The sequence below is a fragment of the Dipodomys spectabilis genome, unplaced genomic scaffold (assembly GCF_019054845.1).
Source record: "Dipodomys spectabilis isolate Male_0828 unplaced genomic scaffold, ASM1905484v1 ptg000317l, whole genome shotgun sequence".
NCBI lineage: Eukaryota > Metazoa > Chordata > Mammalia > Rodentia > Heteromyidae > Dipodomys > Dipodomys spectabilis.
Window position 1 is genome coordinate 1,640,821 of NW_024870994.1, and position 70,995 is coordinate 1,711,815.

General features: G+C 51.1%; 1 protein-coding gene and 1 long non-coding RNA gene across 2 annotated transcripts; one reads left to right on the forward strand and one right to left on the reverse strand.

The window, feature by feature from the left end:
- The first annotated feature begins 7,199 nt into the window (after positions 1–7,199).
- Positions 7,200–25,657, forward strand: LOC122127905. Its single transcript, XR_006151326.1, has 3 exons — positions 7,200–9,089; positions 13,600–13,604; positions 25,646–25,657. It is a non-coding gene; the product is annotated as an uncharacterized LOC122127905 (long non-coding RNA).
- On the reverse strand, positions 8,613–58,131 carry B4galt5 (beta-1,4-galactosyltransferase 5). The gene is made up of 10 exons (XM_042702199.1): positions 58,017–58,131; positions 21,406–21,540; positions 16,785–16,898; positions 15,088–15,212; positions 14,223–14,339; positions 12,493–12,680; positions 11,255–11,377; positions 10,117–10,218; positions 9,405–9,571; positions 8,613–8,630 (listed from the first exon to the last, which is right to left on the reverse strand). The coding sequence occupies exons 1-9, from the start codon at positions 58,129–58,131 to the stop codon at positions 9,424–9,426; spliced, it is 1,167 nt and encodes a 388-aa protein (XP_042558133.1). The 3' UTR covers positions 8,613–8,630; positions 9,405–9,423.
- Positions 58,132–70,995: the final 12,864 nt, after the last annotated feature.

Genomic DNA, 70,995 nt, shown 5'->3' on the forward strand with positions numbered 1-70,995 from the left:
CCAGGGTGAAACAGAGGACATGCTGTCCCTGCCTCCGGCCCTGCCTAGACTCTCATGCCAGGGTTCATCACCCCCCACACCCTCCCTGGCCAGTCCCTCCATTTCCTGTTACTCACTTTGGCCAGCATGCTGCTGCCCTGCATGCCTGGAACACGCCAGCCATGTCCCCACTCCAGGACCTTTGCACTTGCTACTGCTTCCTGCCCAGGTTCCAGGTTCCCTGTCCCCTATTCAGCCGACAGCTCCTGGCCTCGCCACTTTCAGACCTCCATTTCACTTTCACCTTTGTTTCCTGCCGCTGCTGGAATAAATGGCCACACACTCGGGAGCTGGAAACAGCACAAGTTTACTATCTTATAATTCTAGTGGTCAGAAGTCCTTGGATTGCACTAGGCTAAAAATCAAGCTGTGGGAAGAGCTGGTCCCTCTGGGGAGGCTCCAGGCCCTTCCCAGCTCCCAGCTCCTGTGGATGAAGACATTCCCGGGAAGGGGCCTTGTTCTGCTGGACACACACACATAGACCATGTACACACCGCACACCAGTCGGGTGCACCTGTAAGGTGTGCGCACACAGGTACAAGGCATACAAACAGCCTCACATAGGCACACACGTGCACGCACAAAACATGCATGCACAAGGCGCAGCACACATGTGCACACACGTGACGGCACGGAGAAACCCGTGCACGCACGTGTGCACGCAGGGACACACGCGGCTCCCTTCCCACACCGGCTCAGGAGGGCACATGGTTTTTTTCCCTTTGGGCCCAGCGCCTGGTGTGGTGGGTGGCTCTGTGGCTGCTCCATAAACACTTGGTGACAGCATCTTGTTGGGGGCCCTCAGGCAGGAGGAGCGGGTGGCAGGCAAGGTGACTCAGAGCGGTTCAGAGAGCGCTGTCAGGCCGGAGCCAGGACCTCGGGCCGGCACGGGCGCCCCCTGCCGCAGGTTCCCGGGAGGACAAAGCATCCGGGCGCAGACAACAGAGGCCCCTCCCTCTCCTGACCCGTGCCGGGCTGTGCGGGCCGGCTGACCTGTGGGGGCCAGGCAGGCGGTGGTCAGCAGGAAGGGATGAGTCACTGGTGGCCTCTCCCACCCCGCGTCTCCCCAGGACAGGCTCCAGCCCAGGTTTCCTCATGGCTGAAAAATGTTCCACCCCATGGCCTGCGCACACGGCCTGCCAGAAAGGAATCAAGTAAATGGCTTTTCCTCCGGGCTGGGCCAGCCGCAGACAGCAACGCGCCAGAGGCCCTGGACGCGGAACATGACCCACATCCTTCACGCACGCGGTGACCCTCCCCGTACCAGGCCACGTGGACACCCAGGCATTGACGTGTGGCCTGGGCATCCAGCAGGAAGGAGAAGGTAACAGCAAATGCGACGTGGGCAGCCTGCGGCCGTGCACGGGGGACGGCCAGCCCCGTCCAGGCACTGCGCTCGGTGCTCAGCTTCCCAAGAGCAGGGGCCGCTGTCCTGAGATGCCCGCTTCTCGTAGGGAAGACACAGAACCCCGAAAGCTCATGGTGGAGGGCGCCCGCTAAGCCGGGGAAAGCAGACCCCTCACACATGGCGGGCGGAGCTGGCTGAAGCTCTGCCCCCCACCCCCTGCAGGGTCCTGGTCATCCTGGGCAGGGCTCCTGCCCACAGCCATTCCCTCCCCGGCTCTTCACAGACCCAGCTCCCTTCAGCCTCGCTTCTGCCCTCCTCAGCCCACACACCTGGCCACATAGGCTTTTTATCTGTAGTCGGTCATGGGACTTGAACTCTGGGCCTGGGCGCTGTCCCTCAGCTCTTCAGCTCAAGGCGAGCGCTCTACCACTTGAGCCACAGCGCCACTTCTGGTTTTCTGGTGATTCACTGGAGATTAGAGTCTCATGGACTTTCCTGCCTGGGCTGGCTTTGAACCACGATCCTCAGATCTCAGCCTCCTGAGTAGCTAGGATGACAGGCGCGAGCCACCGGTGTCCAGCCTGGGTTGGCTTTTGCAGCCACCATTAACTGACTGCCGCCCGCGGTGCCGTGTCTGCGACCTCTGTGCTGTGGCGTTTTGGCACCGTCTCTGCAGCCCCGGCCACGCCCCAGCGAGGGCCACTGGTGGCAGGTCCTCGGCCACTGTCACGGCTGCTGCCGCATCTTCCTGCTCTGTGTTACCAGCTAGCAAGTGTAATGGACTGAGCAAAAACCCTGAGCGAAAGCAACGGGCCCTGAGTTCAAGCCCCGGTACCACACAGACACAAAGACAGACACACGCTCTAACAGCGGTGAGCACATGGCGGCACCCACTAGAAAACAGGGGTTCCCAGCCCTGCTCCCCTTCAGTCCTGCAGCAGAGAGATGGGTCAAAGTTCACTTCTCCTCAGCCTTGAAACCCCAGCCTGTCCCAGCCCCCAGCCCCCACTCCTCAGCGTCCACCCGTCCACCCACCTCGCGGCTCCCTGGGTCTTCTGGGCTCCTCCTCCCGTGGGCAGCCACGGCTATGACTGGCCTGTGTGGGTGGGCTGAGCCTTGATCAATGGAGCTGGTTTAGCTTAGTGTGTGCCAGGCTCTGGGTTCCCTCCCCAGCACAGACAGACAGACAGACAGAGATGAGGTGGAGGGAACAGCTTCTAAATGCACCCGCCAAAGCAAAGGCTGTCCTCATCAGAGACCTCCAGCTTCAGGAAAGTTCCAGGGCCTGCTGGCCGGTGGGGTGGGGCAGGGTGCTGGCAGCACAGTAGTCTGTAATTCCAGCCATTTTTCTTCCCTCAAATGACTTCCCATCTGGAAATGGTTTCCAGACCCTGCGGGGAAAGTTGACGGTGAGGGAACATCTTGCCGTGACAAACAAACCGAGCTAAAAAAAGTCACCCGGAGACACGGGCGCCCCGTGGGCCCGGCTGAGCCCCACCAGAGCCCCTGCTCCCGGGTCTCCCCCCTGCGAGCTGGGGCACCCCAGGGCTGGAGGGTCTGTCTGGGATCGAGGCCCGCAGCCCCCGGTCCCCCCCCCCCACCGCAGGCAGTGGCGCTCCTGACCCCGAGTGCTCCCCCCCCCCCCCCCCCCGGAAGTCCTCCCCACCAGGAGCCCCGTGCTCCGGCTGTGAACAACTCCAGGGAGAAAGTCAGCTTGCTTCTAGAATCTTTGCTCTGGGCTCTCATCCATGTGACAAAGCTGGAGCTGCCTCGAATCTCACTTTCACACACACACACACACACACACACACACACACACACACACACACACTTCCAGCTTTTTCTGCTTATGTGGTGCTGAGGAATCGAACCCGCGCCTCAGGCATACGAGGCAAGCGCTCTACCACTGAGCCACCTTCCCAGTCCCTGCAGTAGCTGTTTTTAGCTCTTTCTTACTACTATCCTAGTTGGTTCACAGACTTTCCTGCCCTGGCTGGCTTCCAGCCATGATCCCCAGATCTCAGCCTCCTAAGTAACTAGGATTACAGGTGTGAGCCACCAGTACCAGTCAACTTTTCTTCTGTGACGGCACTGGGGCTTGAACTCAGGGCCTATGCTTTCTGTGGCACACCTCTGAGGCTCCTTTAGCCACCCCAGGACCTTTGCATGTTGCTTGGGTTCCCAGCTTCCAGCCACAGCTCCTCCTCCGCCCCTCCCCAGGGCATACCCTCACGGTTGGATCAAACACTGCCTTTCTGGGCTCCCCTGGCCTCCGAGTCTCAGACAGTCCCCTTTCTCAGCAGGTAGGCCACTTCAATACATTTTCAATACCCCACGAATGTCCCTTCCTTTCCTCCTGCCTCCCACAGGTCACCCAAGGTCAAACTCCAGCCACAGCAGCCACAAAGGCGGAGCTCCACCAACCCAGGCAGGCCCTAACTGGGTCATGCACTGGTGGCCAGCACCCGGCCTGCTGGTGGCCGCCCTGTCCCATCCTGTGTGGGGGCAGATGCTGGTGCAGCGGGGCTCTTCCGGCCAGGATGGCCCAGGAAGGCCCAGGGCTGGGGGGAGGAAGGTGCCGGGACACTGGGTGTCAGCAGGCTGTCTCCCGACACCTGTCCTGGGGGCTGGCAGCTCCCGCTCTCCCCCTTGTGGCCACTCTGTGGAATGACAGCAGCACAGTAGTCACCCCAAGGGGGACAGGTATTCCCCTGGGCCTTTGGGACAGAGTGCAGCCAACACCCATCTCCTTCCCCTCCACACCACACTTAATGAGCACGAGGATGACAGACACAAGCCCACCCCTTCCAGAGGTGGAAGGGGACGAGGGAAGCTACTGTCCTTATTGAGCACCTCCTGTTTGCCCCCAGAGCAGCCCGAATCGCTGCCCCATCGCTCACTGTGGGCTAGTGCCTGGCCTTGCTGCAATCCACTGTGGGAATGCAAGGTGGGGGACCACGTTTATTCCCGCTGGGCCACTGAGGCCCAGAGAAGCTCACGAGCCCATCCAAGGCGGCACAGCTTGTAGCTGGCGGTGGGACTGGAACACCCTAAGTTCTGGTGTAAGGCAGGGACCGCCTTCTTCCTTCCACTGATACGCTGCTGTTGAGTCTGCACAGATGCTGAGCACCGCCTGTGTGCGGGGCAGACTGGATGCTGGCTGAGCCGCCAGAGAGGGACCAGGGAGAACCATACAGAGAACGGCAGGGTCTCCCCCACCCCCCACTTCCCTCCCCTTGCCCCAGCAGCTGCTCACACAGATGAACAAAGAGCCAAATCAGCAGGTGAGATAAATGCCACGTAGGAAGTACCAGAACTTGAACTTGGGCTTGGATGCTGCTGGCGCTCTACCGCCTGGGCCACAGCACCACTTTTGGCTTTTTGCTGGTTAACTGGAGAGAAGAGCCTCACAGACTTTCCTGCCCAAGCTGGCCTTGACCCTCAGATCTCAGCCTCCTGAGTAGCTAGAATGATGGGCGTGAGCCACCCGTGCGCTCGCTCTCGGTGAGTCTGGGTGTAGGGAGAATGCAGCGGGGTGGGCGTACTCCCGTGTTACATGGCAGAGCCCCACTCCAGGGTCTTCTGGGGGCCTGGCTCTGCTGTGGATGAGTAGGGAACCCTCCCCACCTGCTGACTCCAATGGGGCCCCCTGATAGATTAGACTGTGAGGGGCCAGGGAGGCCGGGAGCCGGGGAGGTGACCCTGAAGGGCAGCTGGGGCAGGCTACTCCGATGCCTGCAATGTCTCCTCCGGCCACCAGGGGCGCCAGTGCCCATGGGTGGGAGCTTAGCATACCGTTTTCCAGGTCCATTCAATTCTTTGCAAATGATGGCGTACTATTTTCCTAACGGATGTGTACAATTCCACTGTATGTGTGTACCTCGCTTTTCTTCACCCATTCATCCAGGGAAGGGCTATGCAGCAAGGAACGTGATTGTGCACGTGTCTATCTAATCTTAGCTACTGGAGATGCTGAGATCGGAGGATCACAGTCCAAAAGTCACCTGGGCAGAAATGTGTGAGATGCTTATCTCTAATTAACCAGCAAAAAGCCAGAAGGGGAGGTATGGCTCGAGTGGTAGAGCGCCTACCTAGAGGGAAAAAAAACAAACCTCAGGGACAGAGCCCAGTTCCTGACCCCAGGCCCCAGAACTGGCACACACACAAATCTTAAAACCTCCAGGGGACACCAGACCCTGTGCCCTTGGCAGTGGGGTCCTGGGAGGCTGGGGCCCATGGGGCCTCGGTGTCCGGCTCGGCAGCTAAGGGCAGCCATGCTGTGTCTACACCCTTCCTGCTGTCCCGGGAGTTTGTCACTGCCCCTGACCGATGTCCCACAGGAGCCCCGTGACAGGCCGCCATCATAGCCGCCCTCCTCCCTTTGCTGTGTGGCCTCAGGCAGGCCCCCGCCCTCTTGAGCCTGCAGAAAGCTCCAGTCTGTGGCGCTGCATGAGGCATGAGGTCTGGGCCACCTGCTGATACGGGGTTCAACCCAAAGGACAGAGGGCAGAGATGAGCCAGGGGCCAAGTTCCTGTGGGTGGGGCCGAGGACCAGAGCCCAGCCCAAGATAAGCCATCTGACTAGCACAGACTCCCAGTGGGCCCTCCCCCCAAATAAAAAACCTCCCAGTGGCCTCTGGCTGCCCTTGTCCAAGCTCTCCCCCTGGCCCAGGCAACTCCCTTCGCCTGTACCACGTTCCCTCCCTTCAGCCATATTGGCTTCCTGGCTTTTTTCCAGTCCAGGGAGTTTGCTGGTACCTCATGGCCTTTGCACGTGCTGTAGCGTCTAGTCTGTCTCTGGGCCTGACCACTGACTGAAGCCCCACCCTCCTGGCTTTCTTTCATTCATAATTCTCAGCAGGCTCTGGACCTCTTTCTTGCGACCTGTGTCCTGTCAGCTCACCCCTACCCACGAATGCTGGTCCACGCCAGCTCAGAGACTGGCGGAGAGCAGATGCTCAATACAGCGGTGGATAGATGCACATCCACCAACTCCTGTGACAGCCACTCTCAAGAAACAACCTTGGCTCCCCACCGCCTATAATACAGGAATCAAATGCTTGGAGCCTCCCTGGTTTTCAGTTAGTTCCAAATGAGGTGCTCATCGCACCCCAGAGGAGAAACAGGTGGTTCACACTGAGGCCCTGGGGAGGGGCCACCTTCACCTTCACCTCCACCCAGAAATGAGGCCCTTCTGGGCCACAGCAGGTGTTCCAGGCCTTGAGTGCCTGAGGGGGTGGAGGGGGAGCCAAGAGCTGGAGTAACAGCTGCGCTTTGAGGAGCAGGTGGAAATGGGGGGCGGGGGGAGGACAGGCCTTACAGAGCCCTGGTTTCTCCCGTGGGTGGCCCCTGCGGGGACAGGAAATTGAAACAGAAACCCAGCAGCCAGGCAGCGCCGTGCCTCCGCGGCCATCGGCCCTGGAGCAGAGCTGGGAAGGGCTGGCAGCCCCGTGACCTTGAGAAAGGACTAGGCCAGCCACGTCCAGACACCTTAGGAGAGGTGTGGCATTCTGGTCTGACCCAGGCTCGGGCTCTGAGGCAGTGACATCTGAACCTGGAGTTAGCTTGGTGTGAAAGAGTCTCCAACATCTAAAGTGAAGTGTCAGAAGCAATCGCTGGGTACTAGTAGCTTATGCTTGTAATCCCAGCCATTCAAAGGACGTGGTTCCAAGCCAGGCCAATTAACCAGCAAGAAGCCGAAGTAGAGCCGTGTGTGTGTGTGTGTGTGTGTGTGTGTGTGTGTGTGTGTGTATCCCCCCCTCTGCTCCCCCGCCCCGCAAAGTCCACAAAGAGCCAGTCTCGAAGCTTGGTTCTTGAATGTGTTTTTACTGAAAAAATCATTCATAAATTAACATACAAAAATGTACAAACACATGAGTAAATAATGTAATGACAAAGGACTACTCTTGTGAAAAGTGTTTAAAACATCCGTAGATTTCAGTGCAAAAATGTACCCCCGGCACCTCTTAAAACATGAAGGCAAGCTCAAAACCTAGCGCTGGATGAGCGGCCGCGCCCCGTGCCGCCACGCCCCGCCCGTCTGCGGAGAGGACGCTCGCGAGGGTCTGCGCCTGTCAAAATGAGGATTCTGTAAACACCCCAAAAACGAAAATGCATGAAGGGCCGCGCCCTGGCCACCCAGCAGTGGACCTGAGGGATTCTGCCACCCAACGCGTGAATCTGAGCTTCTGTTCCTTTTGCTTAAACGCGTGTTTTTCAGTCTGCACAGCTCGCGTGCGGGCCGGGTGCCCTGCTGCGGTACTGAACTTGGGCCGCGCACGCCGTGCAGGCTCGCCTAAGAGGTTCAGAGGTTCCGTTGGGGCGGCTGCTCCTGTGCTCACTTTGCAAAGACGCGAAGAATGGGGGAGGCGGGCGAAGGCCGAGTGTCCACTGGGGTCACGACGCCCCGAACCGCAGCCCCATCGCCCTGGCCGGCAGACGCGGCCTTCCCAGAGCCACCCAGCTGCGGCTCTCCGGCGTTCGGGGTGCCAGGGCAGGATGGCATGGAGGGGCGGGGGACATGACGTTTATTGCTATGCACACCCTAAGACGAAGGAAGAGCGAGTGGCGTGAGCGTTTGGAAGCGTGAAAGGCTCCGGCGTCCTCCAGGGCAGCGCCGCCCTGTCAGCCCAGCCGCGGCGTTCCCGCAGCGCGCCCGGGGCTCCGGAGCGAGCGCAGGCCGGGCCGGTCCCCCCCGCTCTGGGGGTCATACGTCCACAGACCCACGCGTGCAGCCGGAAGCCGCCGCCCACGTCCACATGCCCACACACGCCCGTGTAAACCATGAAAATCAAATGAGGTCGAAGGCAAACAAGGCAATTAAAAAAAAATATGAAGCACTCCAGAAAGTACTCCAAATCACAATATATAAATACGCCTTACGGAAAAGGAGGGGCAAGTCTAGCATGTTCCGGAATCCTGAAGAAGAGGCTGGCGGGAGCGGAGGGCTTTGGCTCAGGGGAAGAGGCACAAGTTCAAACGCAGTGCGCAATCCGACTCCGGACGCGGAGGAGGGCTCTGTGGGCATCCAGGTCACGGCGAGACCCGTCCACCCGGACCAGCCGACTCGGCACTGTCACCCGAGCCTCGCTGTGCGCTCGTCCCTGGGGGACGGAGTGGAGGCTGCGGCGAGGGATCTTTCCAGAAGTCTGAGAAGGGCCCAGGGATGGCTGAGGCGGGTGAGCAGAGGATCACCCCAAACACTCCTGCTCTCCCCAACACGCGGGGGCCCAGGAGCTGGCTGTGCACAGTTCCACACAGGTCCTGTTTCGTTTTTGGAGACGCGGCGTGAACAGCGCAGACTGGCCTCACTCCCCGTCCTCCCAGCTCAGCCTCCAAGCGCTGGGACTCCAGGCGTGCACCGCCACACCGGCTCCCGGGGCCTGCCGCTCTGAGCACACTACGCGGTGCTCCTCAGTAGCTGCCCCCGTTTAGGAGGAGGGGGAGAGAGGTGTGGCCGCAGGAGCCAAGGATGCCACAGGGACGCCATGGGACGGCAGGAGGAAGGGAGAGGAGGTCTGTCACCTGGACCACTCCCTTCCAAGTGACAGTGGAGGGAGCGGCGCATCCTCCTGGCCTCACCGCAACTCACACGAGTGATCTGATGCGTAAAGCTTTGCTGTGAATGGGAGCCAGCTATAAAATTAAATCTTACAAAGGCATTTACACGCTATGTACAGTTAGACTTCTTCAAGAAGCGAAGGTGGAGAGTCCGCTTGACGCCAGGCCCCCCTCCCCCAGTCCCCACCGAAGCAGGACATTTTAAAAAACAAGAACCAAAGAGCACACCAGAGGTGCAGAAGATGGCTGGCGAGGCCTGCCCACGGGGCCCCCTCGAGGGGTGTGTGGGGGGCCGGCTCCAGGGCAGACCCGGCAGCTCGCGGCGTCCGGGGCTGGGGCTCCTGACTGCGGAGGCGCCCCGCGGCTCGGCGGCGGCGCGGTGAGCTCGGCTCCGTCCTCCCAGCTCGCTGCGGCCGGTCCTTCACTCCCGACCAGCGCGGGCCGCGGCGCGGAGGCCGGCGTCCCCGGTGGTCCTGTCAGTAGTCTCCCACCTGGGCCAGCTCGGGGGTCAGGTTGACGGTGATGTTCTTATACAAGGCGTCGTACGTGACGTTTGCAAAGTAGTTGAGGTTGTTGAGCCCGTCCAGGCCCTGCCGCTCCTTGGACTTCCGCAGCAGCGCGTACCTGGGCGGGGGACACGCAGCTGGGCCCACCTCTCCCGGGCACTGCCCGGGCCCGCCTCCCGCCTCCCGCCTGCCTCCCCTGGCTGCTGCGTGCGCTGCCCACAGCGAACCCCATGCTGGGAGGGACACCCCACGCAGACCAGCCCACCTGGGGGGCCCAGAGGCAGAGCTGAGGGACGGGACAGGTGTGCAGAGAGCGCTCCCCTCCCCCCAGGCTCACAGGAGAAGGGCGCTGGCCGGAGCCACCCACCCCCTCCTGCATCGGGCTGTGGTGCCGGAACCGGGGCTCAGGACACCACGTGGTAGCCCAGACGCGGCATGGGGCTGGGGGGGGGGGGGAGCGCCCCCCCCCCCGCCCACGGCCGGCGCACACCTTCCCCACTCCGCACTCAGGGTGCTCAGCGAGTGACTCCCCAAATCACACTGGCGGCCTGCACCTCCCCTGCGCCCGCCTCAGGAAGCCTGCGCGCACACAGGCGCCGCAGGGGCCTGCCCGGTGGTCAGCCAGGCCCACAAACACGTGGGACGAACACGGTCGGTACCAACCTTCCGAGAAACTGGACCTCCCCTCGGTGGTGGTGGGGGATGGACCTGTACTTCCCCGTGTCCCCTTCAGGCCGGCTCACGGAGTAGCCCGCATTCTGTACCCTGTCCATGGGCGAGACACAACAGACCAGAGACCCTTAGAAGACACTCAGCGTAACACAGCCAAAGCCTCCCCTAGTGGTCAGGTGCTTTAACTCAGCGTCTCCTTTCGGGGTTGTACAGTAGAGAGGTGGGATGAACCTGTGCCCCCAAGATGTGCTACACTTCAGCCTGGCTTTTGCCATTTTATAGCTAAGGTTTTTCTGCCTGGGCTGGCTTCAAACCTCAATCCTCAGCCTCCTGAATAGGATTACAGATGACTGAAACTGTCGTTTAATTTCTGCATGTCAAGGTCTCACTACACAGCCCAGCCTAGCCTTTAACTCATATCCTCCTGCTTCAGCCTCCGACGTACTGGACTGCTGGTGTGTGCTATCACATCTGTGGAATTTAAATATATAAATCATATAAGTCAGGCTGGGAAGGTGGCTCAGTGGTAGAGCCCTTGCCTTGCATGCCTGAGGCTCTGGGTTCGATTCCTCAGCACCACATAAGCAAAAAGAAAAAAGCCAGAAAGGGTGCTCTGGCTCAAGTGGTAGAGTGCTAGCCTTGAGCTGAAGAGCTGAGGGACAGCGCCCAGGACCAGAGTTCAGGCCCCACGACGACCCCCCCCAAAAAAAATCATATTAAGACATGTCTCATGTGAACTGGGTCAGCACCACCCACTGCAACTGAAATACACTGTTGAACACATACACGTGTGCGTGCATGTGTGTACGCAGATGCCAGTCCTGGGGCTTGAACTCAGGGCCTGGGCACCATCACTGAGCTTTTTTTGCTCAAGGCTTGAGCTCTTACCACTTGCCACTTCTGGCTTTTTGGTAGTTAACTGGAGATAAAGAGTTGCATGGATTTTCCTCACTGAGCTGGGTCTGAACTGTGGCCCTCAGATCTCAGCCTCCTGAGCAGCCGTGGGTGCCAGCTTCCTGAACAGACGATTAAACCCAACCGCTCCCTTTGGTTATGAGGCTTGGACACCCTGGCTTCGCCTCCCTGTCCGGCCACGGGCAGGGCGGCAGGGTGTGCCTGAGGTCCACACCTGTTCCAGAGGTCGTCATCCTCGCCACCCCAGCCCCAGAACGCGTTAGGAAAGCCATTGATCTTCCGGAACTGCTCCACAGTGAGGCCGCTCACTCCGCCAAAGAACTCCGTGTAAGGAAGCCTGAAAGGAAAGACAGAGAGCTCCTGTGAAGGACAAACAGGGCTAAGAGGTGAATGTCCTGCAGCTGCCCTCCCTGCACAGCAGCACACCATCCATCCTCACCAGTACCCTCCCCGCCTTCCCAGAGAAACAAATGGCGTTTCCTTCTTCTCCAGGGCTGTGCCTCACACATACGAGGTAAGCGCCACACCAGGAAGCTACAACTCAGACCCTCACTTTTTCCAGGAGGGAAGCAGCACTGGGGCTTGAACTCAGGGCCTCGTATTTGCCAAGCAGGCACTCTACTATTTCTCAGCCACACCGTTGGTCCTGATTACCAGGATTTGAACTCAAGGACTCACATTTGCTCAGCTTCAGCTGGCTTTTTGCTATTTTGGAGATGGAGTCTCATGGACTTTTCTACCTGGGCTGGCCTCAAAACATGATCCTCTGGATCTCAGCTTCCTGGGCAGCTAGGATTATAGGTGTGAGCCACTGGCCTCTGGGTCCCTGCCAGTCCTGGCACTGTCCCTGAGTTTCTTTTGCTCAAGGTTAGTGCTCTACCACCTGAGCCACACTTTCACAGGTTCTGGCTTTTTTTTTGGTTAACTGGAGGTAAGAGTCTCACTGACTTTTCTTCCTCGGCTGGCTTTGAACCTCAATCCTCAGATCTCAGCCTCCCAAATAGCTAGGATTACAAGTGTGAGCCACCAACACACAGCCCTAGGTGATTTTTAACAAGTTTATTGAGAAAATAGCTATTCCACACAATTCACTCATTGAAAGTATGTAACCAGTGGTTTTTCTTCACTGAGTTGTGCAATGTGAGTGTCATCATTAGGACACGTCATCCCCCCACATTTCCCCCACCCCCAAACCACCCCTGGCAATCACTAATCTACTTTGTGTCTTCAGCTGTCAACATGCCTGTTCTGAAAGCTTCCACTCAATACACAGAACTGCCCTGTCCATGGGCTTAGTGCTGGCCTTTCTCTTAGCGGTGTCTCGAAGGCACACATCCCACTGTCCCCTTTCTTTGCTAAGAGAGCCCTGCAACTTGTCCACCAGCTGACGACACCCGGGACCACCCGTGCACCTCGTCTCTGCCACTGCTGACGGGAGGGCGCGATACTCACAGGTACATGTACTTGTCCAGTTTAGGTGCAAAGTGCCTGGGCATCTGCCCACACCCGTAATAGTTGCGGTCGCTTTCCGGGATGTGGTCCACGTCATGGAAAATCAGACAGTCCCACTCCAGGTCCTTCATGGCTTCTTGAAAACCAACGTTGAAAAGCATGGCTCGGTTAAAGGGTTGGGTGCCAACCTACAAGAGGCAGATTCTTTCTTTAGGTGATTCTTGAGTAAAATCTTTGCTCTTCACCATGCCGAATGAGAAGCAACTGGAGGAGGTCTCCATGTGCATGCGTGCTGGGCCCAGCCCCTCTGGGGAGGCGGCCCACAGGGTCGCCTGTGCTCCAGCGCGGTTGTCCTCGGATACAGAGCTGGGGGCAAACCCGAGCTCTCCTCTCCATGGCTGCCAAGGCAGAATCCTCCGTTTAACCGAAGTGAAGGGGATGGTAGGAGGAACACTGGCCTCCTCTGGTCCTTGCCACTCAGCAACATCTGCCAGTCACTGACTAACTGTAACTTCTGTCTAAGGCAAACCTAGTATGAGGAGGGGACAACATCACTGAGCTCACTAGGACTCAGGCCTAGTGACCAAGAACTCAGCGGCTCTGAAAAGCAGCTCCCAGGCATGGCCTCGCCAATCCCAACGCTGGCATTTGTTACCTGGCCAGTGACCAGTACCCAGCCTGGGTCAGGCATGAGCACAGTGATGTCAGATCCGCAGGGGCTCAAGCCCAGGGAGGCAGGAGTCGTGACTGCACCCCACTCCCACTCTTCCTCTTGATCTGTGGTGTAGTAGAAGGAGCCACGCACAGGCAGAGCAGTGTGGGCAGAGCCTTGGAGTGCTCAGGAGGCAGGGCGCCACACGAGCCTCACCGGGGAGCCCAGAGTACCAGGGGAACTCTGCAGTTTGTGTTCGCCTATGGAGCCTGTACAACTCCAGGGCTATGGGATCAAAGTTGAACGTGGTGGTGCCTGGCAAACCCCAGAACTCCTGAGTTTGAGGATGGCCTGGGCCACAAAGCGAACCCCTGTGTCACCAGACCAAAATAAAAACCAAAAAAGAAATACTAGGCACCAATGGCTCACACCTGTAATCCTCGCTGCTCAGGAAGCTGAGGTTCATAGTTCAAAGGCAGCCTGGGAAAGAAAGTCTATGAGGCTCTTATCTCCAATTAAGCATCAAAAACCCAAAAGTGGCTCAAGGAGTAGAGGCTGGAGCATAAAAGCTAAGGGACAACACTCAGTGCGAGCGAGCGAGCACGCATTTACACACATGCGCGCGTGTACACACACACAGAATACTACACAACCGCAGGAGGGGAAGGGGGCAGGGGCAAATTTACTGACTCAATTTGCCATGTGGGTCTTTAATCCCAATACGCTTAATGTTAGAGCAAAACTACACCAGAGGCTCAAAGAAGTCTGCAGAGGCCCTGGCCAGCGGCACAAGGCTCCTAAACATTTGGTAGTCTCCACCCCATGGCCACTCCCTGGGCCCGACCTCTTCGGTGGATTTCAGGCGCTTCCTGGGCTGGGAGGCTGCAGATAACACCAGCACAGGCCGGAGGGAACAGGAGGAAACACAGATCTGCAGAGTTGGGCAACACCACACACCACTCAGAGCAGCTTGGTGCTGCGGTTTCTGCGCCGTGGCTCCAGGCACTGAGGACAGATCAGCACCAGCAGTTCCACCGCTGCCTCAGAAGAGCAGGAGAGGCAAGGGCCCACTGCTCACCTGCTCCACCACGTAGAATGCGAACTGCAGGCGCTGCCGCTGGAGCATGGGCAGCAGGTGTCTGAGCAGGACTGGCAGGTGCTCGTGGCGGTTCCGGAAGGGGATAAGGATGGCCACCTGCAGCAGGTCACAAGAGGAAGTCACCAGGTCAGTTCCCTGGTCGTCCGTAGAGCCGGGCACCCCTGCAGAAGGTCTGGGGCGTCCACATCCCGTGCTGCAGGCCTGCGCCAGCAAGACCACCGTGGGCCTCAGAGCGTCTTCTCGCCTAACTGCACTGAGCTCTTACCCGGTGCCCGCCGCACAGTACACTGTGTGCCTCCCACTGCCATAAATGCTCGGCCGTACAAACTTGTCCACACTGAGAGACCTCACAGCCAGGAAGAACAGCCTTGAGCAAACCTGGGGCTAAGCTGCATTCTATTCTATTCCATTCTATATCCTATCCTCTGCACATGTACAGTAGCTCTACCACCTGAGCCCTCCCACCCCATCCTGCATAGGTCTTACTGTCACCACGAAGACAAGGCATGGAGTGCTGGCTGTGGAGCCGGCTCTGTGGCTGCCACTAGACCTCCTCCCCCTCAAGTTTCCAAACACACTCCTGCCCCATCACCAAAATAATGCCAATTTCTTTTTTTTTTTTTTGTCGGTCATGGGGCTTGAACTCTGGGCCTGGGCGCTGTCCCTCAGCTCTTCAGCTCAAGGCGAGCGCTCTACCACTTGAGCTACAGCGCCACTTTCAATGCCAATTTCTATGTTGAGGGAAGAACCCGTGGACTCTATCTGATGCAAACACAGTGGTGGGGAGAAGTGAGCCGGATGAGGAAATGGGCTTTGCAGCCCTGGGCCATGCCCGACACCCCACCTTCCACCGGGGCACGCAGTCGGAAGGCCTCCAGTGGCCCCCAAGCTTGATGGTGGGGTCTCTGGAGAAGAGCTCATGGATGCTGTCCATTCCGATCTCACTCATGTTTACATCGATGGGGCCCTCTGAATGAACACACAGGAGAAAAGGTCAAGAGGGTGTACAAGACCAGATTCTCCCTCTGTCCCCCTTAGTCCCCAGGGAGACCAATGTTCCCTTCGCTGGTGCTTTACCAGGGGCTGAGCAGCAGCCCACTTCCCACTGTGCATTTCAGGGCATCACTACCAGCCAGTAAAGAAGTACAGGGAAGGTTAAGACCTTGGCCATGGGCTGTACTGAAGAGGCAAGAGCAGGTAGCGTCTCATGACCTCAGGCCAGATGTGTGAATGATGATTCGATAACACTACTCTGTTATTAAACTAAAACTGAGGTTCCAGGAAGATGACTGACATACGTAGGGAGACGTGACGAAAGAGCAGGCTTCCAGTAGCACCTGAGTGCCCACACCCAGACGTGCATGAGGGACAAGCGCATGCTCAGATACCAAGTACCTGCCAACTCCATTTTCTTTTTTTTTTTTTTTTGTCGGTCGTGGGGCTTGAACTCTGGGCCTGGGCGCTGTCCCTCAGCTCTTCAGCTCAAGGAGCGCTCTACCACTTGAGCTACAGCGCCACTTCCGGTTTTCTGAGTGGTTTATTGGAGATAGGAGTCTCGCGGTCTCTCCTGCCCGGGCTGGCTTTGAACCGCGATCCTCAGATCTCAGCCTCCTGAGTAGCTAGGATTACAGGCGTGAGCCACCAGCGCCCGGCGCCAACTCCATTTTCACTGGGCAAAAAAGTCAACTTATTTGCCTTAAAGAATAAATAAATAGCCAGGTGTTGGTGGCTCATATCTATAATCATAGCTTCTCAGGAGGCTGAGACCTGAAGATCAAGGTTCAAATCCAGCCCAGGCAGGAAAGTCCCTGTGAGATTCTTATCTCCAATAAACGACTCAGAAAAGGCCAGAAGTGGAGCTGTAGTTCGAGCGGTAGAGCACCAACCTTAAGCACAAAGAGGCTCAGGGACAGAGCCTAGGCCCTGAGTTCAAGCCCCAGGACCAGCAAAAAGAAAAATGAGGAAAGAGGGGAGGGGGAGAGGTGAGAGGAAGAATGGGGGAAGGAGAGAGAAAGAAGTAAGCAAGCAAGCTGGGCACCAGTGGCTCATGCTTATAAAACTAGCTACTCGGGAGGCTTAGATCTGGAGGACCATGGTTGGAGGGGAGGGAGGGGAGGAAAGGGGAGAGGCAGAACTAAGCACCCAAAGTACAGAAATGTGTTGTTCGTTGGCTATCATGTTTTAGATCACACATGGGATTCCAAACATAGCACAGAAAAACAAAAGTGAGGATCTAGAGATTTTTCTTTTAAACAAGCCTGTTAAAAACAAAACCTCTGACTTATCAAAGTCGTTATCATCAGTGTTGGTTTATAGTAACAGACAACCCTCTAGTTACAAAGGAGGGGCATGTGTAAAGGATGGAGGAAGAGGGTGTAAAACACCAGGCAGGAGCAGCCCTGCAAAGTGACTTCTCCAGACTATGCTCCTGGTGGCAGAGAATCATTTCCACCCTTCAAAGAGGCAGAGATGCTTAGTCTCCCCTTTCTTCTAATCAGGGATAGGCCCGTCCCAAAGCCCAGGGGCTGCACTGCTACTCACTCATGGAAGGGAGCCTCTCGGGGCAGGGATGGTTTGCAAAGTAGGTGAAGTCTTCAGGAAGAAAGGTCGTGGTTGGAGGGGAGATCTCGCTGTGGTTCAAGTCAAGAGGGTAATCTATGGAGTAAGGGAGAGAAAACTCAGACTGGTACATGCCACCGGTTCCCACCAGCCCTCTGAAGCACTTCCCTCCCGCGTCCACTTGGTGGGGTCATGGCTAAAGTCATGAACCCATGGATCAGAAGGTAAGGAGGGAGGGAGCTGTGGGCAGGACTCGGGTCTGTTCTCCTGGCACCAGGAGCTTTTGTGCACTGTAACTAACTGAAGGGCATACTTCTCCTCCCACCGAGTACCCATCTCTTCATGTGCCAGCTGCCCCAGCATGACCCGGTGCCCTTCCACACTATGCAGCGTTCTCCATGGACAACAGGCTCTCCTCCCCTTCCTTCTCCCTGTCCCCATCCTCACTGCCCTCTCCTCTCCTAACTGTGCTAGGGCCAGCTTTGGTGTTTAGGATGACCATTCCATAAACACCAGTCGTGGCGGAGAAGCCTATGTGTGAAGTAAGGCCGCAGGCCATCCCCCCTCCCTGCCCCCCCGAGCTCACTTGCCTTACCCACCATGGCAAGAGATGTACGTTGAAGCAATCAGAACATTCTAGAGTGTGGAGTGTGATGAGCAGGGGAGGGAGATGGTGGGGATTGTAAATTGGTAGCAGAGGGCACCTGGAACTTGCGGGTCGGCCTGAGAAGAGCCGACCAACAGCCTAGCCCCTCACTTCCAAGCCGGGCTGGGTGGGATGAAGCCAGAAAGCTCTCTCCCAATGCTAGTAGTCTGGGGCACCCTCACCCCCACCTCAACCAATGGCAAATTGTGCAAGATTTGTGGTTATACACATCCACAAATCTCCTGCCGCAGGAAGTATGTCCTGGTCACCTCATCAGGTTCATTTCCAGACGCCCAGTCCTGATTTCCAAAAGTACATTCTTAGAAGACAACTGCCACTTTGGTTTTTAAGCTCAAAATAAAATATGACTTAGGGCCACACCAAGGCTTTCTGTTCCCTTGGTTGCCGCTCAGGGCATGGGCACTCAATGTATGCAGGCACTGGCTAGCTGCAGATGTTGGTCCTCAACACCCTGTCTGACTGGGCCAGGCGGAGAAACGCCTTGAGGGGAACCCGAACAGCGCGTGTGCAGTGACACTGGAGCTGACCTGGTCTCAGCTCCTTCTGTGGCTTCCTAGTCAATCTACTCCCTCATTTAAACCAAGGTGGGAATGGCAGGGCAGTCAGCCACCCCCCACTCCGTGCTGCACCCAGGTCCCTAACGTGAGCACCCTGGAGCCCCATCCCTACGACAGGACACAGAGCCACTCTCTGAGTTCCTGGGAGGAAACACGACATAATGTTCTGTCCACCATGCAGCAAGGCAGTCTCTGAAGGCAAAGACTTCGGTCTACTAGGGGGGCAGATATATTCAACACAAACTTGGTGATTTGTCAGGGATAGGGGTACATTCCTCTAACCCTAGTAACTTGTGAGAATGGATGAAACAGAAGAATGGTGAGTTCAAGGCCAGCCTGAGCTAATAATAAAATCCTGTTTTAAAAACAAAGTGAAGGCTGGGAATGTGGCTTAGTGGCTGAGTGTTTGCCTAGCATGCATGAAGCCCTGGGGTCGATTCCTAGTACCACATAAACAGAAAAGTCCAGAAGTGGGGCTGTGGCTCAAGTGGCAAAGTGTTGACCTTGAGCAATAAGAAGCTTTTAGGCCCTGAGTTCAAGCCCCAGAACTAGCAAAACAAAAAAAAAATCAAAGACCAAATGGAGGATCACAGTGGAAAGTAACACAGGCAGAAAAGTCTGTGGGTTTCCACCTCCAATCAACAGCAAAACACAGGGATGTGGGTATGGCTCAAGATACAGCACCAGCTGAGCAAGCAAGCTGACTCAGAGTTCAAACTAAAATTAAAACTGTCAAACTAAAACAAAACTAATTTCTTAAAAATTAGATTATAATGCAAGCTAGGGAGGGGGGAGGGTAGATTCCTGTGGTGTATGGTAATTTGAGAATGAGAATACGGACACAAGCTCTGTGCAAGGAGCGAGAGTTCTGTGGACAGCGCTGTGGGCAGGGCCTAGCTCCTGGGCCGCAGCCTCTGACTTCTGAGAGTGCCGAGCTTGCCACATGCCCAGATGTGGCAGCCTCGGCTGACCTTGGAGAAGCAACAGAAACACCTGAACTGGAGAAGGCATGAAGGCACAAGTTCCTTCACCCAGAACATGGGGCAGGAGTCACATGACCCAGATGCTCTGCCCTCCCTAACAAAGGAGGTACACAAAAGATGGGGTGTGACTGTGAAAGACAGAGGGGCTGGGATGGGACTGAAAAAGAAGGAAAATCCTGCCTCCCAGACCAGCTCAGCTGACACAGTCTGCAACATCTAGCTACACAATGCATGAGGACACAGGGAAGCACAGGGATCCTTTCCAGTGGGACCCAGGTAGCCCCAGTGTGAAGATATCTGACAAGTCTCTACCCAGCTTTCCGCAAACTGGAGGAAGGACGGATCTAGCTTATCATTTTCTTAGCCACAGCCCTTTGTTGCACAAAGCTGGCTGGTAGGGCAAACTGATAAATAAGGATGTGGTCAGTTCTTTTAAGGATTTAACTTCCCTTAACTCCTGATTTCCCAAACATAAGCATTAAGTTTCATTTGCACAGCTCACAAACAGCAGATAAGACCATTCAGAGGGAAGCAATGTCCTACTCGTGTTTTTCTATCTGGCTTGGGTAAAACCAGTAAGAAAAGCCACAGATTTGGGGCACATCACCAGTGCTTGCCAAATGAAATCTCAGAAATTCTCTCTCTCCCCACCTTCCCCCACCCCATCTCTGGTCAGGCAGGGAAGTCTAACGGTGGAAGCACTTATATTCAGTTTCTCAGCTAAAAAAAAAAAAAGCCAAGTATGGTGGTGGTATGCCTATGATCCTGGGATTCCAGAGTCTGTACTCAGCAGGAGTTCAAGGCCAAACTGAACTACATAGCAAGAATGTCATAAAACAAGCAGAAACAAAACAAGATGGGGGTGGGGGAGCTTGCTCTTATATCTTCAAGGTGAAGAACGTGATAGGTAGTTTCGTATAAAACCAGCTAATCATGCTGGAAAGGTGGCTTTGTGGTAAGAGTGCTTGCCTAGCATGCATGGAACCCTGGGTTCTATTCCTCAGTACCACATAAACAACAACAACAAAAAGCCAGAACTGGTGCTGTGGCTTAGTGGTAGAGTGTTAGCCTTGAGCAAAAGAAGTTCAGGGACACTGTCCAGCTTTCAAGCCCAGGACCACCAAAAAACGAAACAAAACAGTTAATCAAGACCACTATTTGGGGGCTGGGAAGGTGGCTCAGTGGTAGAGCGCTTGCCTTGCATGCATGAGGCCCTGGGTTCGATTCCTCAGCACCACATAAACAGAAAAAGCCGGAAGTGGCACTGTGGGTCAAGTGATAGAGCCTAGCTTTGAGCTGAAGAGCTGAAGGACAGTGCCCAGGCCCAAAGTTCAGGCCCCACGACAGGCAAAAAAAAAAAAAAAGACCACTATTTGGAACAATTCTAGCACAATGCTGGGCAGGCCCTTTGTCATCCAACGTCTGTGTTTTCTCTTCCTAGCACCACAGCCAAGAGTGGAATGGTGTAAAGAACAGTATTCTTACAAGATGAGAGCCTGGTCACCAGCTAGGGCTTGGATCTGGGTGACTCTGCAGGCCCTGTGGTGGAGGCTTGTCCCCAACTTGCACTACTGTGAGGCAGTGGGAAATTCAATGGGCAAGGCCCACAGGGTCTTCAGGCCCTGAGGAGAAAGTGGGATCTTCCTTCCTTCTGCTTTATGGTCCTGAGGTGGGCAGACTGCCTCCACCGCAGCCCAAAAGCAAGGGGCCATCTCATCACAGACTTCAGTCTAACACTGGTAAGCCAAAAGAACCTCACCCAAGTTTTCACCTTTCTGCTGCTATAGCAGATTAAACACAGAATAAACAGCCAGGGTGAACAGGAAGGAAACTCCTTCCTCCACAAGAACTGCAACTTTCATGCACCAGTCCCCAATCACATGATGGTTATGAAGTAGAAATCTGCTATCTCAGCAAAAGCATCCATGAACGACAGAAAGTCCTCCCCAGAAGCCACCACAGGCAGACTGTCACAGCCACGGCTGCCTCGCGCACCTCAAACAACAAACTCCAAGAACAAGTGTGACGAATCCAAGTCGTTGTCTCCTGCCTGCCTGACATCCTCCACTGGATAGAGGAACACATTTCCTGAGAATATCCAATTATTTCCCAAGCCGCTTTTGGTGCTCCTGCTCTTCTGAGGTTCTAAGTGCATTCTCAGTCCGCTCGGAGGCGTGGCAAGATGTCACACTGTAACAGAAAACCTTCAGAGCATCCTCAAAGACACTCTGCCCCCTGCAGAGAAGCAGGAATGAGACCTGAGTATGCAGCCAGTCAAGTGTGGACTCCGGGGCAAGACTGCTCTCTGGGAGGCAGACTCCCTTTCTGCAGTCAATCTTCTCCTCTCAAGTGACTCAAGCCGCGAGTCCTAAGCGGACGGCCTCCCTTCTACCTACCTGAGTCGTTGAGGCTGCTGTTCCTCCTGGCATAGGCACTGCGAACCACCTGCTCGTACACCTGAGCACCGATGGTCCTCACGTTGTCCCGCAGCAGAATGCCTTGGGCCTGCACCATGAAGAGGTAGGTGTTCACTGCAGAGAGAACGAAGGGGTGAGCTCAAAGGCAAGCACAAAAACACCCTGTACACAATTTTGGGTTTTTTCTTTCTGGTTGGACTTTCAGAACCTGTTTCTGGGACACTAATGTCAGGAATGTCTGTCGTTTGTGGAAAAGCCTTATGCTTTCAAAACTTGGTTCTTTCTGGTCTCCAAATAACCAATCTGATTCTAGCACTGGACTGATAAAAAAGATCTTTGTTTTTGTTTTTGGCTAGTCCTGGGGCTTGAACTCAGGGCCTGGCACTGTCCCTGAACTTCTTTTGCTCAAGGCCAGTACTCTACTACCTCCGCCACAGCACCACTTCCAGCCTTTTCTCTTTATGTGGTACTGAAGAATTGAACCCAGGGTTTCATGCATCCTAGGCAAGCACTCTACCACTAAGCCACATTTCTGCCCCATCAAAAAGATCTTTAGAGCTGGGTACTGGTGGTCCATGCCTGTAATCCTAGCCACTCAGAAGGCTGAGATCTGAAAATTGTGGTTCAAAGCCAGCTTGAGCAGGAAAGTCTGTGAGAGTCTTAGCTCCAATTAACCACTACAAAACCGGAAGTGGTGCTGTGTCTCAAAGTGATAGAGTGTTAGCTTTGAGCACAAAGTTCACAGTCAGTGACTAGGCCCTGAGTTCAAGCCCCAGGACTGAATTTAAAAAAAAAAAAAAGACCTTTATGAGTGAACTGAAACACTGTAAAAGGTTTCTGTTCTTTTTAAATCTACCTTCTCTGCATTCAATGTACACACAGAGAAGACACTGACATCCTGCCTGGCCCGGCGACCTCTGCAGAGCAGTGCACAAAGCTCCTTGCACTTCCCTTGGGAGTTTGCAGAGAAAAGGAGATGAGAGAAGGCAGGCCAGTCCTCACGTCCACCCAACCAGGCCTGAAATCCGAGACTAAGGAGGACATGGGCGGCTACTCCCCAGCAACTACCATACATCAGAAAGAGCTCCTGCCATCTACCTGCCGCCTAAGCCCTCTGCCACATACATGTGAACTCCAGCACAGAGCATTATGTGTGTGTACTGCAGCACCACACTGAGACTCTCGCCAACTGGCATATGCTAATTTAAAACCAAAAGAAAGAGCACTGTGTCACTACTTTCCTAGAAATTGTTGAGCCATATACTGACTCACTTCCCCTCGCCATGTGCAAGAGGATGCCTTACAAGGCTGGCTCATTTACAAATCTATCTGTGTGTGTGTGTGTGTGTGTGTGTGTGTCTGTGTGTGTGTGATATCCTCTGATACTTGGATGCCCTCCAACCTGGCTGCAGCCATTCCTCCAAGCAGAACATGCAGCCTGGGGCTGTCAACTCTGGCTCTTTAACAAGATGAGTCTTGTTGATACTAGTCATTATGATCATAGAGTCCTGTACAAAATGAACAGTAAATGAGGGCTGTGTGTGTGTGTGTGTGTGTGTGAGAGAGAGAGAGAGAGAGAGAGAGAGAGAGAATGGATGATGGATGAATGGGCAGATGGATGTTTGGCTGGCTAGTGGATGGATAGGTGGGTGCCTGTATAGCTGGCTGGATGATGGATGGGTAGATAGATGGTTGGGTGGTTGGCTGGTTGGCTGATAGATGGGTAGATAGATGGTTGGCTGGCTGGTTGGCTGGATGATGGATGGGTAGATAGATGGTTGGTTGGTTGGCTGGTTGGCTGGCTGGATGATGGATGGGTAGATAGATGGTTGGCTGGCTGGAGGATGGATGGATAGATCGTTGGTTGACTGGCTGGCTGGTGGATGGATGATTAGATGGACAGATGGATGAATGGATAGTGGATGGATGGGTATCTACATAGATGGATAGATTGATGGATGGGTGGATAGATGGTTGGATGAATGAATGAGTGGACAGATGGATGAATGGATGGGTAAGTGGATGGATGGGTATCTACATAGATGGATAGATTGATGGATGGGTGGATAGATGGTTGGATGAATGAATGGGTGGACAGATGGATGAATGGATAGTGGATGGATGGGTATCTACATAGATGGATAGATTGATGGATGGGTGGATAGATGGTTGGATGAATGAATGGGTGGGTGGGTATATACACGTATATATGTATGGACAGAGGGATGGTGAATGGGTGGATAGATGGATGGATGGTGGATGGAGTCCTGACTTCATTCAAGCACTGCAGAGAGGAGTGTGGGCTTGGGGATAAACCAACTGGCCCAATCCTGGTGAAGCCCGGGCGGTTGGCTAGTGAACAGGGAGGTGGTTCTGTCTCTTCTTCTCCAGGAGCCCTCAGTCAAGGTTCAGAATGCTTTCAAGCAAGGCTCACTTGCACATCACCTTCCCCCACTGCAGAAAACAGAGCTGACACAGCTTAGTCTAGTGTAGGTAGGAACAGAGATGCTCACGACGGTAACCAAATGGAATCCCTCAATTCCCATCAAACAACAGTAACATCACCCTTCCACTTCCAGCTAATAGTGCAGTGCCAGATCATGGTGGGCCATAGCCCATAAATACTGTTAAATACTAGCCTCGAACTTCCTTTTTTTTTCTGTAGTCTGGCTCTATCACTGGGGTTGTAAGGCTCTTCCTGTCACCCGGGGGCCTCCTTTTCATCTCCAGGCACCACCGCACCAGTAGTGTATCTGCATGCACAGTGAGTGGCTACCATCTTCTCAGGTGTAGCTATAGGTGGACAGTACCTTCCCTCTCTTCCCCCACTGCAAAGACAGAGCTTCATCCCAGACCTGAATATTCTCCTGAAAGAGTTCCATAGGGCTGCCTGCTCTTTCTTCCTGTCTTTCCCTACCTTCATCCACAGCAGCCACTGACTGGCAGCAGGCAAACCCTGAGTCCTTGGGACCAGAGCCCACACAGCCCAGACGAAGTCACACACATCTTCCCCTTCCTGCAGTACATCATCCCTAAATCTACCTTTGTTTTACCTTTTTCTTTTGGTCTGGCTGCTAACAGTGTTGCTTATTAGACCGTTGGCATGGTCAGTGTGAACTAAGAAACACTCCAACTACATATCATGAATGCTGTTTCTAATTACTTATGGGAATAAGCCTAAAATGCTGAAAGAGAAAGTAAATATTAGCAAACAGAGGAAATCATGACAAATTCACAGATGAGGCTGGATGGGATCCAGTGCTTCCACATTGCCCAGAAACCATTTCCAAGAACAGAGATCACCATCTTCCGGACGCGCTGCCATCTGCGAAGAAGATGCTACTTCAGGAGGAAGAGGGCCGAGATGGACTCAAGCTCCATCTTTGTGTGGCAGGCAGATCTATGCCCTATTTCTTTCCTAGTAAACATTCCTATCACCTTTATTAAGTGAAAAGGACGGACAGACGGAGGCAAGCAGGCAAGAAAGCCAAGAAAATTCTACTTTGGGTTGGGCTCAAAATGTTTCCTGGTCTGTTCCACTGTTTTTCATGTAACCTTCTACAGTCACCTGAGAACCCCAGTTCCATGGGCCTCTCCCACCTGTACTCCGTGCAAACTGGCCTGGCTATCTGTACTGGACAGAGCATGGTGCCCATGCTCACAGAGTGGACAGGTACAACCATACGAGCTCAGAGACAAGCAAAACCCCTGGCTGCACAGTTCACCTGTCACCAAATTAACTGTCAACTTCAGCCCCTTCTGGAGATTCCCAATGCCCCACAACTCAAGGCCCAGAACCCTGTCTAAAAACCAGTCTAAAAACCTGTTTGCTATTTTAGTATTTCCAATGTGCTCAGGACTGACAAGGTGGATGACAATGTAATAAATTTTGAAATGATACCCAGTTGTTACATCCTCCATGGTTTCAACTAAGTTGGAACTGAGAACCTACTGTGTGCAATACTAGGAATGGTGAGACAGCACACAGTGTAAATATAATGAGCCAGTACAGGCTCACACCTGTAAATCCTAGCTGCTCAAGAGGCTGAGATCTGAAAATCAAGGTTCAAAGCCAGCCTCATCACCAATTAACAAGCAAAAAGCATGAAGGGGTACAGCACTAGCCTGTGTGGAAAAAGTACGGGAGAGTGTGAAGCCTTGAGTTCAAACCCAGTACTGGAACAAAAGAAAGCAACAACAACAAAACAAAACACAAGAGTGTGTAACTCAGGAGAGAACTGCTAGCACACGCCCAACACAAGTTCAGGCTTACTGATAATCTTCTTTGCATTCATTAGGCATTGTGGTTATTATCCAACTTTGGTGTCCACACTGAGAGCTGGATTATAACCATAATCCAGCTAAGGAAAATAAGCCCAGTTAGGTTTATAAGCAGAAACCTCTACCCAGATGCTGCCTCCTGCCCTGTGCTCATCTCTTGACCACAAGACAGGGCCTTTCTTCTTTTGTTCCTCGATTCTGACAGAGGATGTATACTCCACAGGACTCAAGCCAGCCTCCACTCCTTCCCAACCAAGCAATGCAATTTTCAATTGAACACACACTAATACCGACTATTGTCATGACAGAAAAGTGTCCCCCCCCCCTAAATTAAGGAAATCTCACAAATAAAATAATTTGGCACAATGAACCCAAGAAAGAACCATGAGTCTACACACTGTAGAATTTTGGGGCTGGGTATTTGTGGCTCAAGCCTGCAATCCTAGCTACTCAGGAGGCTGAGATCTGAGGATCACGATTCAAAACCAGCCCAATCAGGAAAGTCCATGAGACTCTTATTTCCAATTAACGACCAGAAAACCAGAAATAAAAGTTTGGCTCAAAGTGGTAAAGCACTAGCCTTGAGCAAAAGAGCACAGGGAAAGTACCAGGTCCTTAGTTCAAGCCCCATGACTAACAAAAAAAATTAGGATTTTATCCTAACAATTTGCATTCTTGCTTGTCCATCAGCAGCCAGTCCCTGCCAAGCACTCTTCCTACTGTCTAACCCACGCCCACACCCACACCCACACTCACCCTCATGCCTCTTACCTTCTTTGTCTCATTTTTTCTACATAACATATTTTAAACTGATACTTTTATGTGTGTGATAGTCCTGAAGCTTGAACTCAGGCCTGAGTGCTATCCCTTAGCTTATTTGCTCAAGACTATCGCTTATTACTCAAGCCATGGCTCCACCTCCTGCTTTTTTGGGCAGCTAATTGGAGATTAGAGTCTCATGGACTTTCCTAGCTAGTCTGGCTTTAAACTGTGATCCTTGGATCTCAGCTTTCTGGGTTGCTAAGATCATTACAGGCGTGAGCCACTGGCACCCAGCAAAATTTTCTGTTAATCTCATACCTCACAAAGCCCTATTAAAGGGTTCATGTGACATTAATTGTAACTAAATGTCCACCCAAAGGAACTGGCTAGGCTCCTGTCAGGCCAATGGCTGGAGACCAGGAGCCATAGAAGAGCAGGGATCACTCCAGCATGCGCAGACGAGCCTGCCTGGCCCTGAGCTACCACACAGTAACACAACAAACTACACTGTATGGCCAAAAGACGGGTCCTCTGTGTCACGTGGGGCAGAGGAGCCAAACACAAAGGGCTTGTGCAGCAGGGTGCCATGGATACCAGTCCACAAGGGGGTGGGTGCAGGGAATCTGGAGGGAAGAACGGTGGGCAAGGGGCTTCTGCTCTCTTATCCCTTTACACGGTTACCCTAAGAAGGCCAGAGTATAGAATTTCACTCGCACATACATGTTTCAATGCCCACTATGCTTCAATAAGGTTTGACCTATGGTCAGTTCTCGCTGGAGAGGAAGCAGCAACCGTTGAGGGGTGATTAGTACTTACTGCCTGGGAGATGGGCAGGGTTAGTATGTCCTCTTGTATTTTTACAGCACAGCAACAAGTGACAATGACTATATCCAGGGACAGGTAGAGGCAGGGTGAAGAGGACTGAGATCTGAGTGCCCCTTACTGTAGTAAGTCCCACTTTAACAAAAACTGCAGGGGGTGTGGATGTAGCTCAGTGGTAGAGCACTTGTCCAGCAAACACAAGCGCCTGGATTTGATCCCCAGCAGCACCATAAGACAAACTGTACACCAGAGATAAAAACAAGCAAACTCTGCGACTAAATACACACAGAAATTATTCTAACTGCATCAAACTGAAAGTCTGAAACACAGTATTCTGGTTACACATTCCCCTAAGGACAAAAGGCAAGGGAGGGAATGAGGGAGGGAGGGAAGGAAGGAGAGGAAGGAGGGAAGGAGGGAAGGGAAGAAAGGAGGCAGGCAGGCAGGCAGGGAAGGTGGGAAGGAGGGTGGACTGGAGTTTGGCTAGTACGTCTGTAGCCTTCAGTTGTACTTGGTCACAGTCATACATGGGCACGGACAGATGCTCAACCCCAGGTGAGAGGGATGGTAGAGACCAGGGTATCCCAATACAGCCAGTGCCTCACACACCACAGGCTGATCACACACAGGTTTAACTTTCCTTCAAAGGACAAGGAAATTCTAGAAAGTACTAGTGGCAACCTCAAGTTCATCCATAAGTCTGTGCTTTCAAAATAAAGAACAGGGAAGAGGGAGGGAGTAGGAAGCTAACAGAAGTAGAGCAGAAGGACACAGGTCACTGGCTTGCACATGCTCATACAGATATAATCAGAGTAAGGGAGAACCAAGAATAAAACATGCCACAACAACGAGGGAGTCTGATTTTTTTAACCATGTTTAAAAAAAAAAAACACCGCATGATGTTTTATGACTAATATTTTCTTTTTTTTTTTTTTGTCGGTCGTGGGGCTTGAACTCTGGGCCTGGGCGCTGTCCCTCAGCTCTTCAGCTCAAGGCGAGCGCTCTGCCACTTGAGCTACAGTGCCACTTCCGGTTTTCTGGTGGTTTATTGGAGATAGGAGTCTCACGGTCTCTCCTGCCCGGGCTGGCTTTGAACCATGATCCTCAGATCTCAGCCTCCTGAGTAGCTAGGATTACAGGCGTGAGCCACCAGCGCCCGGCTAATGACTAATATTTTCTATAAAAACCCACAACCAGGGCGGGGAATATAGCTTAGTGGTAGAGTGCTTGCCTAGCATGCATGCAGCCCTGGGTTTGATTCCTCAGTACCACATGAACAGAAAAAGCCAGAAGTGGTGCTGTGGCTTGAGTGGTACAGCGCTAGCCTTGAGCAAAAGCAGCTCAGGGACAGTGCCTAGGTTCTGGCAAAACAAAACAAAGAAACAAACAAAAAACAAAACACACAATCCCCAAAGTAACTAACTCTACATTCAAACAGAGATTACCAGTGTTCCCCTCTCTCTGCCCTGGTGTTTCATCAAGAATGAATCCATGCCTGGCACCAGTGGCTCACGCCTGTAACCACAGTTATTCAGCCAGGCCTGGCAGAAAACTCTGTGAGACTCCTATCTCCAATTAATCACCAAAAAAAGCCAGAAGTGCAGATGTGGTTCAAGTGGTAGAGTGCTAGCCTTGAGCAAAAGCTCAGGGACCAGCTTGGCGCCGGTGGCTCACGCCTGTAATCCTAGCTACTCAGGAGGCTGAGATCTGAGGATCACAGTTCAAAGCCAGCCCGGGCAGGAAACTCTGTGAGACTCTTATCTCCAATAAACCACTAGAAAACTGGAAGTGGTGCTGTGGCTCAAGTGGTAGAGCGCTCGCCTTGAGCTGAAGAGCACAAGGACAGTGCCCAAGCCCAGAGTTCAAGCCCCATGACCAACAACAACAACAAAAAAAAAACACTCAGGGACAGTGTCCAGGACCTGAGCTCAAGCCCCAGGATAAATAAACACACACACACATACACACACACACACATACACAGAATAAATTCACTTGCTCCGTTTATGAAGAGATGGAGTCCTACAACAGTGCATTTGTGGTTTATTTATTTATGCTTCCATACACCTGTGTCCTCTCGGTTCGCTGAGGCTATAGTCACTGACCACAGTGAGAGATGTCTGAGGGGGAAGTGAGTCTGCAGAAGTAGTCGACTCTGCCGAACACACAGGGCTTTGACTCCAGAGCCTGAGTTTTCACCAGACATGTTGATGTCTCTGGTGGGGCGAGAACCCACGGCCACTATGCCCACCTCTGCCTACTGCTTCCTGCAACCTCAGTCTTTACCCTCTGTATCTGACACCTGGCTTCCAATACTCCACGTAGTAATGGGCTCAGATCACAGCATGACGTACCCCAATACCATACAACAGGAATTGGGTACGCCTAAAGCTCTAACACCAACCATGGATGATGGTCTGCATGACAGTCCTACTTAAAAAGGTTGGGTGGTCACAGCACAGACTGGGAGATGTTGAGATCCACAGTGGGCACACAGTAACACATATTTAAGAACGAAAACTCACTTTTTTTTTTTAAGATACAAGGAATTTTTTGGCAACAAATTTGCACCCATTCTTATATCTATTTAAATGTTTTAGATTGACTCTGTGAGAATTTTCATGCACAGAGTGTTTAAAGGAAACCATGGGGGCTGGATAGGTGGCTCAGTGGTAGAGTGCTTGCCTAGCATGCATGAAGCCCTGGGTTGATGCCTCAGTACCACACAAACAGAAAAGGCCGGAAGTGGTGCTGGGGCTCAAGTGGTAAAGTGCTAGCCTTGAGCAAAAGAAGCTCAGGGACAGTGGTGCCCAGGTTCAATCCCCATGACTGGCAAAAAGTAAAAGAAGAAAACAAAAACAAAAACACAGAGCTGGGCACTGGTAGCTCATGCCTATAATCTTAATACTCAGGAGGCCAGGGCAGAAAAGTCCTTGAGACTCTTATCTCCAATTAACCAACAAAAAAACTGGAAATGGAGTTATGCCTCAAAGTGGTACAGTTACAGTACTAGTCTTGGCTGAAAAAGCTCAAGGATAACACCTAGGACCCAAGTTCAAGCCCCACGACTGAACAGAAAAGAAAACCCAGCCTGGCGCCGGTGGCTAACGCCTGTCATCCTAGCTACTCAGGAAGCTGAGATCTGAGGATCATGGTTCAAAGCCAGCCTGGGCAGGAAAGTCTGTGAGACGCCTATCTCCAATAAACCACCAGAAAACTGGAAGTGGTGCTGTGGCTCAAGTGGTAGCTCCTCCCTTGAGCTAAAGAGCTCAGGCCAACAACAATAACAACAACAAAAAACCCAGAACAGATGCTCCCCTATGTCCTTCCCATTTGAGATAGAAAAACCCATCAAGTCAATCAGAGCTGATGCTGTCTACTTTATCATTCCTCCATTTTTTTAAGTGTTAAAAAAACTAAAAATAGCTAACAGCTACAAACTACCCTGTAAACATTTGCACAAACTCCTTAGTGTATTATTAGTATTTAGTGTACTAAATTAGTGTATGAGATTAAACAATATAACTGACAGAAGCTTCAACTGGCATTCTTTTTTGTTGTTGTTGTTGTAGGGCCCGAACTCTGGGCCTGGGCGCTGTCCCTCAGCTCTTCAGCTCAAGGCTAGCACTCTGTCACTTGAGCCACAGGGTCACTTCCAGCTTTCTCTGCTTATGTGGTGCTGATGAATCAAACCCAAGGCCTCATGCATGCAAGGCAAGCACTCTACCACTGAGCCATGCCATCTTCCCAGCCCTCAACTGACATTCTTGACATATAGGAATACAAACCCTAATTACAGCTAAGAAATTAAAATTCCCCAGGGTGTGATCAAAGACCAACTTCCAGAAGTACTCAATCCAGGCAGCCTTGCTCTCTAGAAACAGGGCTCAGCCAACAGAGGCCCAGACTTCCACCGACCTACATGCAACAGCACTGGTCCAAAGACCTGCACTGTCCTCAGGGCTATCCACCCCGAGGACCTGCCAGCATCCACGACCCTCTACACTGGGCTGCCTGGGCCTATTTTCAAATAGGGTCTTGTGCTTCTGCCTGGGCCAATGTTATGCTGCTTAGTTAGGGAAGCTGTGGGCACCTGTGATCTGCCTTCATCTTTGGCCATTTTTATAAAACAGACAAAGCTGGGTGCTAGTGGCTCACGCCCATAATCCTAGCTATTCAGGAGGCTGAGATCTGAGTATCACAGCTCAAAGCCAGACCGGGCAGGAAAGTCCATGAGACTCTTTATCTCCAATAAAACCAGAAAACCGCAAGTGGCACTGTGGCTCGTGTGGTAGAGGGTTAGCTTTGAGTTGAAGAGCCAAGGGACAGCACCCAGGCCCAGAGTTCAAGCCCCATGACTGACCAAAAAAAAAAATCACAAACGTTGCTTCCCCAATGGCTTCCCCCTCTTCACTGATCCCAAACTGTGATGCCACCTCCCTAATTGCCCCCAGTGACCCCTCACTAGCCCCAAAGTCCACTGCTTCCAGCTTCCACACCATCCTAATGTATCTCTGCAGATGATGGCTTGGGTCTTGTTCCCGATCCTCTTTTGGAAAGGGGATTACTTGCTGTATCCTGTGAGGATAATACACAATAATCACATTTTATTAGCAGAGAAGACAGCGGCAGGCTAATGGGGTTACCCGCTCTGTGCGGCACTCTGGTGAAGATCTGCTGGAAGAAAGAAGTACTCAGGACAAACCCAGGGCCTTGCACATGCTGGGCCAACCCACACAACCACTAGGCCACATCCCCAGCCCCTCCCAGGCGAGAGCATCTAAATTACCACAAACTGGAGCTCAGAGCCACGCTTCAGACAGAAAGGTTAGAGATGGCAGAGAAAGCACTGAGAGGAAACCAGGTGCCGGTGGCTCATACCTGTAATCCTACTCAGGAGGCTGAGATTGGGAGAGCTGCAGTTCAAGGCCAGCTCAGGCACAAAGTATGTGTGAGTCTCCATCTTAACCAGTAGCTGTGCGTGGCGGCACACCTCGGTCAACCCAGTTACAAGAGAGACCCAGATCAGGAGGACTGTAATCCTAAGACAAACTAGGCAAAAAAGGTTCACAAGACTTTCTTCTCAAGCAATGGAAGAAGCCGGGCATGGTGGCACACACCTGACATCCACCTCCCACTGTAAGCAGATGTATGAAACAGAAACATCAAGCCTAGGCACTTGGCTGGGACAACAAGTGAGACCCTATCTCAACAATAACCAACGAGATCAGGGAGCTGGTGGCTCACACCTGTAATCCTAGCTATTCAGGAGACTGAGATCTGGAGAATCGCAGTTCAAAGCTAGCCTGGGCAAGGAAGTTCATGAGACTCTTCTCTCCATTTAATAACAACAAAAAAGCCAGAAGTGGAACTGTGGCTCAAGGGGTAGAGCATTAGCCTTGAGCACGAAAGCTCAGGGACAGTGCCTAAACCCTGATTTCAACCCTCAGCACTGGGGCTTGGGGAGGAAAAAACAGAAAAAGAAAAAGAAACAATGTGAAAAAAAGGTTGGAGGGGAGGCTCAGTGGTAGTGTCTGCCTAGCAGGCCCAAGCTCCTGACTCCAAAGCCCAGTATTTCTCAAAAAGAAAAAAGTTAGTGGCTATACTATGCCCTCAAAAAAAAAAAATCATTATTTGTTTTCTAGAATCAATAATAGCATTTATTGGCCAGATATGGTGGTGCACACCTGTTAACCCCAGCTACTTGGGAGGTGGCGGCAAGATCTAGACTAGTTAAGGCTCAGCTCAAACTCTAGTCCGATCACCCCCAAGCTGCCTTTACTCTTTACCTAAAATCTCACAGAAGAGCTACAAATAAACAAACAATCTATTAAACCTCCACCCCCTTTGCTCCCTCCACACAAGTCTGGGGATGGCTTCCCACCGCCAGGCCTCTGGAGGTCAAATTCAAATGCCTCTCTCCTCCTTGAAGGAGACATGGCTACAAGAGCCAGAAACCTGCCCCGTCGCTGCCATTCAGTTCTACCACTCCCAAACCAAGCCCCAAACACTGCTCTGCCACCTAAGCTGAGACACAGCCAAGACCAAGAGGAAAAAGTTCCTGTCACCACAAACCAGGAGCTCAGGGTGGGTGGCAGGGGGTGGCAGGGAGGACACCACTTCCTGAGCTGGCCCCTCCAAGGACCAAAAAGGGCCTGCCCTGAGGCTCTTTCCAGTTACCTTCACACACCCACCAACAGGCAAACCATCCCTACCCAAGGCTCACGTTACTTAGAGGGGAAAAAAAGCCAATTCCCATACCTGCCCACCCCACAATCAAACCCTGAAGTGGTTAACTGTTAAAACTCGGCCCAAAGATAGGAGGACCTGGATTCTGTGCTGGTAACATGTAACCTCTGAGATGCAACAAAAATTAAATTACGGTGCTCTGTAATAGATTCAGTGGTTTATTTTTAAATATTAACAAGCCTGCCAGAGGGAGTGAATTTATCAAGGGATAAGAAGCCTGCAGAACCTCTCCTTGACTCAGAGGCCAATTAGCATTCCCCATGTGCCTGCCAGCAGCCTCTCGGTGCTTACCTGCTTACTGTAGTCGAGCCTCAGCGGACCCGCTTCCAGCGCAGGCCCAGGTCCCAGGGCCTGTGGGGATCAAGGTACTCAGGCACCGCCTGCACTATTACAGGAACTACCTGAGCAAATCTAGGAAGATGGTTATTTGATCCACAGTCCCTCCTCTTACCTTGCTTTGCTCTGTTTGGAGTTATTTTTAAAATCAGCGCAAGCTTAACTGTCAGGCAGCCTCTATGCATTTCCCGGCTCTATCCTGGTCAGCACAGATTTTTCAGCCATAGGCATTACTTCTACAATCTGGCAGATCTCCAAAGAGGTGGGTGACTGCATCTTTAAGCCCCTGGCTGCACTTACAAGTACCCTAAGACACCCCTGCTAAATTCAGGCCTCCCAGAGTGCCGTGTTGGGTCGTCCCAGGCCAACCCAGCCTCACAAACAAAACTCTGTGGTTTCTGGGTCACTACCCATACAACAGGCTCTGTCCACTGATGGGTAATCCTAAGGGATTGAAATATTACCAGATGAGAATTGAATTAAAATTATATGTATGGTTATAGAAAAGCTGTTAACTGTATGATTAAAAGAAAAAATTAACCCGAAAAGAAAAACAAAAAAAAGCCAGGAGCAAGCCTGTAATCCCAGCACCCAGAAGGCAGGAGAGAACCCTGCAAACAAAACAAAAAACAAAAGCAAACAGCACCAACTTCCCACACTACCCACCCTGTAACACATCCCTGACAGTTAGGCAGGCTTTCTAGAAGGTTCTTACTAACTTGCAGTTATAGTACAACACTCTAAGAAAGCAGGATGAGACTGCTCTATCTCAATAGCCTGGCCCTGAGAGCAATGATAAGAGCCCATGTGAAGCAAAGCCACTGCTGGACGCTTATACTAACCCCGCCCTCTAAAAAGAACGAAAGGCCTGCAAGACCCAGCAGCAGCGGGTCCTGCAGCAGACCCCAGGGTCCGGACGAGGGCAGGGCATGGACAGTGCGAGGCTGCAGAGGGAGGCATGCGTGGTGGGAGGGGCAGCCCCAAGGTAAGAGCTTTGCCAAGAGGCCGGGCTAAATTGGCACTCAGCATGACAAAATTAAGGTGACTCACAGTTCCTGAAGTCTTCTGATGAGTAATGAGGAAGTCGGCCTGAACCATGGAGAACAACTTCTGTGGTCCCCTCCCCACACCAGCACCCGTCAGCTCTGCCCAGGCCCAGGCCCTCCCTGTGCGCTCTTTTAAACATCATCACATTATTCCTACTTTGGTAGAGGAAGGGAAGGGGGGAGGGTTCCAGGAGAATCCAGAGTATTCAGGAGTACTACACTTCCCCCCCTTTTCTTTACAGACAAGCTCTATCACTACACAGCCCATGCTTGCCAGACTCAGCCTCCCAAGTGCTGAGACTATAGGCATGCACCAGTAATGCCTGACCCAGTATTCCAAATCTGTAATGGCATCGGCTGAGCAGCCGTTTCAGGACTGCACTAGCTTTCATCTTTGGCCAAGGTGACCTATCTTTTCTTTTGACGCACTTTCGTAGGTTTAGACTGTCAACACACCAACCACAGGGCCTCACTGCTAAGTGTAAACATTTGCAGAGTGACTTGAAAGTAGGGCTTAAGAATAAGGGGCAAAACTAATGGGTGCTAATTTTTATAACATGGAGATAACTCAATGAAGAGTAGCACTTGGCCGTGTGTCGGTGGCTCTGGGATCTGAGGATTGCGGTTCAAAGCCAGTCCGGGCAGGAAAAGCCGTGAAACTCTTATCTCTAATAAACCACTCAAAACTGGAAGTGGTGGAAGTGGCGCTGTTGCTCAAGTGGTAGAGCGCTTGCCTTGCATGCCTGAGGCCCTGGGTTCGATTCCTCAGCACCACATAAGCAAAAAGAAAAAAGCCAGAAGTGGCGCTGTGGCTCAAGTGGTAGAGCGCTCGCCTTGAGCTGAAGAGCTGAGGGACAGCACCCAGGTCCAGAGTTCAAGCCCCACGACCGACAAAAACAAAAAAAAACCCAAAAAACTGGAAGTGGTGCTGTAGCTCAAGTAGTATAGTACTCGCCTTGAGCTGAGAGATAGCGTCCACAACCAGAGTTCAATCCCCATGACCAACCAAAAAAAAAAAAAAAGTAGCACTTTAAAAAAAAGGTGAATAAATTAAAACAGTATATCTGTATTTCTGAAGTAGAATTATCAGCACATAGAAGGAGTAGACATTGCTTGTTTTCCTTATGAAACTGACAGGTAAGACAAAAACTACATGCAACCAAAAGCCATATAACATAAGAGCCATGCCTTTCCACAATTACATCATACTTAAATCATACTTTACCATGTGCATTAAGACATTTTCCACCTTAGGATCCAGAGTAAACAAATCTTCCCTCTTTAGAGTAGATGACAAAAGCAAGGCAGACGCACAGAACACGTCACCCATGCTATTGCACCCAGCCGGCAGAGTGCAGAGGTCCTGATCCAAGCAAGATGAAGGTCAGAGCTGAGGTCATCCCTCAGAGGCAGAAGGCTGGCCTGGCATGCATACCGCTGAGGTTGATTCCCAGATCGCCATTGAGAAGAAAGAAAGATGGATGTCAACTTGGTTATATATTCCCAGACACAGGCCAAGAAAAGCAAAGAGAAAAGTAAAATCAAACCTAGATTCAAAATTGGGCAGATGAACTAAGGCAAGGCCTGAGTGGTAGAGTGCCTGCCTGCCATCAGCAAGTACCTGTAAGGTCCTGAGTTCAAGCCCCAGTACTGGTACACACACACACAAAAAGGAACGAAGTGATCCTCTTTGCCTAGACTCTGGTTTTGACAGGGCCTAACTGGCTCACACCTATAATCCTAGCTACTCTGAAGGCTGAATTTGATGAACATGGTTTGAAGCCAGCCCAGTCAGAAAAGTCCAAGAGACTTATCTCCAATCAGTCTCTTAATTGGAGATTAAAAAATTATCTCTAATTAACCAGCAAAATGAGAGACTAGAGGTATGGCTCCTGTGGCAGAGTGCCAGCTGTGAGCAAAAAGCAGAGCAAATGTCCTAAATTTAAGTCCCAGCACCTACACACACACACACACACACACACACACACACACACACACACACACACACACACACTAGCCAGGTGATGGTGCCTCACCTCTGTAATCCTAGCTACTGAGGATGAGACCTGAGGATTGAGGTTCAAAATCAGCTCAGACAGCAAAGTCCATAAGACTCTTATCATCAATTAACCACCAAAAAAGCCAGAAGTAGAGCGGTCACGCAAGCAGTAGAGCACAAAAGCACAGGGACAGCACCCAGCTGTGTGTAGAGTGTGGGTAGCTGAGGACACAGGTCTTTTTTTTTTTTTTGTCGGTCGTGGGGCTTGAACTCTGGGCCTGGGCGCTGTCCCTCAGCTCTTCAGCTCAAGGCGAGCGCTCTGCCACTTGAGCTACAGCGCCACTTCCGGTTTTCTGGTGGTTTATTGGAGATAGGAGCCTCACGGTCTCTCCTGCCCGGGCTGGCTTTGAACCGCGATCCTCAGATCTCAGCCTCCTGAGTAGCTAGGATTACAGGCGTGAGCCACCAGCACCCGGCTCACAGGTCTTTCTTATGTTTACTTCCCAACTATTCCAAGATTCTAGATGCTGTCTTTCTTGCAGGCACTAGACACAAATCCAAAAGTAGATACACCCACAGATGTTGGATCTGTGTCTCATGACAAGCCTGGTAATCAACTGGCCAAGAGATCTAGAAACCGGGCTGCTAATGCATGTCCAGTAAAGTATTTGATCACTGAGTCTTTGGAGTCATCTAGGAGCAAGCATAAGGGCTCCTACAGGTCAAGTGACAGACCTTAACAAGAGCAACTCTTCTCACTTCCTCCCTGAAGACACTGTAATCAGAAGAAAACTGAGAGCTAAGTAGTCTCGATGAGGCAGATGCTGTTATTCCCATTTTATCAGAGAGGCTGAGACATCACTCCTCTGACTAAAGTTTCATCTCTAAGGAGACCTTGGAAGGGTCTGGTGGTCTCTGTACCCACTCCAGTGTAAATGCCACCGGTGCCACTCCTGCTAGTGGCAAAATGAAAGTCCTCACAGCTTCTGGAGCCCAAAGCAAAGTCCAGGACTATCACTAGATGATTACACTTAGGGAGGGACCTGTGACACGTCTCCTCTCCACCCATTCCACAGCTGCCTGTTTTCACAAGTGCAGGTGGCACAGTGGATTGTGGGAAATGATCTGAAAGGCCTCTAGACACCGGCTCCATCTTTAAAATAACCTCTGGCCTCTAACTGTTCCAACAACTTGCTCTTTAATTAAAAAGGGTTCTGTTCTGTTTTTGTTTTTCCAATTGTCAGACCTGAGGTGAAGCTGAAATTTAATTTTCTTCTAGCCTCGCTTGTTCTCTGCCAGCAGTGAAGAGAGCACTGAGCCTCGCGTAGAGGCCGAACACTGGCTGAACAAAAGACACTTTGTTCTTGGTCAGCCCGCAGAGCTTTCCTTTGCCGACCTGACTGAAGCCCCAGAGAGCCAGGTTTCCCTGGACGCAGTGCTGCGGAAGGGTAGAGGGCGCTGGGAATTGGGGCTATACAGCACTACACCTGCCTCAAAGCTGCAGGGAGGCAGGTCTGCCTCACAGGCTCAGCAGCCTGTCACAGGGGCACACTGGAAAATCATGCTCTCCAAAAGACAAGTACATTGTGGAAACTAGTCTGAAAGTTCTAGAAGAAACCACTTGTTTGCTCCGTTTTTGATTTCAAATGAAATTCATTTATCCCTTGATTTAAAAAAGCCATATGCATATATGGTGAAGGCCATCACACCACGTTAGCCTGAGAACAAACCCTCCAGCCACTTAACAGAACTGGAGCTGTTTTACCAGCAGTACAAGCAGCCAGGCAAGCACTTCAACGGGAGCACAGAGCTTCCAGACATGCTGGCCAGAGTGTTCGGAACAGGAGGCTGAGTTACAGTCACAAATTCCTCTTAAAAACTACTCTGTGCAAGAAGTTATTCAAAGACATACTAAAAACACAGAAAACCATAGGCACACGCTGCCACACAGGTGAGCAGCTGTGTACTTGGAAGTACACATAAGCCAGGCATGGACCGGCAGTGTGACTCCACTGACGAGATGAGGGGATGGGAACAGCTGGTGGGGACAGAACGAGACTGAAAGTGTAAATAATAAATGTAACCCGAGGGACAGAGGCTCTGAGCATGCCTAGAGTGGTGTGATGCTGTGCAACCAATCCTTACATTCTACATCCATTAAGGAATGACAAAGGAAAGTCTGCAGATACGTTCAGTATAGAAGCACTCTTTCCGCAGTGCCATCCCTGGCAGATGGCAGCAGCTAGGACATGCTAGTTAAATGCAGGTAAGGAGTATGTGGCATATTTGCTGAATCTAAGGTAAAAATCTGTGGCATTGACTCTAATGTGGGGGTTTCGGCAGGGCACAGCTAATCTTTGGGTGCCCCTAGGTCCTCCCTGGGCTTTCCAGACATGAGCCCTCCAACCTTAGGGGTTGCACTGTCTCTCCTCTAGAGAAGCTGCTTTTATTTTTATTTTTTTTGGTCGGTCGTGGGGCCTGAACTCTGGGCCTGGGCGCTGTTCCTCAGCTCTTCAGCTCAAGGCTAGCGCTCTACCACTTGAGCCACAGCAGCACTTCCGGCTTTTTTCTTTTTGCATATGTGGTGCTGAGGAATCGAACCCAGGGCCTCATGCATGCAAGGCAAGTGCTCTACCACTGAGCCACCTTCCCAGCCCCTAGAGAAGCTGCTTTTATATCTAGTCATTTCTGAACGGATTCCTCTGACATCTGGAGTCTACTGTGGTAACCTGGGCTTTTAAAGGCATGAATATGGGGGTACAGCCTCATGGATAAGTGTCTCCAAGAGACCATCTAGACTGCACGTAGCTCTGGCTTTGCCTCAAACTCAGTGGGCAGGTTTGTCAGTCACCTAAACTGGGTGTGAGGTTTCTTCCTATCCACAAGAGAAAAGTGGCACCTACCATAGTGGCAGCAGGGCCCTCAGCACAGGCCTTGGGTGCGTTAGCGCTCACACCAGCCCTAGAAAAGGGAGAACCCTCCCCGAGCTGAGAGGCCGCCCACCAGGACCGCAGGTGTTCCAGGAGCTTCCGTAAGTGAAGAAATGGAGCTACACTGTACACAGGAGAGCCCTGGCTCGGCCACGGGCCTACTCCAACGCCTTGGGGAGGAGGAGCAGTGACACTGGGTATGAGAGCTGACACCGGCAAGGACAAGGGTCAAAGGTCCCTGCCTCACTGGATGGCCTTTAACTTGTAAATGAAGGGTGTGACTGCCCAGGAAGTCATCAGCGGGAAGCCTTTTAGATTTCCAGACAGCAGCTAAGTAAGCTACCTTGACACACCACAAGAACAGTGACTCCAGAAGGACTGACTCCTGCCTTATTCCCCCCCCTTCACCCTCCCCCTCCCCCCCCCCCCCCCCCCCGCCCAGGTCAAGCACAGCACCAGGTGTGTGGTCACGCGCTGGCTGCAGGCAGGTCATTCCCACCTTGGCTTAGCTGAAAACCCCCTCACCACAGGCAGAGCATCCACTGGGAGCCTGGCCAAGGACATGGCCCTTGGCCCCCAGGAGACCATATCCCATCTTCAGTTTCGGCTTCCTTATTAATACCCATATAAACCCCGCCCCAAATCCAGCCCCTCCCCCAACCTCCAAACCCGTGGGAAGGCCTGTGCCCCTCACTGGCAATGAACAGTCCCAGCCTGTTGAGAATGGAGTCCAGTCTATTCCCTTTCCATCCTCTTCCATTTTCCTAACAACTCCGGCCACTAGGAACCCTGGTCAGAGGCACTGCAGGTGCATAAGAGGCTGGAGGTCCTCACAGACCAGCACTCCTTCCGTTTATCACTTTCTCTGCCAAGGGCTTCTGCAGGGGCAAGAGGCGCCCTCTCAGAAGCTACTACCACCATCCGAGGTCTGCATGGGCAGGCAACAAGAAGAAGCTGAGCTTAGGTGAGCCATGAAGAATGCTGTGGGCCCTGTGTTGGGGGGGGAGGGAGGGAGGAAGAGAAAGATGGAGGGAGGGAAGGTGGGCAGGGAGGGAGGGAGGGAGAGCAGCCTAGTAGCTAGCTAGGCTTGGATCCTAGGACTCCTGACCTTACCCATTTTGTCTCCTCATTCCTTTGTCTTCTACATTGTCTATCTCAAAGGTGGTGTGAAAATATTCTTAATTTTCCGAAACTAAAATTAAGGACTTGGAAGATATAATCAAATACAGCTAGAAATGTAGGAAAACAATAGCTCTCAACCAAAGAGCCAAATGTTAACTCACACAGCCCTCAGACCCCATGTCACTACAGGTATTTTGGGATTTTTTTTTTTTTTTTTTTAGTCATGGGCCTTGAACTCTGGGCCTGGGCGCTGTCCCTCAGTTCTTCAGCTCACGGTTAGTGCTTTACCACTTGAGCCACAGTACCACTTCTGGTTTTCTAAGTGGTTTATTGGAGGTAAGAGTCTCATGGACTTTCCTGCCCAGGCTGGCTTTGAACTGCGATCCTCAGATCTCAGCATTCTGAGTAGTTAGGATTGCAGGTGTAAGCTACCAGCACCTAGCAAAGTTGGAGATTTTTACAATGAACTTCCATACTCAGCATCTCCAGCCAACCATTAGATTATCACAAATACATGCATCATTCCCGCCATCAACTACTTCTTGATTCACTCTCAGGCAAACTGCAGAGCTGACCACCACCTCAGCACATAAAGGTTAATTAAGGACCAGGGAGGGCTTCCTTAGTCCCTGTTGGTGTAAAACTGCACACTATGCAAAGAATAAGAGCACATGTGCCAGATGTGGACAGATGCACACACACACCTGTTGTACCCCAGTCCCCAACAGGATTGCCTCTGCGAGTTCCCACAAGCCCCTTCTATCCGTCCTACGTGTGATTTTTTTTTCACTCAAGTTCAAGTCTCTGGTGTGGAGTCAATCTTAGAAAAGTAATATTAAGAGATAACTTTAAATTCAAGTGCATTTATTTCAAAAGTAAATTTGGTACCTATGCATTTAAAGAAGCAAAGAGTTATATCCTTAAATTCCTATAAAGGATTTAATCGCCAGTCGAATGGCTAATTTCCTGTGTCTATTAATAAGCTAGCGCATATTCATCCCAGAGGCACACTGCCAGGGATGGGCAGCAGAACTGCCTGTAGCACCCGTTCTTAGTCCCTGAAGTACTGTTTGTAGGCCTTCTCAGAGGCACACAGTACCACTCCTGATTTCAGTGTAGCCACTGCTGTATTTCCTTGAGTGCACGCCCTTCTCTTCACATATGACCAGATGGACTCATGGCTTGGAGAGAAGGAAATGTTGTCTTGGCAGTGGACAACAATTACCTGGTCCTTGCTAACGGACTACAAATTAGCAAGAACAGGACTCAACAGACAGAAGAGCTGCATAGCAAATGCTCAAAGCAGTTTGTGGGAGCAGGGTTGGTGAGCGATTTATGATGATTTTCATTTGACACAAGCTACAGTGTTGCCATGAGTCATTCTGATAAGAACAAGGCACACACAGAAAGACAAATAGGACATGCTGTCCCATGCAGGTGAGCTGCAGTTGACCTGTGATGTTCGGAGTACAGAGCAATGGTTAGCAGACCCAGGAAGGGTGGAGAGGGGCACCAGATGTTTTTTTTGGCTGGCACCGGGGAACACTAGTTAGAAGCATAACCTTTATCTACATTCTACAGCACAGCACAGTAACGGTGCCGGCAACAATTAACTGAAACAGTTCAAAGTATGGAGGATTTCAATAAACACAAGATTGCTAACTGTGCTGACAGTGAGCCAATTCCCTCCATCTGCGCACTGTAAGCCAGGGCAGAAGCGCCACACCCTGCCACACCCTGGGAGTTGTAGGTACCACCTCAGTGTCACCTGCAGGTCGGGCAGCCAGCTTGACGCCGCTCCTTTACAGGCAGGCTGCAGAGCAGGCTCCACACGGTGGAGCAGTCATCCTTCCTCAGAAGACTGAAACTCTGACCATGACTTTGACGGTTCACAGAGCTGTGCCTACCATGTAAGTTCAATTATGCTCTCGAAAAATTAGACACATGCACACAAATGAAAGGCCAGAATAACACCCCACCACAATGTCAATAGGCCATCTTTTTCTTGTTTTCTTGCTTCCAAATTTATACACATTACTTTTTTTCAATTCAAAATAAATGAAGTTACTGAGGAAAGACCAAAACCCAGTCAATGACCTATAATGACCCCTAATGAGTGACTTTATCACACTGATGATAGTTCAATAACACCCTTTGTACCCACAGCTGCTCCAGAACCTGGTCTCCCAGCAACAAAACTGGAGAGCACAAATCATTCACCTGGCTTTTTTTTTTTTTTTTGGGGGGGGGGGTGCACGTGTGTGTGTGTGTGTGTAGTAGTAGTAGTAGTAGTAGTAGTAGTAGTAGCAGCAGCAGCAGCAGCCCAAGGCTGGGCTTCATTCATGTGTTTTAAAACGATATATGCTACAATTACTATCTCAGTCTCTTCAGTGCAGTCTCTTAAAGGTTTCCTTCAGAACAGGCTCACTGAGTGCACTGGTCCCCACCCTCGAGCAAAACCCCTGGTTCATCATACCCACACTGCCCTCATCAATGCCAACTCTCTGAGAAGCACTGATGTCTGTCCCTGGTCAGACTCCTTCATCTAGTGATTAGTCGGGCGCCAGGTCCAGTCTGGTACTGCCTGGAAGGTTAAGTCCAGCCAGTGTCAGCATGGAGACCCACTTCCCCATCTGTGAGACACAGAGAGAGGCCCAGGAATCTTGAACATGCTCTCCACTTCAAATCCTGTGACACCCTACTTCTAGCTGCCAGTCGCTTCTGAGGCAGGGACCAGCCCTGCGCCAGGACCATTTGTCATTTGTTAGGTCTGGGTCCCATCACAGGAACTGAGGTAAAAATTCACCCATCCCGAGGAAAATGAAGTAAAAAGAACACAAGGTCCCCAAAGTCACACAGCCTGCTAGCTGCAGAGCTGGGGCAGGGGCAGAGAAGGCCATGGGCTCCTGAGTTCCAAAGGGTACGCAGTCAGGGCCGGGCCAGCCACTTTCTCCGTCCCTCACAGGCACACCAGTGATTGTGCAACTTGCTCAGTACTTCAAAGGGCCTGGAGACACGGTAAGCTTTCTACATCTCTGACTTCAGGAACCCAGAGATTCTAAAGATAGATACCATTACGCATCATGAAGAAACCAGCTTCCTATCCAAACTACTTTGTATGGGTGTGTGAGAGTACTGGAGTTTGAACTCAGGGACTCTGGCTCTGGTCTTGCTTTTTGCACTCACGTGTGGCATGCTACCACCTGAGCCACAGCTCCACTTCCAGCTTGTTGGCAGTTTATTGGAGGTCAAGAGTCTCACAGACTTTCCAGTCTGGGCTGGCTCTGAACCCCGATCCTCAGATGTCAGCCTCTTGTTAGCTAGGATTACATTAGGATTACCTAGCAGCTCCTCAGCACCAAGCAGACCCCGCTCACCCAATGGGCAGCTCTCAGTGCCCAAAAGATCTGGTCAAGCTGGACACTGGTGGCTCACATGTCATCCTATTTCTCAGGAGGTTGAGATCTGGGGATCGCGGTTCAAAGCCAGCCTGAACAGGAAAGTCCAAGAGACTCTTATCTCCAATTAACCATCAGAAAACTGCAAGTGGTGCTGTGGCTCAAGTGACAGAACACTTGCCTTGAGCTGAAGAGCTGAGGGACAGCGCCCAGGCCCAGAGTTCAAGCCCCATGACCAACTTAAAAAAAAAAAAGAAGAAAAAAGATCTGGCCATCACTTCACAGCCCCCACAGATGGCAGCCCTTCCCATGAACTTCTGCAGCAAACGTTGGGGCTTTGTCAAAGTAGTTATACTTAGGGCATTTTTGAAGACAACATGTAAATCTATGCTACTATGTTTGTTAGGGTCCTGTTTTTTCCCAGTGTGTCACAAATGAAGTTTGCCAAGTGGTAAATACCTAACTGTCCTTTGTGGACAGTCCTGGGGGTTTAAACTCCACGCCTCATGCTTGCTAGGCAGGTGCTATACTGCTGAATCATGTTTCTACTCTAACCTTTTTCCCCCCATAATGCAGTAGTTTCTAGGAATATTTATGTGATGCTATAGAAAAACTATGTTTAGGGGCTGGGAAGGTGGCTCAGTGGTAGAGCACTTGCCTTACAAGCATGAGGCCCTGGGTTCAATTCCTCAGCACCACATAAGCAGAAAAAAAAAAAAAAAAAAAAGCTGGAAGTGGCACTGTGGCTCAAGTGGTAGACAACTAGCCTTGAGCTGAAGAGCTGAGGGACAGCGCCAGAGTTCAAGCCTACGACTGGACCCCCCAAAAAAAAACTATGTTTATAGAAGCTGGCCACCACTGGCTGATGCCTGTAATTCTAGCTACTCAGGAGGCTGAGATTTGAAGAAGGTGAGACTCTTATCTTCAACTACCAAAAAGCTGGAATGGAGCTGTGGCTCAAGTAATAAGAGTGCTAGCCTTGAGCAAAAAAGCTCAGCAACAGTGCCCAGACCCAAAGTTCAAGCCCCAGGACTGGAACCAGGGGAGAGGGCTGACACAAGGGATTTAAACAACTGAGAAACAAAAAAATAGCCTGGATTTTCATTATGTCTAATGCTTCCAAGTGGGATCTCCCAAAGGGCCAGTGGTCACCTGAATCAACTCTCACTGCAGGCTAACTGCTCTGACTAACGATCTCAAGGACAAGCTGGGCTTCACAGGACTGCATATGAAGAAAACAGGAAGCAGTGGCAGGAAAGTGTACATGTAATGTGACTGGCCAGCCCAAGCCTTTGCTCCAAAGGAATAGAAACCCAGGGACAATCTGGCTCATCTCTGAACAGCTTCTCATTCATTCCAAGTTCACTTGCTCCCAACAAGCAGAGGAAGACAATCATGGAGACCAGACAGATCCTGAGAAAGGCTTTCCATCTTGTGGGAGCCAACCAAAGGAAGAGACCAAGTATTATACTTTTATATTAAACAGACACATCAGCAAGGGGGGTAACAGCTTCTCTCAAGTTTCCTACTTAACAATGTTGATAGCAAGTATGTTTTCTCTGAAGCTTTCCTATCAAGAATCCCTTGACAGGTGGCAGGATGCGTGATGTAAGTGGTAGAACACCTGCAAGGCCCCGAATGCAAACTCCAGTATCATCACATCAATAAATAAAACGGAAAAAGAACAAATTCCTCACTAGAATCATCTTTGATATTCAGACACTACACTTAGTTATAATGGGGAAATTCACATTCTTCTCAGCAACCCGAGGAACATTCTCAGCATTCTTCTTAGTTATAAAGGGGAGACAAATTATCCCAGAAAACAGCTTGTTCTAATCACAAACCCAGTGTTTACTCAGTTGATACCATTTTTTTCCTTTTTCTATTATTATTATAAAATATATTATTATATTACTCTTATTACTATTATTATTATAAAACAGAGGGGTTACAGTTCATAAGTCAGGTACTGAGTACATTTCACTTTATTTGTTTATTTATTTATTTTTGGTCGGTCATAGAGCTACAACTCAGGGCCTGAGCACCGTTCCTGAGCTCTTTTGCTTAAGGCTAGCTCTCTACCACTTTGAGCCATAGTGCCACTTCCAGGTTTTTGGTGGTTAACTGAAGATAAGAGTCAAACAGGGACTTTTCTGCCCAGGCTGGCTTTGAACCATGATCCTTAGCTCTCAGTCTCCTGAGTAGCTATGATTATAGGCGTGAGCCACCAGCACCTGGCATGAATACATTTCTTTTTGAACAATGTTACCCTAACATTCTCTTTTAACCTAACAGTTGCTAGGTACAAACTCTTCAGGTGTCTGTGTAAAATGAATGGAGGTATGGCTCAGGTAGTAGAGCACCAGCCTTGAGGCAGAAAAAGTCAAGTGTGAGAATGAAGCACTGAGTTCAAGGCCCAGTACTGGCATTTAGAAGAAAATTGTTTAAGCCAGGCACTGATGATTCACACTTGTAATCTTCGCTATTGAGGAGGCTGAGAACTGAGGATTGCGGTTTGAAGCCAGCTCAGATGGGACTATTTCCATGAGACTATTTCCAATCAGAAGTGGAACTTTGGCTCAAGTGGTAGAGTACTATCTGCAAGCAAAAAAGCTCTGGGACAGTACCCAGGCCCTGAGTTTAGCCTCAGGACTGGCACAAAAAGAAAAAGAAAGAAAGAAATTAAGAAAGAAAGAAAGAAGGGAGGGAGGGAGGCAGGCAGGCAGTGGCTCAAGAGGTAGAGCGCTGGCCTTGAGCTGAAGAGCTGAGGGACAGCTGAGTTCAGGCCCCACGACTGACAAAAAACAAACAGCAGGCCGCTGGTGGTTCACTCGGGTAATCCTACTCTAGAGGCTGAGATCTGAGGATTCCTGACCAAGCAGGAAAGTCTGTGAGACTCTTATCTCCAATAAATTAACAAAAGAAGCCAAAGCGACACAGTGGCTCAAGTGGTAGAATGCTAGCCTTGGGCAAAAAGCTCAGAAATAGCACTCAGGCCCAGAGTTCAAGCCCTAGACTAGCCAAAAAGAAAAAAAGAGAAGGAAAGAAAGCACATTTAATGAAAATGAGGTTATGAGTAAATTAGTCATTTTCCTTTAACATTCTTAAAGTTCATTTAATAGTTTAAAATACTGTTCCACAGAACAAAGCTGGTGAGATTGTAGATTCTAATTCCCGTGACTCATTCTGTAATGACACATCTCCTAATAACTAAGTCCAAGATGCACAAGGAAGACTGTTCTCCATGCTTACAACACAACCTGAAGCTATGGTTCCAATCCATAGTCTGTTTTCCTACTTTAATGATGCAGCTAATAAATTAGTAGATCTACAATCCTAAATATAAGCCCGTAGCATTTAATTTGTGGCTACTGAGGAATGATACCAAGCACAAACCACAACCTCTACCCAACACTGTTCTGCCCAGATGCTTTTTGCCACCCTTGCCCTGAAAGCACTGACTCAGCTCTGATCAAAACTGATGTAAAGGGCAGTAGAAATGAGCAATAGATTCTCAGAAGAAAAGTCCCAGGGAGTCAAAGGACACAGGTCCTGACAACCAAGCCATGCTCCCTGAGGGCTCCCGAGCACCTAGGGACAACCTGCGGCTGCGGCAGCGGCGGCAGCAGTCCAGGGACCTGCTCCTCCGCTAGCTGGCCAGCACTAGGAGGGCGCATCCCCTGCAACTGCCAACCAAGGAGGGGCAATGGGGGGAAATTCTTGGAAACTTCACGTGTGATCAACACCTTTGAGCCTTCTTCTGTATGTGCTTTCACTGGAGTTGCTAATATGACAGCAGTCTCCTTAGCACCTACAATTCTGTCTTTTAAGCGCCTGGCTGGGGGCTCAGAGGGGACACTTGTCTGCTGAGCACTGATTAACTTGGTATCGAGCCCTGCAAACCTGTCCAGTGATTTCACAGTACAGCTTACCTTCCCACAGATAGGGCCCGGCTCAGCAACATGAATCCCAGACACACCATGGCAAGGGGAACACCTGGGTCATACTTGGCCTACTTGTTCTCTTTCCCTGGTCCTTTTATACTTCATGACAAATCCTGATCTCACCAAAAAAACTGCTTCTGGCAGGGCGCCGGTGGCTCACATCCGTAATTCCAGCTACTCAGGATTTGAGGACAGTGGTTTGAAGCCAACCCAGGCAGAAAAGTCCATGAGGCTCTTATCTCCAATAAACTTTTCAGAAAAAGCTGGAAGTGGAACCGTGGCTCAAGTGGGAGAGTGCTAGCCTTGAGCACAAAGAGGCTCAGGGATAATGCCAAGGTCCTGAGTTCAAGCTCCAGGATGGGGGGGGGGGGGGGGAAATATCTACTTCCCTTTATAAGGGTCCATTATAGATGTATTCTATAATAATATTATTAAGGGGAAAATAATCCCCTTTAACAAAACAATTCAAAAAGTAGTTTTTAATCATGAGTTAATTCTCACTAGTAACAAATGAAGTTCAAATAAATCCAAGTTTTAAGACCCCTAATACTTTAAACCAGAATGGAAAGAAGCCAGACATACCAAATTACTAATGAAATAAAACCAAAAGCAAACACCCAGCTTCCTCTTATCCCACATCTGTACTCCCAGAACAGGTTATGTAGTAGGGGATTCCAGCAACCCCTCCAGACCAGACTGGTGTCTGTCAGCCTCTCTTTCCTTAAAAATACAATCCCTAAAGCCAGGCACCAGTGGCTCATGTCTGTAATCCTAGCTACGAAAGAGGCTGAGATCTGAGGGTCACAGTTCAAAGCCAGCCCAGGCAGGAAAGTTATGAGACTCTTATCTTCAGTTAACCACCAGAAAACCGGAAATGGTGCTGTGGCCCAAGTGGTAGAGGGCTTGCTGGCCTTGAGCTGAAGAGCAAAGAGACAGCACCTAGGCCCAGAGTTCAAGCCCCATGACCAACCAAACACACACACACACACACACGCACGCACGCACGCACGCACGCACGCACGCACGCACACACACACACACACACACACACACACACACACACACACACACACACACACACACACACACACACACACACACACACACACACACACACCAGAAAGGAAAAAAAGGGTGGGGGGAGCTTTTGCTACAGAAAATGCTGGCCTTAAATGGTTCAACTCACTCACTAGTGAGGAAAGCCTAAACTGACCCCTGGGCTACTTCCCTAGATGGAAAAGGTCTCCTGATACCTAAGCTACTTCCCCATAAGGTCTGCTTTTGTTGGGCTTAGGGGCTCCACCCCAGACATGGTTTTTGTCTTTAAAAACTTGATTCAAGCTTTATCAGCTGCAGGTCTTTGAGACAGGAGTCCACAAGCAGAAGGCAGCTCTCCAATAAAGATTCCCAGGATTCCCAATTCAACCAACCTCCAAAATGTGGCTTACCTTACAACCGTACTTGCAAACTGATTTGTTGATTGAAACCCCTTTATGCAACTAAACAACCCCCACGCCCTGCTTTGTGTTCTGCCGCACCCTCCTGTGCCCAATACTCAATGCTATTCTCCGTGGTTACCAGGCCGCTCCCAGCTCTTTAAGCTGATGGTAATGGATGCAGATTCCTAAGGCACCCCTGAAACAATGATGAGGCTCTTCGGGTGTCTGTCACCTGGAAAGCAGGAACAATACTAGGGGAGAATAATTGCTTATTCAAAGACCAGGAGGAGAAAGGGGGGGCAGAGAATTGGAGAAGAGAAGGCGCCCTGAATTATTTAGTGTGGCACCCATGCTTGGGAAAACACTGTCTGGGCAGACAGGTGGCCTGCAAATGTTCCTAGGGACGGAACCACAACAGAAGAGAATAGCTTGGTCAAAATACAATATGCATTTGCACTTACTACCTAAGGACAGGGCTCTCTCTTCCTATCTGCTGCTTAAAAACTGAAGTGGAAAAAAAAAACCAAAAACTGAAGTGCAAACCAGAGCACAGGACCAACTCTGCATATTAAACCTAAAAAGATCACTCTGAGCACAAGTCTTGAGAAAGGAAAGGGGGAACCTCCTAAGGTCTATAAGATAGGATCCCCATACAACTTTCTCTGCACTTTCCCTTTCCCTAAGACGCCTAAGATGTCACATATTTCTTCACCCTCCCGTGTTCCAGGGCCAATGTCCTAAAGAAGTCACCACCCCAACCTCTGCTCCCACCGCTCCCAACACTGTAACTCGGACCCGAAAGGGACAAGAATGTTTGCTACAGTCGTCTCTGCACAGAGAGATGAAGGAAGAGTGTGACTGCCAAGTCTGCACTGATCCTGACTGGGTCTCACAGCACCAGAGAGGGAGGACATGGCCCAAGGCAGGAAATAATGATAAATCTCTGAGCTCCATGCCAAGTCCTTTTAGGTGCACATTCTACTCTATTCCCAACAAAGCTGAGCAGGGCAGTCTCCTCTATCTGCCCCTCAGCGGGGACTGAAAAGCCTAGGTCTGCTTGATTTCTCAGCTAATGCTCCTTCGATGCTACAGCCTTAACTACAGGCTGCAAGATCCTTTCAGTACTCGTCTTGTATCTCAGCCCTGCCCCACCACAGCAATCTAGCCAACCAGCACCAAGCTCACCCCTGCCTAATGGCCCAGGTATCTGGACCTGACACAACTTCCTCAAAGAGGCTTCCAGTCATTCCCAAGGCCATCTACATTTACCTCGTCTACAATCTCACCACCAGCATAAAAGCACAAGGCGAGACAAAACCTTCCACTAGAGGGGCTGGGATGGGAAGGTGGCTCAGTGGTAGAGCGCTTGCCTTGCATGCCTGAGGCCCTGGGTTTGATTCCTCAGCACCACATAAGCAAAAAGAAAAAAGCCAGAAGTGGCGCTGTGGCTCAAGTGGTAGAGCGCTAGCCTTGAGCTGAAGAGTGAGGGACAGCGCCCAGGCCCAGAGTTCAGGCCCCACGACAGGACCAAAAAAAAAAACAAACAAAACCTTCCACTAGAATGAGCGCCAGGCTAGCAGAAAGGCTCTGCTTATTGACTTCTAGATACGCACCCAAAGCCTATCAGTCAAGATGAGTGGGGGGGGGGGAGGGGGGGAGGATGGGAAGGGGAAACAAAGGAGGAGGCTACAATGCTTGATAAGAAATGTACTCATTATCTTGCCCATGTAATTGTAACCCCTCTGTACAGTATTTTCACAATAAAAAAATTAAAATAAAAAAAAAGATGAGGTGTCAGAACGAATGCCTCTCCACACTGCCTCTCCTGGGTCTGAACCCCATCCCACTGAGGGCCACAGGCTCCAGCTGCTGTCATCTCTGCCTGTGACAGGTCTTGTCTTTTCAACTACACCCTGCACCTTACATGTATGTATCTTAGTGATTCTCAACTGGGAACAGTTAATGACTCAACCTGGACTTAGTTGGCCTCCTACAGCTAAAACATGACAGACACTCAATGTTGGATTACTGACCCACTGATTTTCATTCTTCTACACTGATGTACAGACACATAACAAGTGCTGGAACCGTAAGAAAAACTGGTGTCCCATGAGCACCTTCTCTTCCCTCCCTTCTTCCTCTTCCTTCCTCCTCCCCTAGGCCTCTCTGACCACCAAGGTCCACACCTATCTGCTGCCTTCAGATTAGCCTTATCTTCTTGACAGTGAACTCCACTTCCCTCCACTCAAGAGAGGCCTCAGCTCCTCCCAATACAGGCACGTTGGCTTTGTGTGGCTTTGTGTGGTGGGGTGTGCCCCACACTACTGAGGGAAGGTAGGCCCCCACTGCTTGCAGCCCCCTTTCCCAAGAGCCCTACTTACAGAGTCATGGCAAGACAGGCCCGCCTTCCAGGTTTGTCCTGTTCAGGGGTGAAGAACAGTCGGGAATGGAAGGAGCATTCAGGTCCCAAATAGTAACTGGGATAGTTTGAATGGGTCCAGGACTAGCTAAAGAAAACCTCAAGCCAATGCCAGTGGTTTGTGCCTATTTGGAAGGTGGAGATCAAATTGAAAGACCAGGAAACGTTCTCAAAACCCCATCTCAACCAACGCTGGATGTGGTGGTAAGCACCTGTCATCCCAGCTATGAGGGAAGCAGAGACTGGGAAGGATCAAGGTTCCAGACCAACACAGGCCAAAAAAAAAAAGTTTACAAGATCACCACCTCAACAGAAAAAGCTTAGTACTTCCTACCTTACATCCCAGCTACAGTGGGAAGCATAAGCAGTAAGTGGTCCAGGACAGCCTGGGCAAATAACAAAACTATCTCAACTATAACTTAAGAGCCCAGCTCTGGTGGCTCCTGTCTATAATACCAGCTACTCAGGAAGCTGAGATTTGAGAATCATGTTTCAAAACCAGCCTGGGTAAACAAATCCAAAAGACTTTTTTTTTTTAGGGGGGGGGGGAGGGAGAGAAGAGTCAGTCAAGGGGCTTGGACTCTGGGCCTGGGCGCTATCCTGAGCTCTTCAGCTCAAGGCAAGTGCTCTACCATTTGAGCCACAGCACCACTTCTGGTTTTCTGGTGGTTTTATTGGAAATAAAATATTTACGGCCTTTCCTGCCCAGGCTGTCTTTGAACCCAGATCCTCAGATCTCAGCCTCTTGAGTAGCTAAGGATTACAGGCGTGAGCCACAGGTACTTGGCTCCAAAAGACTTATATCTCCAGCTAATTACCAAAATTCCAGAAATGGAGCTGTGGCTCAAAAACCACTTGAGCAAAAAAGCTCAGGGATAGTATCTGAGCCCTGAGTTCAAGCCCAGGACCAGAAACACACACACACACACACACACACACACACACACACACACACACACACACACACACACACACACACACACACACACACACACACACACACACACACACACACACACACACACACACACACACACACACACACACACACACACACACACACACACACACTAGCAAAAAGGACTGGAGAATCCCAATACAGCAAACAAACAAACCCAAACCCAAGACCCCGCTTCCAATACAGGAAGAGCTGCAGAGATCATGAGACATCCCCAAAGTCCTGCTCCACAGCAATGCTGCTTAGTTTTGTCACTTCAACCTGTTCTTCAAAAACAGATTCTTTTTTTTTCTTGGGGGGGGGGGGGGTCGTGGGGCTTAAACTCTGGGCCTGGGCACTGTCCCTCAGCTCTTCAGCTCAAGGTGAGTGCTCTATCGCTTGAGCCACAGCACCACTTCCCATTTTCTAGTGGTTTATTGAAGATAGAGTCTCACGGACTTTTCTGCCTGGGCTGGCTTTGAACGGCAATCCTCAGATCTCAGCCTCCTGAGCAGCTAGGATTACAGGCATGAGCCACCAGCGCCCAGCCAAATATAGATTCTTTCTAAGAAACATTATGTGAGCCGAAGTGTGGGGGGATGACAGGAAAAGAACCTGCTCTTCACAAGACATCACGGGTCTGGCACTCATGCTTGGGTTCTTCCCACTGAAGGCTGGTGCTCTACCACTTGAGCCACATATCTACTTCCAACGCTTTGCTAATTGGAGTTAAGAGTCTAACAGACTTTTCTGCCCTGACTGGTTTTGAACCACGATTCTCAGAGCTCAGCCTCCAAGTACCTAGGATTACAAACATGAGCCACCAATGCCTGGCTTGAGGTATGGCTTTTTAAAGCACTCACTTGCTTTGCAAGCAGTTTTGAGTGTTATTGTTTTAAGTATCAAGATGGAAAAAATCATGTGACTTTCCCAAAGTCAGGTGACATTGGAATGACAGGTTCCCATTGAGCACTCTCAAGACTGAGGCTGGGGGATCAAGGTTCATAGCCAGCCCCCTCCACCACAATAGAACTGTGTCCTGCCTGCCAAAGCTAGCCCTAAATCAAACTTTTCCTAGAACTGAGCAAGCCAAAATGGAAAAGCCGTTCCCCATTCTTTCCTCAGCAATCAAAAGGAGAAAATGTCCTTTGAGCAGACAGCAATTTAACAGTAAGTGTCCAGAAAACCATCAACTATCCTCCACTGGGTACCAACCAGCACCTCTCCAAAACCAGTTCACTTTAACAATTCCAGGACAACCTTGACCATGACGGACTTACCAAAGTCAGCTCTTCAGATATGATGTGATAAACACTGCGCTGGTTATCTTTTCAAAGACCTAGTCAGACTGGAATATAGGGAGCACTTTGAGCTCTTAGATGTCTTAAGTTAGAAAGTTATAAATGAGTTCAAAGTTTTCCTCAGAGCTCTGAATGGAAGAGAGAGGTTTGAACACTGTGGGGTCAAGAAGGGGATGAGCCCGGGCTACAGAGGGCAGAGAGGAACGCAGGAACGCAGGAACGCAGGACAAGCCTTATCACTTTGTTCAGCCTTTTTCCACACCACCTCCCATCCTCTCCACCCCGCCACTTCCCATCCCTTCTCTATCTTGAAATGCCACTTCTGAATTAATAACAAAATATAACATCCAATGTAGCCATATTTTTTAAAATATTAACAGGATTAGGGAGAAAATGTTACAGTAGCTAAGAGGACTTTGTAGACACACAGTCATGTTTAGGAATGTTTCCTATAGTCCAATTTTTAGGTCTCCTTTCACAAATGACCCCCAAATCCAAGAAAATTGTCCTTTGCTCTTCATTTATGAATCACCAGTATTAAGAACGAGCAGCAGAGCTGGACTTCTGAATGCAATCCTAGCTACTCAGGAGGCAAAGTTCCAGAGCATTGTGGTTTGAAACTAGTCTGGGAAGAAAGACCATAACCGGGGCGCTGGTGGCTCACATTTGTAATCCTAACTACTCAGGGAGCTAAGATCTGAGGATTGAGGTTCAAAGCCAGCCCCGACAGCAAAGTCTGTGAGACTCTAATCTCTAAATAGCTACAAGAAAAAGTCCCATGACCAACAAAAGGAAGGAAGGAAGGAAGGGAGGGAGGGAGGGAGGGAGGGAGGGAGGAAAAAAAGGAGAGAGAGAGAGAGAAAGGAAAGGAGAGGAGAGGGGAGGGGAAGAGAGGGGAGGGGAAGCAAGCAGGCAGGCAGGCAGGCCACCTAGCAGTACATCTCAAAAATAATAATCTAATTGGTCAAGTTGAAGTTTTGTCTAGGTCACATTTGAACTTTTAAAAAGAAACATGATTATATTGTCTCACTAAGTCTATCCATTTCTGAACAGAATGTGATAATATACTTGGCTTTGATGGTCTCCTTGGCCCTTGAGTATGTAGTTACAAAGCAAATCAAAAGCAAGAAGTGGAAAAAGTTAAATCTGGAAGTAAAGTCTGCCACTTCCCATTTGCCAGAAAACAGACTTGTCATTATCTGGAAATGGAAACTGAGCTACAGTTGAAACACAACTGTTTTTGACCTACAAAGATGAATTTCATATGGTTAGACTAATGTTATTTTCTAAGTTCATCATCTAAATAGTTGTCTCAAATAAGATCTTCTTAGTCCAAGACACATAAAATCTGTTCTTCTCTGAGTTGCCTTAACTTTTGGAAAAGATTTGCCACCCCACCATCCAAAGCTACAAATATTTGAAAATTTAAACTCATTAACAAGAAAAGCAAGATGCCAGATAGCTAAACGGCTATGTTGTGTGAACCCTAAGACTTTACATTCACCACCGCTTTCACCATTCCTGTGTGAGTGTGTGTGTGGCAGCACTAGAGCTCAAATGCAGAACCTTGCACACTATAGGCAAGTGCTCTACCACAGAACCACTTGGGCAACCCCCCAAACAGGATTTGAGTACTCAACAGACCTGATCTTTTGAACACATTTAAGGAGACACTGACGAAAACTGAAGGCACAGGAGGCTGAGATCTGAGGATCCTGGCTCAAAACCAGCCAGGCAGAAAAGTCCATGAGACTCTTACCTTCAATTAACAAGTAAAAAGCCAGAAGTGATGATGTGGCTCAAGTGGTAGAAGAGAGTAAGAGCCTTGAGTGAAAAAGCCAAGGGAAAGCTCGAGGCCCTTAGCCCCTATGGGGGAAAAAAACCAACAACGATAAAACTGAAATCTTTACATCTTTCAGTGACCCAGGGTGATTCTAACCTAAATATGGTAGTACCCTAGCATTGTGTACACGGGCTTCACTGTTCTACCACTGAGGAATTGTAATTAAGCTGGCAAATTTCATTTCTGTTGGCCAATGGGACTTCTAACTGTTCTAATCAAAAGGGTAATTATCTTATTCATAACATTTTTTTCCATTTAGATATAGCCGATTTATGAACAGACCAGGGAAACTTGTCTCTTCTACAAATGCAGAGAAAAGGGGTTACAGCTCTCTAAGATGCTTCTGGGTCCAAACCCATCAAGTCACACCCACTTTTATGAGACTCTTAATATCCAAGATACTAATGAGTTCTTTTCTCAATTAACTCCAATAATTAGTTCTCTATTCTTGTTCTGCCAGAATTCCTAGCCTTTTATCCTTCTACGCTCTAGGAATGAAATCCAGAAAACCACATTCTGTAGCTCCCTAGAGGGAGGGTCCCAAAGACAGCTGGGGCAATCTGATGTTTCCTGTTTCATCTTCCCAGATCCAACTTGCAGTACCAATATCCACGTTAACCATCAAGTGAAGCGACCCAAGCAATCAAGACAGCATCCCCTGCTCTGACTGGTTAACAGAGGCTGGCACTGGTTACCAGGCATCCACAAGAGGCCATTTCCCTATGGCTCACCGTCCTTTTGCATACATCCAAATCAACTAGGCTTCACAGTGGAGTGGACCATCCTTCTCAACCGCTCCCTACCCCCCACAGCATTCTAAGTCCATTATTCACCCTTAGCTGAAGTTTTATCAAGAGATGCGTGGTCATACCAAGTCCAGAATGTGTATTCCTTCCATCCCCCACCACCCCCTTTCCTGGGAGGTACACACAACAGCTGATGCTAATTCTTCATTTATTTATGAAACTGTGCATCCACCATAGCGACGTGCTTTCCATGTGCAGACACTCGCTTTCATTCTTTAAAACCCTGAAGCACTGAGACTGGTACCCACCCCCCTCCAGCCCCCAAGTCACAGCGGACAGAAGCCGAGGCTTAGCAACCCGCCCAAGGTCATACAGGACGGGGACTGGAACCCAAGTCTGACCTCAATGACCTCCGCCCTTGACACCCACCCCCCACCGCCGTCTTCCTCGGGATCCTGACCGTCTGGGGGGGCGGGGGGCTCACTTTATCCCAGGCCGCCTTCCCTTTAAGGGACAGGCCCCTGAGACACGCTCTCCATCCAGGTCCATCTTCCCCGCACCTCCACCTTCCCCGCCACCCCGCCCTAGGAAAAGCCCGGCACCATTTCCCGCAGGCCCCGGGCCCGGGCCTCCCCCGGGCCCGTCGGAACTTCCCCGCGCGGCCGGGGCAGGTGCCCGGGACCCAGGGGAGCCGCCTCCGCGTCCCCGCTGGCTGGGGAGGGCGGGCCGGGCCCCCGACCCGGGAGGAGGCCGGGCCGGGAGGGGCCGGGGGTCGGCGAGGGTGCGCCCGGGGGCCGCGGGGCGCCGGGAAACGGCGGAGTCACGCCGGCGCGGGCGGGATGCAGGGAGAAGGATGGACGGAAGGACAGCCGGGCAGAGGGAGGATGCGGGGCCCGGGCGCCCGGCGGGGAGGCGGCTCCCGCTCCCCTCCCCGAGCCGGGCGCAGGGGCGGGAAGCCGGGCCCGGCGGGGGGCTCGGGGTCGGCGGGCCCGCGCGGCCGCCCGCGGTCTTACCTATGCCGGGCGCCACATAGACGAAGTAGAGCAGCGAGGACGACAGCGAGAAGAAGAAGAGCGCGGCCAGCAGCGAGCGGCGCGGCAGCCGCCGCAGCCCCCGGCGGGCGCGCATGCTGCGGCCGGGCGGCCGCCCCGAGGGCCGGGCCGGGCCTGCTCCCGCCGCTCCGCCGCTCGCGTCCGCCCGCCTGGGCCTCGGCCGCCGCCTCCCGGGCCCCGCCGCGCGCCGCGCGCCGCCGCCGCCGCCTCCCGGGCCCCGCGCCCCGCCGCGCGCCGCCGCCGCCGCCGCCGCCGCCGCCCCGCCGCTCCCAGCCGCCGGCCGAGCCACATGAGGCGGGCGGGGGCCGGCGGCCGCGCGGCGCAGCGAGGGGGCGGGGCGCGGGGCGGGGCCTGCGCCCCGGGCACCGTCGCTAAAGACTCGCGCGCGCGCGCGCGGACCGCTAGGCCCCCAGCCTGCGCCGCAGGGCCCCCCGCGGCGGCGCGGCGGCCCGCGGGCGCCGGCGGCCAATGGCGACGGCCCCTAGCCCGGCGCGGCCACCGCCCAGGCGAGCGGGGAGCGCCCGTGAGGTCCGGGCGGCCGGGGAGGGCGGGGCAGGTCCGGCGGGTCTCGTAGCCCACTGCAGCGGAAGGACCGGGGCCGACCGGCGGGGCTGGGGAGCTGGGCCCGCGCCGCGCCGCGTTCACTCCGCGGGTCATTCATTCATTCCTGCCTCGTTCACTCCGCGGGTCATTCATTCATTCCTGCCCTCCGCCGTCCCGGCCGCGCAGGTGGCCGGCCTTCGGGACTCCTGTGGAGGAGAACACGCACCCCACGTGCGGTGGGTGCGAGCCCCGCGGGCGGGAGGCCGCTCCCGGACTCAGCGGGCCTCCGAGCGGGCCACAGCGGCCTGGCCGCGTCCCCGGTGTGAGTCCGGGAGCCCGGGCCCGGGGAGGCCGGGGCGCTGGGCTGAGTCCGGGAGGGTCCCCGGCGGTCCCGAGCCCGGTGATGGCATTCCCGAGGGACGGATGGGGAGCCGCGAGTCCGCCGAGCCTCCGGGTTCAGCCCCAGCCCGTCCCCAGGGCAGGCCCTGGACCACCGAGTCCTGCGCCCGGGAACACCGAGCCGGGGGCCTTTCCCCTAGGGTTCGTGGGATTCCTCCCAAACCTCAGCGAGTTGGGGCTGGGGGCTAACTGGATGGTAGAACACCTGCTTAGCAGGTTCTATCCCCAGCACTGAGAAGAGAGGGAGAGATGAACGGAGAAAGAGGAAAGAAGAAATGGAGGGAGAGACTAGAGGAAGGGAGGGCAAGCAAGCTGGGCAGCGGTGGTTCACATTAATCCCAGCTACTCGGGGCTGAGGCCGTCAGCACCTGACAGCATCAGCATCCTCCCTTTCTTGTGTTTCCTTTTCCCATTTTTTTTCTTTTTGTCTGTTTTCTCTCTGTCCGTGTGTGTGTGTGTGTGTGTGTGTATGTGTACTGGGGCACTGTCCAGCACTCAAGGCTAGTGTTCTGCCTCTCGGGACACAGCTCTCTACTTCTGATTTTTGATGGTTAATTGGAGATCAAAGTTTCACAGACTTTCCTGCCCAAAGGGGGGGGGGGGGCTTTTAACCTATGATCCTCAGATCTGAGTGGTTAGGATCACTGACAGGCCTAAGCCACCAGCACCCGGCTCCTCCCTCCTTTTATTCCTTCCCAAATAAGATTGCTTGCCCCACCATTCATTTATTCACTGGGCCATTCAGTCCTTCAGATGCGGTGAATCAAAACACTGCATTGTGACCTGACTCAGTGTTTTCCTTCCCCCATATCCTTTCCTCTGAAGCAGCTTCCTTTTCCTCTCCTTCCCCACATCCTCCCCCAGCTGTATTATTCTAGCAGCTCTGACATTCTCCAACATTCCATGATATAGACAGTATTAATTTGTTCTTTTTTTTTAATCCCCCAGGTCAGATTGTCACCTCCACTAGGGCAGAAATCGGCTGCCTTTTCTGCTGTGTTGTTGCCCAGGGGCCAGTTGGTGTACAATCAGGGTTGAAGGCCGGCTGGAAAGGCAGCTAGTACACTGAGCATGCTGGCAGGGACAGGAGCAGAGGTGGCTGAGTGCGGCCTTCCTGCCTCCAGGAAGGCGAGGAACTGGAGACTTGTGACAGGGTGGGTCTCAGGATGGCTGCAACAGGAAAGACGGAATGCTAGTAGTGCTTTGAAGAGCTGTAGACCCAGGTCTGCTGGAGCAGTGGTAGGTCAACAGCAGCTGAACTGTGCAAGGAAAAGAACGGTGGCTCACACCTAGCTTCTAACCCTAGGCTGAAATCCGAGGATCATGACTCAAAGCCAGCTGGGCCAGACTATAAGATTATTGTCTCCAATTAACCAGCAAAAAGCCAGAAATAGAGGTGTGACTCAAGTGGTAGAGCACCAGCCTTTAGTGGGAAAAAAAAAACACAAGGGAGAACATGAGTCCCTAAGTTCAAGCCCCAGTACCCCCCCACACACACATACACACACGACTGAAATTAGACAGGCCCATCCTTAGTGGGGCTGTAGAGTCAAAGAGATCTGGAAAGGTGCCAGGGTGCTCACAGGGCTCCTCCCCCTCGAGTTGCCATTGAAATAAGAAGATTGCCTCTGAGCCACGTGTCTCGTCCTCACAGCCATCTTGGGGCCTTGGCTGGGTGGAGGGGGCTTTCCACCCAGCTCTGAAAAGCCAAGAGATGAGAGAGGCCATGTGTTGAATTGCTGATGTCATTCTGTTTAGCCCTAGGAAAGCTTTGCTGCAGAGAATGCTCTGATTCTGCCTTGATTCTCTCCCTAAACAGTTTGATTCCCTCTGAGTAACCCCCTGATATGGAAAGTTTGAGGCGCATCCCCTAAATGGAAAGCTTAAGCTGACCGCAGAGCTACGTCCTTAGATGGAAAATTCTGCTTGCACCTGAGTGCAGACCATATAAGGTCTGCTTTCGTTAAGGCTTAGTCTCTACCCCAAGCATGTGGTGAAGTAAGGTCAGGTCTGGCGGGCACCATATTGGATGGTAAGGTCTGGCATCTTGTCTTCATGCTGTGGGAAGGAACCCCCCTCCCCCATCACCTGCCTCCCAGATAGTGGGCATGCCCAGACCTCCAGAGGCAGGGGCAGGCACTTGGCTGATAGGTTACTGAATCTGTCAGTCCAGTGCCTGGGACTGGGAATTTCCTGAGGATCTTCCCCCTGCACCAACCTATTTAGGCCTTGCTAGCCTTGAACACACCACACCACACGTGTCTCTGGGATTGTGTCCTGTCTCCTGGCTTGTCTCCAGTCATCCTGGCATCCCAATTCAGCTCTCCATTGGAGCTGAATTGGCTTGTTGGTATTGTTCTTGTTATTTCTTTCCTCTTTAGCATGTTTCCTAGCTGTGTTATGTATATTTGCGTGCTGCAGGCCTTTGTAACAACTGGCCGTCTGCAGCCTGTTAATTGTATAATAAAGACTCCAATATTCTATATTTTAAAATGTGGCTTCTGGTATGATTCACCTTACAATAGTGGTTTTTGTCTTTAAAGTCTCTTTGTTTAAGCTTGATTCTGTGCTGCAGATCTTTGAGACAGAGGAGTCCACTGCAGACATGAATTCTCCAAATAAAGACTCCCTATTCTGGGGCTAGAAAAGTGGCTCAGTGGTAGAGTACTTGTCTTGCATGCAGGAGGCCCAGAGTTTGATTCCTCAGCACCTCATAAACAGAAAAAGTCCGAAGTGGTGCTGTGGCAGCCTTGAGCTGAAGAGCTGAGGGACAGTGCCCAGGCCCAGAGCTCAGCCCCATGACCAACAACAACAAAAAAAGACTCCCTATTTGACTTCTCAAAATGTGGCTTCTCAGGCTGGGAATGTGGCTTAGTGGTAGAGTGCTTGCCTAGCATTCATGAAGCCCTGGATCCAATACCTCAGTACTACATCAACAGAAAAAGCTGGAAGTAGCGCTGTGGCTCAAGTGGCAGAGTGCTAGCCTTGAGCAAAAGCAGCTCAGGGACAGCGCCCAGGCCCTGAGTTCAAGCCCCAGGACTGGCAAAAAAAAAAAAAAAAAGCTGGGAAGGTGGCTCAGTGGTAGAGCGCTTGCCTCACATGCGTGAGGCCCTGGGTTTGATTCCTCAGCACACATAAGCAGAGAAAAGCCGGAAGTGGCGCTGTGGCTCAGGTGGTAGAGCGCTAGCCTTGAGCTGAAGAGCTGAGGGACAGCGCCCAGGCCCAGAGTTCAGGCCACGACCGGCAAAAAGAAAAAAAAAAAGGCTTCTCTGTTCTCACGCCCGTTCGGGTGCGGCACCACGATGGGGACAGGCCTCTATAAAGGACCAAGGCGTTACACTGGATGTCCAGTGGTGGCCATGGCTCTTCTTACACATCTTTCTGCAAGCCACTGGGAGCCCTTTATAAGGTCCCAGAGCAGAGGAGTAGCCTAGAGAAAAGAAAGCCTCTGAACAACTCAAGAGAGCACAACTTGTGCCTCTCTTCTTGGCAACACTCAACTGCAAAATGGCAAGTCAAGCTCAGAAAGATGCACAGCCTAAAGTAAAACGGTACAGCAACACAGGGCTCTACTCACTCCCTAAGAAGCATCTAAAGAAGGTGCCAGAAACCTTCCCCGGGGAGCCATTGCACAATCCACAAACAAAGAAGTAAGATAGCATCACAGAATGATAAATGTCACGCTCAGATCACAGCTGTGATGAGCAAGTGAAGGGCAAAGGCAAGCGCAGAAGCATTCCCTCGAACTCAGGTGCCTTTGAGTGTCTCTGGTGCCAGAAACTCCTATAGGCTAAACTTCAGCCAGCTGAGGCTCCCTGAGCAATGCTATGGCGGGCTAACTAGCCCCTTTCGGAACCATGCCTCTACTTTTGCCTTTTTGCTGTTTACTTGGGATAAGAGTCTTTCAAATGTGTCTATGTGGGCTGGCTTTGAACTGTGATTCTTAGATCTCAGCTTCCTGAGAAGCTAGGATGACAGACATGAACCACTGGTGCCTGATGGCTCAGAATGTATTTCCTGAGAACAATATTTCCCAATCCCATGATCATCTAGAACTTTCCCTGGCTCTGAATCTGGGTAGGATTCTAAATCTCTTGTAACCAATGTACACGAGAAGAAATGATTTGGCTTATCTTCTAAGGAATTTTAGCCTCTGATCTGTTGTTTGGGATACTCAGGGTTGGAACTTAGAACCACTGGGCTGAGGAAGCTCAGGCCTCTGGAGAGGCCTCTCCATATGGCGAGCTGTGGGTAGCTGATCCTCTAGTCAGCCGCCCTTGCTGAGGTAGGTCCCAGCTGCTAGCCAACATCAACTGTGACGCCAATGAGAAGAAACTGCTAGAACCTCCAACTCCAGGTATCCTCCCTGCCCCCCGTCGGCCCCCCCCCCCTTCAGCCCCAAAGTGTGTTTCTATATGGTGAGCAAGAGAGACCGGCTCTGTTCTCAAGCTGCTAGCTTGGGAGGCAGGACGATAGGTAGAAGAGGTTTCAGACACAAACAAATATGTTACCCAAGGAAGGGGGCCAGCAAGTGTGCTCCTTGATTCTGCCAAGAGGAGGAAGGATCTCTCTCGCTGTCCATGGATGCTGTGCAAGGAGAAAAGGTCTAGAAGCAGTCACAGACTGCACACTCAGGAAGAGGCTTGGTCAGGGCTTAGGGATTCTATAGTAGGCCCAAGCCGGACACATTTTGTCTGGAAGGCTGGTGGTCAGACCTGGAGTCTGCATCTATTTCAAGCGCATGTAAAGATATCTGAGACCTGAATCAGCACTGACTCCAGAATAGAAAAGTCAACTGCAGGATTGAAATGGAGGAATGTTTAATTAAAATAATATAAGCAGGGGGGCTGGGAAGGTGGCTCTGTGGTAGAGCGCTTGCCTTGCATGCATGAGACCCTGGGTTCGATTCCTCAGCACCACATGAGCAAAAAGAAAAAAGCCGGAAGTGGCGCTGTGGCTCAAATGGTAGAGCACTAGCCTTGAGCTGAAGAGCTGAAGGACAGCACCCAGGCCCAGAGTTCAGGCCCCACGACTGGACCCCCCCAAAAAAATAATAATGTAAGCAGGGTGCCAGGAGTTCACACCTGTCATTATAGCTCCTCAGGAGACTGACATCTGAGGACCAAGGTTTGAAGGCAACATGGGGAGACAAATCCATAAGACTCTTATCCCCAGTTCCAGCAAAGAGCTGGAAGTAGAGGTGTGTCTCAGGTGGTAGAGCACCAGCCTTGAGCAAAAACAAAGCTAAGCCCAGAGCAAGAGGCCCTGAATTCAGATATATTAAAAATCAAAAAACTAAATAATGTAGTATTAGACCAATGAGCCACCTGCCTCTGATTTTAAATATAATGACATCTATTTATATGTAGTGGAGGAGGATCAGGATGGTTCTGTGCTTCACAGAATGTGAAAGGGCCTTAAATGTCACTGGAGGCCAAAGAGATACTAAAATGACCCTGGAGGAGGAAGCCGCTGGAAAGGCCCCACAGAACACACAGCCCAAATCACTTGCCCTCCCCTCTCCTGCTCAGCTACAGAATCAGGCACTAATGTTCCAAGCCAGGCTTCGTTTATTCATTGCAGGGCAGAAAATACCCTGACTCTCTAGAGGTGAACTGTGTTATTAGTTATTAGCCCCCAGCTGCATCTGCGGAATGCCCTCCACCCAGACCTGAACTCCACCCTGCCCTTCCTTCACAAAGAAGAGAGAACTCTCCCTGGTGATCTGGCCAGGATAGGTCTGCGTATTCTCTACTCAAACCTAGCAGGGCACACAGAGTACCTCCCACCTCTAGCCCCGATGTTAGAAGGATGCCCCTGATTATGGAGAGGTGCCATGACTCCCGCTCTCGAGGGGGAGGTGGCCTTGTCAGCCTCAGCTGGAAATAAAACTCCCTTTCCTGTGTGTGACTATGTCCGCGTGGTCTTCTGGGATGGGTGTTTTCAGACTGGAGCTGAGGTACCCAGGGCTCATGCCTATCTTCCTAGCTACTCAAGTGGCTGAGATCTCAGGATTAAGGCACAAAACCAGGCTAAGCAGAAAAGGCCACAACACTCCCAGCTCCGATTAACCAGCAAAAGGCTAGGCTGGAAGCATGGTTCAAGTGGTAAAACAACAGCCTCACAAGCAGGATGAGCAAGTACGAGGCCCTAAGTTCAAACCCTGCTGAGGGGTCGGGAGGCTCCAGAGGCTAGGGCATGCAAGCTGACAACTGTGGGAGCAAATTAGTAAGCACGTTGTGTGGGACAGGTGTGAAATTACTGTGATGTCTTGGGCTCCGGAAGCAACAACAGCTGTTTCAGCCTCTCTTCCTCTCTGCCCCCAGAATCCCAGAAGTTCCAGAGGGAGAGAGAGAGAGAGTTGAGCCTTAGCCCCAACTGAACCCCAGGGTCAGCGATAGTTGACTAAAGGAAGGGGGAGAAAAATCTGAATCCAGGATCTTTATAGCCCACAACCCAGCAAAAAGCCATCAAGCCCACAGGACAACAAATGAATGTAATTACTGCCCTAGAAGAGGTCTCTAAGGAGAGGGCTGGTCCTTCTCTGCCCTTTCTAGACTGGCCGTTGAAGGACTGAATACAAAACTAGCAGAAAACGGTGATATGTCACGTCTCTTGTGTTCTTCAGCTCAAGGTGAGCACTCTACCACTTCAGCTACAGCACCATTGCCAGTTTTCTGGTGGTTCATTGGAGATAAGAGTCTCATGGACTTTCTTGCCCAGGGTAGCTTTGAACCATGATCCTCAGAGCTCAGCCTCCTGAATAGCTAGGATGACAGGCGTGAGTCACCAGCACCTGGCTCATAGGCCTTTTGTTGGTTTGTTGTTTACTTATGCTGGTACCAAGGCTTGAACTCCAGGCCTCTAGGGCCTCACACTCTTACAAGGCTTTTTACCCATCTCAGAGCTGGTGCTCTACCACTTGAATCATGCCTCCACTTCCAGCTTATTGATATCTAATTGGAGATAAGTTTTTGCCCTGGGTTGGCTTAAAACTGTGGTTCTCAGACCTCAGCCTCCTGAGTAGCTAGGATTAGAGGCATGAGCCACTGACCACCCACAGGTTCTTGGAAAAAGGATTTGAAAAGGCACTTTGGTGAGAAGAGGAAACCAAAAAGGGAACAGGAAAAGGAGGTCAAGGTGAAGAGCAAGAGTAACAGGTTCCTAAAAGCTATTTTTGCCAAAAAGCACTAACTACTTTCTTGTGCCCAAAATATTAACGAAAGCCAGGAGAAAAGTAAACGCAGCATCTCTCTTTCATTCCATGTGTCTCCATTCTCAGCCGTCCTCCCTGTTACCACTCTGCAACTGCCGGAAGGACAGGGCTGCTGGGGGAAGGACGGAGCAGCCCGGGAACTGGGGAACTTGTAACCGAAGCCATCACCAAGGGAGGACAGAGCGTCCTCAGGACACACCATCTGCCAGGCCTTCTTATCCTCACCAGAGGGGACAGGTGACAACTTCTCCAGAATCCCAACCAAGACAGGGACTAAAATATAGCCCACCAGGCTCTGTGTGACCAGGACTGTTGAGTAACTCTGCATCACTCCCTCCCTCTGCCCCTGGTTCTCTGTCTGTGCTCCTAAGACTGTTGGAGACGGACAGATGTGGAGGTCACTTCCTCTGCTACACCCAGGCTAGGTGATAAAGCTTCCTTCTCTACCAGGCCTCAGGGCACAGGGGGGCAGACATGACATGGGGAGCCCCAGGAGGCTGGGTCTGTGGTCTAAGACCTCAGGTTCATAAGCAGGAAAATACAATCAGAACCAGAGATGAATAGAAATACTATTTCCAGAAGTGTGGTCTAAAGAGACACCAGCCGTGTGAGCATACTCAGAGACTAGAAGGGTGCTCCTGCTACATGGAGTGGGAGTGAGCCATGGAAACCACAAACAACTTAAATTCATTAGGAGAGGACTAGGTGGATGACATGTTTCTTAGTCACCCAATGGCATACTACACAGGGGTGAAAAGGAGTTAAAACTCTTCTATGAACCAATACTACTACAGTGACACATGTCGCAGGATGACCTTTGGATGAATTGTAAAATACAAAACATAAGGAGGTTGACAGTATTAGAAGAAAAGATGAAAGGGGTTTTTTTTTTGGGCGGGGGTCGGTCCTGGGGATTTGTGATAAAGAAAGGAAGTGTTAGTGTGTCCTCCCCCATTTTGGTCTGACTGCTTCCATCTTAGGCCCTCTGCCCTTTCCCCAAAATCGGGTGACCAGGCCAGGTCTGGCCATAATTGTTAGTCCCCACCCCATTCCTGAAACCACAGGTATCTCTAGCCTCCCGTGGCATCTGCATCTGCGCAGTACTTCCAGCTTTCAGCAATAAATGCCCGCCCTTGGCCTCCCTGTCCGGCCTTCAGCATCCCTGGTGCTCCCTTTGAAGGACATGCTACTAGCCTGTCAGCCCCAGCTGCCATGAAAAACCCCTTTCTCGGCACGGTTCTCTGGGCTGGTGCTTTGATTGGTGCCATGACTCAGTTTTAGGCTCCCCCAGTGAGGGTGAGTTTTGCTCTTCCCCTTTGAGGAATCTGAGCCGCCCCTTGACCTGGTACTGAGCTCAGGCTCACCCAGACAACGTAAAGGTCAATTCCTCCTGACTGAGCGTCTTTCCAGCGTTCAACGCCGGCTATTCCACCCCTCTTCAGCGGTGAGTGGCCATTCAGGGTGCAGAGCACCAGGGTCAAAGCTCAGCACTGACTTCTGAGTCCAGCCCAGGAGGCCCAGGCCACTCTCTGGCCAGCCAACAATTGCATGGTGACAATGCCTCTTGCGTGTTTGGGACCCAGCAGTTGTGGGTGGTGACCCCTCTTGGTGCTCGCTCCCTCGGTCAGTTGACTGGAGTTCCTCCGGGGATGGCTGTGGGAGCTCTGCTCAACCACACGCTCGCCCTCGCCAAGGGAAGTGCCCTGTCTAAAATTCCTCAGGATTCTCCTCTACGCTGTCTTTTGCATAATTTAGAGCCAAGCTCCTGCCTAGCCTTACACCTCCTAAGCCTAAATACGTATGCAATCAAATTTGGCCCCAGTATTCTCAGTGTGTCCACGTGGCCCCTTCCTGGAACACTGAACCCCCATATTTTATGGGACTTATATGGAAGCGCTCCAGCAAGTGGAGAAGGCTACGTACAGGCTTTTCCTCTCACTCTCTGTCAGTCTCTGTCTCTCTCTCTCTCACTCTCAAGCAACCTCCAGACTAAAAATTATTTGCCATTAAATTGCCTCCATTCCAGTCAAAAATTCTCCAACAAACCACTCAGATTCTCTAAGTAAAAACTATCAAGCTGGACGCTGGTGGCTCACGCTTGTCATCCTAGCTACTCAGGAGGCTGAGACAGGAGGATCATGGTTCAAAGCCAGCCTGGGCAGGAAAGTCCTTGAGACTCTTTTTTTTTTTTGGGGGGGGGGGCCCGGTCGTGGGGCCTGAACTCTGGGGCTGGGCACTGTCCCTCAGCTCTTCAGCTCAAGGCTAGCACTCTACCATTTGAGCCACAGTGCCACTTCCGGCTTTTTTTTTTTTCTGCTTACGTGGTGCTGAGGAATCGAACCCAGGGCCTCATGCATGCAAGGCAAGCGCTCTACCACTGAGCCACCTTCCCAGTCCGTCCTTGAGACTCTTATCTCTAATAAACCACCAGAAAACCAGAAGTAGTGCTGTGGCTCAAGTGGTAGAGAGCTTGCCTTGAGCTGAAGAGCTGAGGGACAGCGCCCAGGCCCAGAGTTCAAGCCCCACGACCAACAAAAAACACACAAAAAAACTGTCAGTCTGCTTCAAGCATCCCATACTGGGAGCAGTTAGACATACAGAATATCTAAAATAAACCAGCCCTTTTCTTTCCTGAGTCTGATTCATATGCTAATATGTCTCATTACCAAAATTGTTTTAGAGGTTTTCTGTTCTTGTTACCAATGTTTGTCTAAGCATGGAGAGTCTGTCAAATTCTGCTTGTTGTTGGCTAAATCTTAAGTTTTGTCTTGTATTCTGCTTGATATTGCCTGTTTTTCTAACACTGACCACATGGTAGGTAATAGAGAATTGGGTTTAACAGGTGTCATCTTGGCAGTGGTAGATGATGGGAAATTTCCAAAAAGAAAAAAACAACAAAAAACCTCTTAGAGGGGCTGGGAAGGTGGCTCAGTGGTAGAGCGCTTGCCTTGCATACATGAGGCCCTGGGTTCGATTCCTCAGCACCACATAAGCAAAAAGAAAAAAGCCAGAAGTGGTGCTGTGGCTCAAGTGGTAGAGCTCTAGCCTTGAGCTGAAGAGCTGAGGGACAGCGCCCAGGCCCAGAGTTCAGGCCCACAACTGGAACCAAAAAAAAAAAAAATAAACCAAAAAACCTCTTAGAGGTGGAGTCCCACACCCCAGGTAACGGGCTTGCCTGGTGTCCTTGAAGCAGGGGTGGCATGTATAGTAGGTTGCCTGACCTTGCCAGACCTATGCTGTGAGCTCTGGAGACTGTGAATGCAGGCTCCCTGGGGCCCTGCCGCCTGAGGGAACTCTGTTTAGTCCCCACTAGACTCAGCTGCCATTTTGTACCATGTCTCAAGTCCCTGACCTCTCAGGTCACCATGGAATCCCTCTTCAGCTTTCCATGAGAGTTGATTTGGTTTGTTGGTATTTGAGAAAAAAGTGTTTAAGTCAATGATTCTAAGGTCAGTGTGTCTTGCTAGCAAAGATTTTAAACATGTTCTGTTCCTGGCTAGCTAGGTCTTGATAATCTGTGAAAAAGATTTTTTTTTTGGGGGGGGAGGGTCATTCGTGGGGCTTGAACGCTGGGCCTGGGCGCTGTCCCTCAGCTTTTCAGCTCGGAGCTAGCACTCTACCACTTGAGCCACAGCTCCACTTCCAGTTTTCTGGTGTTTCATTGGAGATAAGAGTCTCAAGGACTTTTCTGCCCTGGCTGGCTTTGAACCGTAATCCTCAAATCTCAGCCTCCTGAGTAGCTAGGATTGTAGGTGCGAGCCACGGGGTGCCTGGATTGTGAAAAAGATTCTGTTTGTTGGCAAAAGTATTTGTTTTAATGTTTTTGTTTTTCTTTATTTTTTTTTTATTTTTTTGGGTCCGGTCGTGGGCCTGAACTCTGGGCCTGGGCACTGTCCCTCAGCTCTTTAGCTCAAGGCTAGCGCTCTACCACTTGAGCCATAGCACCACTTCCGGCTTTTTTTCTTTTTGCTTATGTGGTGCTGAAGAATCAAACCCAGGGCCTCAGGCATGCAAGGCAAGCGCTCTGCCACTGAGCCACCTTCCCAGCCCATGTTTTTGTTTTTCTAACTGACTACATGGTTCTATCATATTGGGCAAAACAATTTCATTTAACACTGGAATTCCAGAGAACTTACATGGCCCATTTTCTTTCTTTTTCTCTTTTTTCTTTTCTTTTTTTTTTTTTAAAAACCTAAACACACCTTAAAACTTTTGTACACCAGTGTGTGTGAACATGTTCAAAGTAATCTCATTGTAATATGTAAAAACTGTTATCATGGAGTAAAAATTACATCCTTTTTGACTACAGTTGTAACTAATGTAAACCTTGTGTTGAGTTAATTATCAAATGTGCTGCTTGTTAAAAGGAAAATCTTTATCAATAAAAGCTGTAGCTGGGTGCTGGTGGCTCACACCTGTAATCCTAGCTACTCTACCACTTGAACCACAGTGTCACTTCCAGTTTTCTGGTGATTTATTGGAGATAAGAGTCTCACAGACTTTCCTGCCTGGACTGGATTTGAACTGTAATCCTCAGATCTCTGCCTCCTTAGTAGCTAGAATTTCAGGTGTGAGCCACCAGCACCCAGCTCTGCTTATTATTTCTATTGGTCTCCTTGTTTCTTTAATTGGATAACAAGGGGTTTTTTTTTGTTTTTGTTTTTTGTGGCAAAGACTCATTTGATCTGAGGATTGCAGTTCAAAGCCAAGCTGGGCAGACAAATCCTTCTGAGATTCCATCTCCCATCTAAACAGCAGAGAGCCAGGCTGGACACATGGCTC

Coding starts and splice junctions, on each gene's coding strand:
- B4galt5 (XM_042702199.1), bottom strand. CDS start 58,131: ATGCGCGCCCGCCGGGGGCTGCGGCGGCTGCCGCGCCGCTCGCTGCTG. Junction 10,219..11,254: donor GATGACGACCTCTGGAACAG/GTGTGGACCTCA, acceptor GCCCATGGACAG/GGTACAGAATGCGGGCTACT. Junction 9,572..10,116: donor GAGGTCCAGTTTCTCGGAAG/GTTGGTACCGAC, acceptor TCCCCCGCCCAG/GTACGCGCTGCTGCGGAAGT.